Below are 72,089 nucleotides of genomic sequence, written 5' to 3'. Positions count from 1 at the left end.
ATTTGATTCAAAAAGCTTTGTTTCAATGTATTTGACATTCATTTGATTCTAAAAGCTTTGTTGAAAGTGTTTGACTTTCATTTGAATCAATTAGCTTTGTTGAATGCATTTGACTTTCATTTAATTCAAAAAGCTTTGTTCGAATGTGTTTGACTTTCATTTGACTCAGTTAGCTTTATTGAATGTGTTAGACTTCCATTTGACTCAATTAGCATTGTGGTATGCAATTGACTTTCATTTGATTCAAAAAGCTTTGTTTGAATGTATTTGACTTTCATTTGATTCTAAAAGGTTTGATGTAAGTGTTTGACTTTCATTTGACTTAATTAGCTTTGTTTGAATGTATTTGACTTTCATTTGATTCAAAAAGCTTTGTTTGAATGTATTTGACTTTCATTTGATTCTAAAAGCTTTGTTTAAAGTGTTTGACTTTCATTTGACTTAGTTATCTTTGTTGAATGCATTTGACTTTCATTTGATTCAAAAAGCTTTGTTTGAATGTGTTTGACTTACATTTGCCTCAATTAGCTTTGTTGAATGTGTTTTACTTTCATTTGACTCAATTACCATTGTGGAATGCAATTGACTTTCATTTGATTCAAAAAGCTTTGTTTGAATGTATTTGACATTCATTTGATTCTAAAAGCTTTGTTGAAAGTGTTTGACTTTCATTTGACTTAATTAGCTTTATTGAATGCATTTGACTTTCATTTGATTCAAAAAGCTTTGTTTGAATGTGATTAACTTTCATTTGACTCAATTAGCTTTGGTGAATGTGTTTGACTTTCATTTGACTCAATTAGCATTATGGAATGCAATTGACTTTCATTTGATTTAAAAGCTTTGTTTGAATGTATTTGACTTTCATTTGACTCTAAAAGCTTTGTTGAAAGTGTTTGACTTTCATTTGACTCAATTAGCTTTGTTGAATGCATTTGTCTTTCATTTGATTCAAAAAGATTTGTTTGAATGTGTTAGACTTTCATTTGACTCAATTAGCTTTGTTGAATGGGTTTGACTTTCAGTTGACTCAATTAGCATTGTGGAATGCAATTGACTTTCATTTGATTCAAAAAGCTTTGTTTGAATGAATTTGACTTTCATTTGATTCTAAAAGCTTTGTTGAAAGCGTTTGACTTTCATTTGACTCAATTAGCTTTGTTCAATGCATATGACTTTCATTTGTTTCAAAAAGCTTTGTTTAAATGTGTTCGACTTTCATTTGACTCAATTAGCTTTGGTAAATGTGTTTGACTTTCATTTGACTCAATTAGCATCGTGGAATGCAATTGACTTTCATTTGATTCAAAAAGCTTTGTTTGAATGTATTTGACTTTCTTTATTCTAAAAGCTTTGTTGAAAGTGTTTGACTTTCATTTGATTCAAAATGCTTTGTTTGAATGTGTTTGACTTTCATTTGACTCAATTAGCTTTGGTGAATGTGTTTGACTTTCATTTGACTCAATTAGCATTGTGGTATGCAATTGACGTTCATTTGATTCAAAAAGTTTTGTTTGAATGTATTTGACTTTCATTTGATTCTAAAAGCTTTGTTGAAAGTGTTTGACATTCATTTGAATCAATTAGCTTTGTTGAATGCATTTAACTTTCATTTGATTCAAAAAGCTTTGTTCGAATGTGTTTGACTTTCATTTGACTCAATTAGCTTTGGTGAATGTGTTAGACTTCCATTTGACTCAATTAGCATTGTGGAATGCAATTGACATTCATTTGATTCAAAAAGTTTTGGTTGAATGTATTTGACTTTCATTTGATTCTAAAAGCTTTGTTGAAAGTGTTTGATTTTCATTTGACTCAGTTAGCTTTGTTGAATGCATTTGACTTTCATTTGATTCAAAAAGCTTTGTTTGAATGTGTTTGACTTTCATTTGACTCAATTAGCTTTGTTGAATGTGTTTGACTTTCATTTGACTCAATTATCGTTGTGGAATGCAATTGACTTTCATTTGATTCAAAAAGCTTTGTTTGAATGTATTTGACTTTCATTTGATTCTATAAGCTTTGTTGAAAGTGTTTGACTTTCATTTGACTTAATTAGCTTTGTTGAATGCATTTGATTTTCATTTGATTCAAAAAGCTTTGTTTGAATGTGATTAACTTTCATTTGACTCAATTAGCTTTGGTGAATGTGTTTGACTTTCGGTTTACTCAATTAGCATTGTGGAATGCAATTGACTTTCATTTGATTCAAAAAGCTTTGTTTGAATGTATTTGACTTTCATTTGTTTCTAAAATCTTTGTTGAAAGTGTTTGACTTTCATTTGACTCAATTAGCTTTGTTGAATGCATATGACTTTCATTTGATTCAAAAAGCTTTGTTTGAATGTGTTAGACTTTCATTTGACTCAATTAGCTTTGTTGAATGGGTTTGACTTTCAGTTGACTCAATTAGCATTGTGGAATGCAATTGACTTTCATTTGATTCAAAAAGTTTTGTTTGAATGTATTTGACTTTCATTTGATTCTAAAAGCTTTGTTGAAAGCGTTTGACTTTCATTTGACTCAATTAGCTTTGTTGAATGCATATGACTTTCATTTGTTTCAAAAAGCTTTGTTTAAATGTGTTTGACTTTCATTTGACTCAATTAGCTTTGTTGAATGCATATGACTTTCATTTGTTTCAAAAAGCTTTGTTTAAATGTGTTTGACTTTCATTTGACTCAATTAGCTTTTGTAAATGTGTTTGACTTTCATTTGACTCAATTAGCATTGTGGAATGCAATTGACTTTCATTTGATTCAAAAAGCTTTGTTTGAATGTATTTGACTTTCTTTGATTCTAAAAGCTTTGTTGAAAGTGTTTGACATTCATTTGAATCAATGAGCTTTGTTGAATGCATTTGACTTTCATTTGATTCAAAAAGCTGTGTTTGAATGTGTTTGACTTTCATTTGACTCAATTAGCTTTGGTGAATGTGTTTGACTTTCATTTTGACTCAATTAGCATTGTGGAATGCAATTGACTTTCATTTCATTCAAAAAGCTTTGTTTGAATGTATTTGACTTTCATTTGATTCTAAAAGCTTTGTTGAAAGTGTTTGACATTCATTTGACTCAATTAGCTTTGTTGAATGCATATGACTTTCATTTGATTCAAAAAGCTTTGTTTGAATGTGTTTGACTTTCATTTGACTCAATTAGCTTTGTTGAATGTGTTTGAATTTCATTTGACTCAATTAGCATTATGGAATGCAATTGACTTTCATTTGATTCAAAAAGCTTTGTTTGAATGTATTTGACTTTCATTTGATTCTAAAAGCTTTGTTGAAAGTGTTTGACTTTCATTTGACTCAATTAGCTTTGTTGAATGTATTTGACTTTCATTTGATTCAAAAAGCTTTGTTTGAATGTGTTAGACTTTCATTTGACTCAATTAGCTTTGTTGAATGGGTTTGACTTTCAGATGACTCAATTAGCATTGTGGAATGCAATTGACTTTTATTTGATTAAAAAAGCTTTGCTTGAATGTATTTGACTTTCATTTGATTCTAAAAGCTTTGTTGAAAGTGTTTGATTTTCATTTGACTCAGTTAGCTTTGTTGAATGCATTTGACTTTCATTTAATTCAAAAAGCTTTGTTTGAAAGTGTTTGACTTTTATTTGACTCAATTAGCTTTGTTGAATGTGTTTGACTTTCATTTGACTCAATTACCATTGTGGAATGCAATTGACTTTCATTTGATTCAAAAAGCTTTGTTTGAATGTATTTGACTTTCATTTGATACTAAAAGCTTTGTTGAAAGTGTTTGACTTTCATTTGACTTAATTAGCTTTGTTGAATGCATTTGACTTTCATTGAAATCAAAAAGCTTTGTTTGAATGTGATTAACTTTCATTTGACTCAATTAGCTTTGGTGAATGTGTTTGACTTTCATTTGACTCAATTAGCATTATGGAATTCAATTGACTTTCATTTGATTCAAAAGCTTTGTTTGAATGTATTTGACTTTCATTTGATTCTAAAAGCTTTGTTGAAAGCGTTTGACTTTCATTTGACTCAATTAGCTTTGTTGAATGCATATGACTTTCATTTGTTTCAAAAAGCTTTGTTTAAATGTGTTTGACTTTCATTTGACTCAATTAGCTTTGTTGAATGCATATGACTTTCATTTGTTTCAAAAAGCTTTGTTTAAATGTGTTTGACTTTCATTTGACTCAATTAGCTTTTGTAAATGTGTTTGACTTTCATTTGACTCAATTAGCATTGTGGAATGCAATTGACTTTCATTTGATTCAAAAAGCTTTGTTTGAATGTATTTGACTTTCTTTGATTCTAAAAGCTTTGTTGAAAGTGTTTGACATTCATTTGAATCAATGAGCTTTGTTGAATGCATTTGACTTTCATTTCATTCCAAAAGCTGTGTTTGAATGTGTTTGACTTTCATTTGACTCAATTAGCTTTGGTGAATGTGTTTGACTTTCATTTTGACTCAATTAGCATTGTGGAATGCAATTGACTTTCATTTCATTCAAAAAGCTTTGTTTGAATGTATTTGACTTTCATTTGATTCTAAAAGCTTTGTTGAAAGTGTTTGACATTCATTTGACTCAATTAGCTTTGTTGAATGCATATGACTTTCATTTGATTCAAAAAGCTTTGTTTGAATGTGTTTGACTTTCATTTGACTCAATTAGCTTTGTTGAATGTGTTTGAATTTCATTTGACTCAATTAGCATTATGGAATGCAATTGACTTTCATTTGATTCAAAAAGCTTTGTTTGAATGTATTTGACTTTCATTTGATTCTAAAAGCTTTGTTGAAAGTGTTTAACTTTCATTTGACTCAATTAGCTTTGTTGAATGTATTTGACTTTCATTTGATTGAAAAAGCTTTGTTTGAATGTGTTAGACTTTCATTTGACTCAATTTGCTTTGTTGAATGGGTTTGACTTTCAGATGACTCAATTAGCATTGTGGAATGCAATTGACTTTTATTTGATTAAAAAAGCTTTGCTTGAATTTATTTGACTTTCATTTGATTCTAAAAGCTTTGTTGAAAGTGTTTGATTTTCATTTGACTCAATTAGCTTTGTTGAATGCATTTGACTTTCATTTAATTCAAAAAGCTTTGTTTGAAAGTGTTTGACTTTCATTTGACTCAATTAGCTTTGTTGAATGTGTTTGACTTTCATTTGACTCAATTACCATTGTGGAATGCAATTGACTTTCATTTGATTCAAAAAGCTTTGTTTGAATGTATTTGACTTTCATTTGATACTAAAAGCTTTGTTGAAAGTGTTTGACTTTCATTTGACTTAATTAGCTTTGTTGAATGCATTTGACTTTCATTTGATTCAAAAAGCTTTGTTTGAATGTGATTAACTTTCATTTGACTCAATTAGCTTTGGTGAATGTGTTTGACTTTCATTTGACTCAATTAGCATTATGGAATTCAATTGACTTTCATTTGATTCAAAAGCTTTGTTTGAATGTATTTGACTTTCATTTGATTCTAAAAGCTTTGTTGAAAGTGTTGACTATCATTTGACTCAATTAGCTTTGTTGAATGCATTTGACTTTCATTTGATTCAAAAAGCTTTGTTTGAATGTGTTAGACTTTCATTTGACTCAATTAGCTTTGTTGAATGGGTTTGACTTTCAGTTGACTCAATTAGCATTGTGGAATGCAATTGACTTTCATTTGATTCAAAAAGCTTTGTTTGAATGTATTTTACTTTCTTTATTCTAAAAGCATTGTTGAGAGTGTTTGACTTTCATTTGATTCAAAATGCTTTGTTTGAATGTGTTTGACTTTCATTTGACTCAATTAGCTTTGGTGAATGTGTTTGACTTTCATTTGACTCAATTAGCATTGTGGTATGCAATTGACTTTCATTTGATTCAAAAAGTTTTGTTTGAATGTATTTGACTTTCATTTGATTCTAAAAGCTTTGTTGAAAGTGTTTGACATTCATTTGAATCAATTAGCTTTGTTGAATGCATTTAACATTCATTTGATTCAAAAAGCTTTCTTCGAATGTGTTTGACTTTCATTTGACTCAATTAGCTTTGGTGAATGTGTTTGACTTTCATTTGACTCAATTAGCATTATGGAATTCAATTGACTTTCATTTGATTCAAAAGCTTTGTTTGAATGTATTTGACTTTCATTTGATTCTAAAAGCTTTGTTGAAAGCGTTGACTATCATTTGACTCAATTAGCTTTGTTGAATGCATTTGACTTTCTTTTGATTCAAAAAGCTTTGTTGAATGGGTTTGACTTTCAGTTGACTCAATTAGCATTGTGGAATGCAATTGACTTTCATTTGATTCAAAAAGCTTTGTTTGAATGTATTTTACTTTCTTTATTCTAAAAGCTTTGTTGAGAGTGTTTGACTTTCATTTGATTCAAAATGCTTTGTTTGAATGTGTTTGACTTTCATTTGACTCAATTAGCTTTGGTGAATGTGTTTGACTTTAATTTGACTCAATTAGCTTTGTTGAATGTCTTTGACTTTCATTTGACTCGATTAGCAATGTGGAATGCAATTGACTTTCATTTGATTCAAAATGCTTTGTTTGAATGTATTTGACTTTCATTTGATTCTAAAAGCTTTGTTGAAAGTGTGTGACTTTCATTTGACTCAATTAGTTTTGTTGAATGCATTTGACTTTCATTTAATTCAAAAAGCTTTGTTTGAAAGTGTTTGACTTTCATTTGACTCAATTAGCTTTGTTGAATGTGTTTGACTTTCATTTGACTCAATTACCATTGTGGAATGCAATTGACTTTCATTTGATTCAAAAAGCTTTGTTTGAATGTATTTGACTTTCATTTGATACTAAAAGCTTTGTTGAAAGTGTTTGACTTTCATTTGACTTAATTAGCTTTGTTGAATGCATTTGACTTTCATTTGATTCAAAAAGCTTTGTTTGAATGTGATTAACTTTCATTTGACTCAATTAGCTTTGGTGAATGTGTTTGACTTTCATTTGACTCAATTAGCATTATGGAATTCAATTGACTTTCATTTGATTCAAAAGCTTTGTTTGAATGTATTTGACTTTCATTTGATTCTAAAAGCTTTGTTGAAAGTGTTGACTATCATTTGACTCAATTAGCTTTGTTGAATGCATTTGACTTTCATTTGATTCAAAAAGCTTTGTTTGAATGTGTTAGACTTTCATTTGACTCAATTAGCTTTGTTGAATGGGTTTGACTTTCAGTTGACTCAATTAGCATTGTGGAATGCAATTGACTTTCATTTGATTCAAAAAGCTTTGTTTGAATGTATTTTACTTTCTTTATTTTAAAAGCTTTGTTGAGAGTGTTTGACTTTCATTTGATTCAAAATGCTTTGTTTGAATGTGTTTGACTTTCATTTGACTCAATTAGCTTTGGTGAATGTGTTTGACTTTAATTTGACTCAATTAGCTTTGTTGAATGTCTTTGACTTTCATTTGACTCGATTAGCAATGTGGAATGCAATTGACTTTCATTTGATTCAAAATGCTTTGTTTGAATGTATTTGACTTTCATTTGATTCTAAAAGCTTTGTTGAAAGTGTGTGACTTTCATTTGACTCAATTAGTTTTGTTGAATGCATTTGACTTTCATTTGATTTAAAAAGCTTAGTTTGAATGTGTTTAACTTTCATTTGACTCCATTAGCTTTGTTGAATGTGTTTGACTTTCATTTGACTAAATTAGCATTGTGGAATGCAATTGACTTTAATTTAACTCAAAAAGTTTTGTTTGAACGTATTTGACTTTCATCTAATCTTAAAAGCTTTGTTGAAAGTGTTTGACTTTCATTTGACTCAATTAGCATTGTGGAATGCAATTGACTTTTATTTGATTCAAAAAGCTTTGTTTGAATGTATTTGACTTTCATTTGATTTTAAAAGGTTTGTTTAATGTGTTTTACTTTCATTTGACTCAATTAGCTTTGTTGAATGCATTGACTTTCATTTGATTCAAAAAGCTTTGTTTTAATGTGTTTAACTTTCATTTGACTCAATTAGCTTTGTTGAATGTGTTTGAATTTTTTTTGACTCAATTAGCATTGTAGAATGCAATTGACTTTTATTTGATTCAAAAAGCTTTGTTTGAATGTATTTGACTTTCATTTGATTCTAACAGCTTTGTTGAAAGTGTTTTACTTTCATTTGACTCAATTAGCTTTGTTGAATGCATTTGACTTTCATGTGACTCAAAAAGCTTTGTATAAATGTGTTTGACTTTCAATTGAATCAATTAGCTTTGTTGAATGTCTTTGACTTTCATTTGACTCGATTAGCATTGTGGAATGCAATTGACTTTCATTTGATTCAAAATGCTTTGTTTGAATGTATTTGACTTTCATTTCAATCTAAAAGCATTGTTGAAAGTGTGTGAATTTCATTTGACTCAATTAGCTTTGTTGAATGCATTTGAATTTCATTTGATTCAAAAAGCTTTGTTTGAATGTGTTTGACTTTCATTTGACTCAATTAGCTTTGTTGAATGTGTTGGACTTTCATTTGACTCACTTAGCATTGTGGAATGCAATTGACTTTCATTTGATTCAAAAAATTTTGTTTGAATGTATTTGACTTTCATTTTATTTTAAAAGCTTTGTTGAGTGTGTTTGACATTCATTTGACTCAATTAGCTTTGTTGAATGTGTTTGACTTTCATTTGACTCAATTAGCATTGTGAAATGCAATTGACTTTCATTTGATTCAAACAGCTTTGTTTGAATGTATTTGACTTTCATTTGATTCTAAAAGCTTTGTTGAAAGTGTTTGACTTTCATTTGACTCAATTAGCTTTGTTGAATGCATTGACTTTCATTAGAATCAAAAAGTTTTGTTTGAATGTGTTTAACATTCTTTTGACTCAATTACCTTTGTTGAATGTGTTTGACTTTAATTTGACTCAATTAGAATTGTGGAATGCATTTGACTTTCATTTGATTTAAAAAGCTTTGTTTGAATGTATTTGACTTTCATTTGATTTTAAAAGCTTTGTTGAAAGTGTTTGACTTTCATTTGATTCAAAAAGCTTTGTTTGAATGTATTTGACTTTCATTTGACTCAATTAGCTTTGTTGAATGTGTTTGACTTTAATTTGACTCAATTAGCTTTGTTGAATGTCTTTGACTTTCATTTGACTCGATTAGCATTGTGGAATGCAATTGACTTTCATTTGATTCAAAATGCTTTGTTTGAATGTATTTGACTTTCATTTGATTTTATAAGGTTTGTTGAAAGTGTTTGACTTTCATTTGACTCAATTAGCTTTGTTGAATGCATTTGACTTTGATTTGATTCAATTACCTTTGTTGAATGTATTTGACTTTCATTTGACTCAATTAGCATTGTGGAATGCAATTGACTATAATTTAATTCAAAAAGCTTTGTTTGAATGTATTTGACTTTCATCTGATCTTAAAAGCTTTGTTGAAATTGTTTGACTTTCACTTGACTGAATTAGCATTGTGGAATGCAATTGACTTTTATTTGATTCAAAAACCTTTGTTTGAATGTATTTGACTTTCATTTGATTCTAAAAGCTTTGTTGAAAGTGTTTGACTTTCATTTGACTCAATTAGCTTTGTTGAATGCATTTGACTATGATTTGATTCAAAAAGCTTTGTTTGAATGTGTTTGACTTTCATTTGACTCAATTAGCATTGTGGAATGCAATTGACTTTAATTTAATTTAAAAAGCTTTGTTTGAATGTTTTTTACTTTCATCTAATCTTAAAAGCTTTGTTGAAAGTGTTTGACTTTCATTTGATACAATTAGCATTGTGACATGCAATTGACTTTTATTTGATTCAAAAAGCTTTGTTTGAATGTATCTGACTTTCATTTGATTCTAAAAGCTTTGTTGAAAGTGTTTTACTTTCATTTGACTCAATTAGCTTTGTTGAATGCATTTGACTATGATTTGATTCAAAAACCTTTGTTTGAATGTGTTTGACTTTCATTTGACTCAATTAGCTTTGTTGAATGTCTTTGACTTTCATTTGACTCGATTAGCATTGTGGAATGCAATTGACTTTCATTTGATTCAAAATGCTTTGTTTGAATGTATTTGACTTTCATTTGATTCTAAAAGCTTTGGTGAAAGTGTGTGACTTTGATTTGACTCAATTAGCTTTGTTGAATGCATTTGACTTTCATTTGATTCAAAAAGCTTTGTTTGAATGTGTTTGACTTTCATTTGACTCAATTAGCTTTGTTGAATGTGTTTGACTTTCATTTGACTCAATTAGCATTGTGAAATGCAATTGACTTTAATTTGATTCAAAAAGCTTTGTTTGAATGTATTTGACTTTTATTTGATTCTAAAAGCTTTGTTGAAAGTGTTTGACTTTCATGTGACTCAATTAGCTTTGTTGAATGCATTTGACTTTCATTTGATTCAAAAAGCTTTGTTTGAATGTGTTTGATTTTAATTTGACTCAATTAGCTTTGGTGAATTTGTTTGACTTTCGTTTGACTCAATTAGCATTATGGAATGCAATTGACTTTAATTTAACTCAAAAAGCTTTTTTTTAATGTATTTGACTTTCATCTGATCTTAAAAGCTTTGTTGAAAGTGTTTGACTTTCATTTGACTCAATTAGCATTGTGGAATGCAATTGACTTTTATTTGATTCAAAAAGCTTTGTTTGAATGTATTTGACTTTCATTTGATTCTAAAAGCTTTGTTGAAATTGTTTGACTGTCATTTTATTCAAAAAGCTTTGTTTGAATGTATTTGACTTTCATTTGACTCAATTAGCTTTGTTGAATGTGTTTGACTTTCATTTGACTCAATTAGCTTTGTTGAATGTCTTTGACTTTCATTTGACTCGATTCGCATTGTGGAATGCAATTGACTTTCATTTGATTCAAAATGCTTTGTTTGAATGTATTTGACTTTCATTTGATTCTAAAAGCTTTGTTGAAAGTGTGTGACTTTCATTTGACTCAATTAGCTTTGTTGAATGCATTTGACTTTCATTTGATTTAAAAAGCTTTGTTTGATTGTGTTTGACTTTCATTTGATTCTAAAAGGTTTGTTGAAAGTGTTTTACTTTCATTTGACTCAATTAGCTTTGTTGAATGCATTGACTTTCATTTGATTCAAAAAGCTTTGTTTGAAACTGTTTAACTTTCATTTTATTCAATTAGCTTTGTTGAATGTGTTTGACTTTCTTTTGACTCAATTAGCATTGTGGAATGCAATTGACTTTCATTTGATTCAAAAAGCTTTGTTTGAATGTAATTGGCTTTCATTTTATTCTAAATGCTTTGTTGAAAATGTTTTACTTTCATTTGACTCAATTAGCATTGTTGAATGCATTTGACTTTCGTTTGAATCAATTAGCTTTGTTGAATGTGTTTGACTTTCATTTGACTCAATTAGCTTTGTTGAATGTCTTTGACTTTCATTTGACTCAATTAGCATTGTGGAATGCAATTGACTTTCATTTGATTCAAAATGCTTTGTTTGAATGTATTTGACTTTTATTTGATTCTATAAGGTTTGTTGAAAGTGTTTTACTTTCATTTGACTCAATTAGCTTTTTTGAATGCATTTGACTTTGATTTGATTCAATTACCTTTGTTTAATGTGTTTGACTTTCATTTGACTCAATTAGCATTGTGGAATGTAATTGACTTTAATTTAATTCAAAAAGCTTTGTTTGGATGTATTTGACTTTCATCTGATCTTAAAAGCTTTGTTGAAATTGTTTGACTTTCATTTGACTGAATTAGCATTGTGGAATGCAATTGACTTTTATTTTATTCAAAAACCTTTGTTTGAATGTATTTGACTTTCATTTGATTCTAAAAGGTTTGTTGAAAGTGTTTTACTTTCATTTGACTCAATTAGCTTTGTTGAATGCATTGACTTTCATTTGATTCAAAAAGCTTTGTTTGAATGTGTTTAACTTTCATTTGACTCAATTAGCTTTGTTGAATGTGTTTGACTTTCATTTGACTCAATTAGCATTGTGGAATGCAATTGACTTGTATTTGATTTAAAAAGCTTTGTTTGAATGTATTTGACTTTCATTTTATTCTAAAAGGTTTGTTGAAAGTGTTTGACTTTCATTTGACTCAATTAGCTTTGTTGAATGCATTGACTTTCATTTGATTCAAATAGCTTTGTTTGAATATGTTTAACTTTCATTTGACTTAATTAGCTTTGTTGAATGTGTTTGACTTTCATTTGACCTAATTAGCATTGTGAAATGCAATTGACTTTTATTTGATTCAAAAAGCTTTTTTTGAATGTATTTGACTTTCATTTTATTCTAAAAGGTTTGTTGAAAGTGTTTTACTTTCATTTGACTCAATTAGCTTTGTTGAATGCATTGACTTTCATTTGATTTAGAAAGCATAGTTTGAATGTGTTTAACTTTCATTTGACTCCATTAGCTTTGTTGAATGTGTTTGACTTTCATTTGACTGAATTAGCATTGTGGAATGCAATTGACTTTAATTTAACTCAAAAAGCTTTGTTTGAATGTATTTGACTTTCATCTGATCTTAAAAGCTTTGTTGAAAGTGTTTGACTTTCATTTGACTCAATTAGCATTGTGGAATGCAATTGACTTTTATTTGATTCAAAAAGCTTTGTTTGAATGTATTTGAATTTCATTTGATTTTAAAAGGTTTGTTGAAAGTGTTTTACTTTCATTTGACTCAATTAGCTTTGTTGAATGCATTGACTTTCATTTGATTCAAAAAGCTTTGTTTGAATGTGTTTGACTTTCATTTTACTCAATTAGCTTTGTTGAATGTCTTTGACTTTCATTTGACTCGATTAGCATTGTGGAATGAAATTGACTTTCATTTGATTCAAAATGCTTTGTTTGAATGTATTTGACTTTCATTTGATTCTAAAAGCTTTGTTGAAAGTGTGTGACTTTCATTTGACTCAATTAGCTTTGTTGAATACATTTGACTTTCATTTTATTCAAAAAGCTTTGTTTGAATGTGTTTGACTTTCATTTTACTCAATTAGCTTCGGTGAATGTGTTTGACTTTTCATTTGACTCAATTAGCATTGTGGAATGCAACTGACTTTAATTTAATTCAAAAACCTTTGTTTGAATGTATTTGACTTTCATCTGATCTTAAAAGCTTTGTTGAAAGTGTTTGACTTTCATTTGACTCAATTAGCATTGTGGAATGCAATTGACTTTTATTTGATTCAAAAAGCTTTGTTTGAATGTATTTGACTTTCATTTGATTCTAAAAGGTTTGTTGAAAGTGTTTTACTTTCATTTGACTCAATTAGCTTTGTTGAATGCATTGACTTTCATTTGATTCAAAAAGCTTTGTTTGAATGTGTTTAACTTTCATTTGACTCAATTAGCTTTGTTTAATGTGTTTGACTTTCATTTGACTTAATTAGCATTGTGGAATGCAATTGACTTTCATTTGATTTAAAAAGCTTTGTTTGAATGTATTTGACTTTCATTTGATTCTAAAAGCTTTGTTGAAAGTGTTTTACTATCATTTGACTCAATTAGCTTTTTTGAATGCATTTGACTTTCATTTGATTCAAAAAGCTTTGTTTGAATGTGTTTGACTTTCATTTGACTAAATTAGCTTTGGTGAATGTGTTTGAATTTCATTTGACTCAATTAGCCTTGTGGAATGCAATTGACTTACATTTGATTCAAAAAGCTTTGTTTGAATGTATTTGACATTCATTTGATTTTAAAAGCTATGTTGAAAGTGTTTAACTTTCATTTGACTCAATTAGCTTTGTTGAATGCATTTGACTTTCTTTTGATTCAGAAAGCTTTGTTTGAATGTGTTTGACTTTCATTTGACTCATTTAGCTTTGGTGAATGTGTTTGACTTTTCATTTGACTCAATTAGAATTGTGAATGCAATTGACCTTTATTTAATTCAAAAAGCTTTGTTTGAATGTATTTGACTTTTATTTGATCTTAAAAGCTTTGTTGAAAGTGTTTGACTTTCATTTGAGTCAATTAGCTTTGTTGAATGCATTTGACTTTCATTTAATTCAATAAGCTTTATTTGAATGTGTTTGACTTTCATTTGACTCAATTAGCTTTGGTGAATGTGTTTGAATTTCATTTCACTCCATTAGCATTGTGGAATACAATTGACTTTCATTTGATTCAAAAAGCTTTGTTTGATTGTATTTGACTTTCATTAGATTCTAAAAGCTTTATTTGATTGTATTTGACTTTCATTCGATTCAAAAAGCTTTGTTTGAATGTGTTTGACTTTCATTTTACTCAATTAGCTTTGTTGAATGTGTTTGACTTTCATTTGACTCAATTAGCTTTGGTGAATGTGTTTAACTTTCATTTGACTTAATTAGCATTGTGAAATGCAATTGACTTTCATTTAACTCAAAAAGCTTTGTTTGAATGTATTTGACTTTCATTTGATCTTAAAAGCTTTGTTGAAAGTGTTTGACTTTCATTTGACTCAGTTAGCTTTGTTGAATGCATTTGACTTTCATTTAATTCAAAGAGCTTTGTTTGAATGTGTTTAACTTTCATTTGACTCAATTAGCTTTGTTGAATGTGTTTGACTTTCATTTGACTCAATTAGCATTGTGGAATGCAATTGACTTTCATTTGATTCAAAAAGCTTTGTTTGAATGTATTTGACTTTCATTTGATTCTAAAAGCTTTGTTGAAAGTGTTTGACTTTCATTTGACTCAGTTAGCTTTGATGAATGCATTTGACTTTCATTTAATTCAAAGAGCTTTGTTTGAATGTGTTTAACTTTCATTTGACTCAATTAGCTTTGTTGAATGTGTTTGACTTTCATTAGACTCAATTAGCATTGTGGAATGCAATTCACTTTTATTTGATTCAAAAAGCTTTGTTTGAATGTATTTGACTTTCAGTTGATTCTAAAAGCTTTGTTGAAAGTGTTTGACTTTCATTTGCCTCAATTAGCTTTGTTGAATGCATTTGACTTTCATTTTATTTTAAAAGCTTTGTTGAAAGTGTTTGACTTTCATTTGACTCAATTAGCTTTGTTGAATGCATTTGACTTTTATTTGATTTAAAAAGCTTTGTTTGAATGTGTTTTACTTTCATTTGACTCAATTAGCTTTGTTGAATGTGTTTGACTTTCATTTGACTCAATTAGCATTGTGGAATGCAATTGACTTTCATTTGATTCAAAAAGCTTTCTTTGATTGTATTTGACTTTCATTTGATTCTAAAAGATTTGTTGAAAGTGTGTGACTTTCATTTGACTCAATTAGCTTTGTTGAATGTGTTTGACTTTCATTTTTCACAATTAGCATTGTGGAATGCAATTGACTTTCATTTGATTCAAAAAGCTTTGTTTGAATGTGTTTGACTTTCATTTGACTCAATTAACTTTGTTGAATGTGTTTGACTTTCATTAGACTCAATTAGCATTGTGGAATGCAATTGACTTTTATTTGATTCAAAAAGCTTTGTTTGAATGTATTTGACGTTCATTTGATTCTAAAAGCTTTGTTGAAAGTGTTTGACTTTCATTTGCCTCAATTAGCTTTGTTGAATGCATTTGACTTTCATTTTATTTTAAAAGCTTTGTTGAAAGTGTTTGACTTTCATTTGACTCAATTAGCTTTGTTGAATGCATTTGACTTTTATTTGATTCAAAAAGCTTTGTTTGAATGTGTTTGACTTTCATTTGACTCAATTAGCTTTGTTGAATGTGTTTGACTTTCACTTGACTCAATTGGCATTGTGGAATGCAATTGACTTTCATTTGATTCAAAAAGCTTTGTTTGAATGTATTTGACTTTCATTTGATTCTAAAAGCTTTGTTGAAAGTGTGTGGCTTTCATTTGACTCAATTAGCTTTGTTGAATGCATTTGACTTTCATTTGATTCAAAAAGCTTTGTTTGAATGTATTTAACTTTTATTTGATTCTTAAAGCTTTGTTGAAAGAGTTTGACTTTCATTTCACTCAATTAGCTTTGTTGAATGCATTTGACTTTCATTTGATTCAAAAAGCTTTGTTTGAATGTTTTTGACTTTCATTTGACTCAATTAGCTTTAGTGAATGTGTTTGACTTCCATTTGACTCAATTAGCCTTGTGGAATGCAATTGACTTTCATTTGATGCAAAAAGCTTTGTTTGAACGTATTTGACTTTCGTTTGATTCTAAAAGCTTTGTTTAAAGTGTTTGACTTTCATTTGACTTAATTAGCTTTGTTGAATGCATTTGACTTTCATTTGATTCTAAAAGCTTTGTTGAAAGTGTTTGACTTTCATTTGACTCTATTAGCTTTGTTGAATGCATTTGACTTTTATTTGATTCAAAAAGCTTTGTTTGAATGTGTTTGACTTTCATTTGACTTAATTTGCTTTGTTGAATGTGTTTGACTTTCATTTGACTCAATTAGCATTGTGGGATGCAATAGACTTTCATTTGATTCAAAAAGCATTATTTGAATGTTGTTGACTTTCTTTTGATTCTAAAACCTTTGCTGAAAGTGTGTGACTTTCATTTGACTCAATTAGCTTTGTTGAATGCATTTGACTTTTATTTGATTCAAAAAGCTTTGTTTGAATGTGTTTGATGACTTTCATTGGACTCAATTAGCTTTGTTGAATGTGTTTGACTTTCATTTGACTCAATTAGCATTGTGGAATGCAATTGACTTTCATTTGATTCAAAATGCTTTCTTTGATTGTATTTGACTTTCATTTGATTCTAAAAGCTTTGTTGAAAGTGTGTAACTTTCATTTGACTCAATTAGCTTTGTTAAATGTGTTTGACTTTCATTAGACTCAATTAGCATTGTGGAATGCACTTGACTTTTACTTGATTTAAAAAGCATTGTTTGAATGTATTTGACGTTCATTTGATTCTAAAAGCTTTGTTGAAAGTGTTTGACTTTCATTTGCCTCAATTAGCTTTGTTGAATGCATTTGACTTTCATTTTATTTTAAAAGCTTTGTTGAAAGTGTTTGACTCTCATTTGACTCAATTAGCTTTGTTGAATGCATTTGACTTTCAATTGATTCAAAAAGCTTTGTTTGAATGTGTTTGACTTTCATTTGAGTCAATTAGCTTTGGTGAATGTGTTTGACTTTCATTTGAGTCAATTAGCTTTGGTGAATGTGTTTGACTTTCATTTGACTCAATTAGCATAGTGGAATGCAATTGACTTTCATTTGATTCAAAAAGCTTTGTTTGAAATGTATTTGACTTTCATTTGCTTCTAAAAGCTTTGTTGAAAGTGTTTGACTTTGGTTTGACTCAATTAGCTTTGTTGAATGCGTTTGACTTTCATTTGATTCAAAAAGCTTTGTTTAAATGTGTTTGACTTTCATTTGACACAATTAGCTTTGTTGAATGCATTTGACTTTTATTTTAAAAGCTTTATTTGAATGTGTTTGACTTTTATTTGACTCAATTAGCTTTGTTGAATGTGTTTCACTTTCATTTGACTCAATTAGCATTGTGGAATGCAATTGACTTTCATTTGATTTAAAAAGCTTTGTTTGAATGGATTATGACTTTCATTTGATTCAAAAAGCTTTGTTGAAAGTGTTTGACTTTCATTTGACACAATTAGCTTTGATGAATGCGTTTGACTTTCATTTGATTCAAAAAGCTTTGTTTAAATGTGTTTGACTTTCATTTGACACAATTAGCTTTGGTGAATGTGTTTGAATTAAATTTGACTCAATTAGCTTTGTTTGAATGTGTTTGACTTTCATTTGACTCAATTAGCTTTGTTGAATGTGTTTGACTTTCATGTGACCCAATTACCTTTGTTGAATGCATTTGACTTTCATTTGATTCAGAAAGCTTTGTTTGAATGTGTTTGACTTTCATTTGACTCAATTAGCTTTGGTGAATGTGTTTGAATTTCATTTGACTCAACTAGCATTGTGGAATGCAATTGACTTTCATTTGATTCAAAAATCTTTATTTGAATGTATTTGACTTTCATTTGATTCTAAAAGCTTTGTTGAAAGTGTGTGACTTTCATTTGATTCAATTAGCTTTGTTGAATGTGTTTGACTTTCATTTTTCTCAGTTAGCATTGTGGAATGAAATTGACTTTCATTTGATTCAAAAAGCTTTATTTGAATGCATTTAACTTTCATTTGATTCTAAAAGCTTTGTTGAAAGTGTGTGACTTTCATTTGACTCAATTAGCTTTGTTGAATGCATTTGACTTTCATTTGATTCAAAAAGCTTTGTTTGAATGTGTTTGACTTTCATTTAACTCAATTAGCTTTGGTGAATGTGTTTGACTTTCATTTGACTCAATTAGCCTTGTGGAATGCAATTGACTTTCATTTGATTCAAAAAGCTTTGTTTGAATGTATTTGACTTTCATTTGATTTTAAAAACTTTGTTGAAAGTGTTTGACTTTCATTCGATTCAAAAAGCTTTGTTTGAATGTGTTTGACTTTCATTTAACTCAATTAGCTTTGTTGAATGTGTTTGACTTTCATTTGACTCAATTAGCTTTGGTGAATGTGTTTGACTTTTCATTTGACTCAATTAGAATTGTGAATCCAATTGACTTTTATTTAAGTCAAAAAGCTTTGTTTGAATGTATTTGACTTTCATTTGATCTTAAAAGCTTTGTTGAAAGTGTTTGACTTTCATTTGAGTCAATTAGCTTTGTTGAATGCATTTGACTTTCATTTGATTCAAAAAGCTTTGTTTGACTTTCATTTGGCTCAATTAGCTTCGGTGAATGTTTTTGAATTTCATTTGACTCAATTAGCATTGTGGAATGCAATTGACTTTCATTTGATTCAAAAAGCTTTGTTTGAATGTATTTGACTTTCATTAGATTCTAAAAGCTTTGTTGAAAGCGTTTGACTTTCATTCGATTCAAAAAGCTTTGTTTGAATGTGTTTGACTTTCATTTGACTCAATTAGCTTTGTTGAATGTGTTTGACTTTCATTTGACTCAATTAGCTTTGGTGAATGTGTTTAACTTTCATTTGACTCAATTAGCATTGTGGAATGCAATTGACTTTTATTTTATTCAAAAAGCTTTTTTTGAATGTAATTGACTTTCATTTGATTCTAAAAGCTTTGTTGAAAGTGTTTGACTTTCATTTGACTCTATTAGCTTTGTTGAATGCATTTCACTTTCATTTGATTCAAAAAGCTTTGTTTGAATGTGTTTAACTTTCATTTGACTCAATTTGCTTTGTTGAATGTGTTTTACTGTCATTTGACTCAATTAGCATTGTGGGATGCAATTGACTTTCATTTGATTCAAAAAGCATTATTTGAATGTATTTGCCTTTGTTTTGATTCTAAAAGCTTTGTTGAAAGTGTTTGACTTTCATTTGACTCAATTAGCTTTGTTGAATGCATTTGACTTTCATTTGATTCAAAAAGCTTTATTTGAATGTGTTTGACATTCATTTGAATCAATTAGCTTTGTTGAATGTGTTTGACTTTCATTTGACTCAATTAGCTTTGTTGAATGTGTTTGACTTTCATTTGACTCAATTAGCATTGTGGAATGCAATTGACTTTCATTTGATTCAAAAAGCTTTGTTTGAATGTATTTGACTTTTATTTGATTCTTAAAGCTTTGTTGAAAGAGTTTGACTTTCATTTCACTCAATTAGCTTTGTTGAATGCATTTGACTTTCATTTGATTCAAAAAGCTTTGTTTGAATGTTTTTGACTTTCATTTGAATCAATTAGCTTAAGTGAATGTGTTTGACTTCCATTTGACTCAATTAGCCTTGTGGAATGCAATTGACTTTCATTTGATGCAAAAAGCTTTGTTTGAACGTATTTGACTTTCGTTTGATTCTAAAAGCTTTGTTTAAAGTGTTTGACTTTCATTTGACTCAATTAGCTTTGTTGAATGCATTTGACTTTCATTTGATTCTAAAAGCTTTGTTGAAAGTGTTTGACTTTCATTTGACTCTATTAGCTTTGTTGAATGCATTTGACTTTTATTTGATTCAAAAAGCTTTGTTTGAATGTGTTTGACTTTCATTTGATTTAATTTGCTTTGTTGAATGTGTTTGACTTTCATTTGACTCAATTAGCATTGTGGGATGCAATAGACTTTCATTTGATTCAAAAAGCATTATTTGAATGTTGTTGACTTTCTTTTGATTCTAAAACCTTTGTTGAAAGTGTGTGACTTTCATTTGACTCAATTAGCTTTGTTGAATGCATTTGACTTTTATTTGATTCAAAAAGCTTTGTTTGAATGTGTTTGACGACTTTCATTGGACTCAATTAGCTTTGTTGAATGTGTTTGACTTTCATTTGACTCAATTAGCATTGTGGAATGCAATTGACTTTCATTTGATTCAAAATGCTTTCTTTGATTGTATTTGACTTTCATTTGATTCTAAAAGCTTTGTTGAAAGTGTGTGACTTTCATTTGACTCAATTAGCTTTGTTGAATGTGTTTGACTTTCATTAGACTCAATTAGCATTGTGGAATGCAATTGACTTTTACTTGATTCAAAAAGCATTGTTTGAATGTATTTGACGTTCATTTGATTCTAAAAGCTTTGTTGAAAGTGTTTGACTTTCATTTGCCTCAATTAGCTTTGTTGAATGCATTTGACTTTCATTTTATTTTAAAAGCTTTGTTGAAAGTGTTTGACTTTCATTTGACTCAATTAGCTTTGTTAAATGCATTTGACTTTTATTTGATTCAAAAAGCTTTGATTGAATGCGTTTGGCTTTCATTTGACTCAATTAGCTTTGTTGATTGTGTTTGACTTTCATTTGACTCAATTAGCATTGTGGAATGCAATTGACTTTCATTTGATTCAAAAAGCTTTGTTTGAATGTATTTGACTTTCATTTGATTCTTAAAGCTTTGTAGAAAGTGTTTGACTTTCATTTGACTCAATTAGCTTTGTTGGAAGCATTTGACTTTCATTTGATTCAAAAAGCTTTGTTTGAATGTGTTTGACTTTCATTTGACTCAATTAGCTTTGGTGAGTGTGTTTAACTTTCATTTGACTCAATTAACATTGTGGAATACAATTGACTTTCATTTGATTTTAAAATCTTTGTTTGATTGTATTTGACTTTTATTTGATTCTTAAAGCTTTGTTGAACGTGTTTGACTTTCATTTGACTCAATTAGCTTTGTTGAATATCTTTGACTTTCAATTGATTCAAAAAGCTTTGTTTGAATGTGTTTGACTTTCATTTGAGTCAATTAGCTTTGGCGAATGTGTTTGACTTTCATTTGAGTCAATTAGCTTTGGTGAATGTGTTTGACTTTCATTTGACTCAATTAATATAGTGGAATGCAATTGACTTTCATTTGATTCAAAAAGCTTTGTTTGAAATATATTTGACTTTCATTTGCTTCTAAAAGCTTTGTTGAAAGTGTTTGACTTTGATTTGACTCAATTAGCTTTGTTAAATGCATTTGACTTTCGTTTTATTCAAAAAGCTTTGTTTGAATGTGTTTGACTTTCATTTGCCTTAATTAGCTTTGTTAAATGCATTTGACTTTTATTTGATTCAAAAAGCTTTGATTGAATGCGTTTGGCTTTCATTTGACTCAATTAGGTTTGTTGATTGTGTTTGACTTTCATTTGACTCAATTAGCATTGTGGAATGCAATTGACTTTCATTTGATTCAAAAAGCTTTGTTTGAATGTATTTGACTTTCATTTGATTCTTAAAGCTTTGTAGAAAGTGTTTGACTTTCATTTGACTCAATTAGCTTTGTTGGAAGCATTTGACTTTCATTTGATTCAAAAAGCTTTGTTTGAATGTGTTTGACTTTCATTTGACTCAATTAGCTTTGGTGAGTGTGTTTAACTTTCATTTGACTCAATTAACATTGTGGAATACAATTGACTTTCATTTGATTTTAAAATCTTTGTTTGATTGTATTTGACTTTTATTTGATTCTTAAAGCTTTGTTGAACGTGTTTGACTTTCATTTGACTCAATTAGCTTTGTTGAATATCTTTGACTTTCATTTGATTCAAAAAGCTTTGTTTGAATGTGTTTGACTTTCATTTCAGTCAATTAGCTTTGTGAATGTGTTTGACTTTCATTTGAGTCAATTAGCTTCGGTGAATGTGTTTGACTTTCATTTGACTCAATTAGCATATTGGAATGCAATTGCATTTCATTTAATTCAAAAAGCTTTGTTTAAAATATATTTGATTTTCATTTGCTTCTAAAAGCTTTGTTGAAAGTGTTTGACTTTTATTTGACTCAATTAGCTTTGTTGAATGCATTTGACTTTTATTTGATTGAAAAAGCTTTGTTTGAATGTGTTTGACTTTCATTTGACTCAATTAGCTTTGTTGAATGTGTTTGACTTTCATTAGACACAATTAGCATTGTGGAATGCAATTGACTTTTATTTGATTCAAAAAGCTTTGTTTGAATGTATTTGACTTTCATTTGATTCTAAAAGCTTTGATGAAAGTGTTTCACTTTCATTTGCCTTAATTAGCTTTGTTGAATGCATTTGACTTTCATTTTATTTTAAAAGCTTTGTTGAAAATGTTTGACTTTCATTTGACTCAATTAGCTTTGTTGAATGCATTCTACTTTTATTTGATTGAAAAAGCTTTGTTTGAATGTGTTTGACTTTCATTTGACTCAATTAGCTTTGTTGAATGTGTTTGACTTTCAATTGACTCAATTAGCATTGTGGAATGCAATTGACTTTCATTTGATTCAAAAAGCTTTGTTTGAATGTATTTGACTTTCATTTGATTCTAAAAGCTTTGTAGAAAGTGTTTGACTTTCATTTGACTCAATTCGCTTTGTTGAAAGCGTTTGACTTTCATTTGATTCAAAAAGCTTTGTTTGAATGTGTTTGACTTTCATTTGACTCAATTAGCTTTGGTGAGCGTGTTTAACTTTCATTTGACTCAATTAGCACTGTGGAATACAATTGACTTTCATTTGATTTTAAAAGCTTTGTTTGATTGTATTTGACTTTTATTTGATTCTTAAAGCTTTGTTGAATGTGTTTGACTTTCATTTGACTCAATTAGCTTTGTTGAATATCTTTGACTTTCATTTGATTCAAAAAGCTTTGTTTGAATGTGTTTGACTTTCATTTCAGTAAATTAGCTTTGTGAATGTGTTTGACTTTCATTTGAGTCAATTAGCTTCGGTGAATGTGTTTGACTTTCATTTGACTCAATTAGCATAGTGGAATGCAATTGACTTTCATTTTATTCAAAAAGCTTTGTTTAAAATATATTTGATTTTCATTTGCTTCTAAAAGCTTTGTTGAAAGTGTTTGACTTTTATTTGACTCAATTAGCTTTGTTGAATGCATTTGACTTTCATTTGATTTAAAAAGCTTTGTTTTAATGTGTTTGACTTTCATTTGACTCAATTAGCTTTGGTGAATGTGTTTGACTTTCATTTGACTCAATTAGCATTGTGGAATGCAATTGACTTTCATTTAATTCAAAAATATTTGTTTGAATGTATTTGACTTTCATTTGATTCTAAAAGCTTTGTTGAAAGTGTTTGACTTTCATTTGACTCAATTAGCTTTGTTGAATGCATTTGACAATCATTTCATTAAAAAAGCTTTGTTAGAATGTGTTTGACTTTCATTTGACTCAATTAGCTTTGTTGAATGTGTTTGACTTTCATTAGACACAATTAGCATTGTGGAATGCAATTGACTTTTATTTGATTCAAAAAGCTTTGTTTGAATGTATTTGACTTTCATTTGATTCTAAAAGCTTTGTTGAAAGTGTTTCACTTTCATTTGCCTCAATTAGCTTTGTTGAATGCATTTGACTTTCATTTTATTTTAAAAGCTTTGTTGAAAATGTTTGACTTTCATTTGACTCAATTAGCTTTGTTGAATGCATTTGACTTTTATTTGATTGAAAAAGCTTTGTTTGAATGTGTTTGACTTTCATTTGACTCAATTAGCTTTGTTGAATGTGTTTGACTTTCAATTGACTCAATTAGCATTGTGGAATGCAATTGACTTTCATTTGATTCAAAAAGCTTTGTTTGAATGTATTTTACTTTCATTTGATTCTAAAAGCTTTGTAGAAAGTGTTTGACTTTCATTTGACTCAATTCGCTTTGTTGAAAGCATTTGACTTTCATTTGATTCAAAAAGCTTTGTTTGAATGTGTTTGACTTTTATTTGACTCAATTAGCTTTGGTGAGCGTGTTTAACTTTCATTTGACTCAATTAGCACTGTGGAATACAATTGACTTTCATTTTATTTTAAAAGCTTTGTTTGATTGTATTTGACTTTTATTTGATTCTTAAAGCTTTGTTGAATGTGTTTGACTTTCATTTGACTCAATTAGCTTTGTTGAATATCTTTGACTTTCATTTGATTCAAAAAGCTTTGTTTGAATGTGATTGACTTTCATTTCAGTCAATTAGCTTTGTGAATGTGTTTGACTTTCATTTGAGTCAATTAGCTTCGGTGAATGTGTATGACTTTCATTTAATTCAAAAAGCTTTGTTAAAAATATATTTGATTTTCATTTGCTTCTAAAAGCTTTGTTGAAAGTGTTTGACTTTTATTTGACTCAATTAGCTTTGTTAAATGCATTTGACTTTCGTTTGATTTAAAAAGCTTTGTTTTAATGTGTTTGACTTTCAGTTGACTCAATTAGCTTTGGTGAATGTGTTTGACTTTCATTTGACTCAATTAGCATTGTGGAATGCAATTGACTTTCATTTAATTCAAAAATATTTGTTTGAATGTATTTGACTTTCATTTGATTCTAAAAGCTTTGTTGAAAGTGTTTGACTTTCATTTGACTCAATTAGCTTTGTTGAATGCATTTGACAATCATTTCATTAAAAAAGCTTTGTTAGAATGTGTTTGACTTTCATTTGACTCAATTAGCTTTGTTGAATGTGTTTGACTTTCATTAGACACAATTAGTATTGTGGAATGCAATTGACTTTTATTTGATTCAAAAAGCTTTGTTTGAATGTATTTGACTTTTATTTGATTCTAAAAGCTTTGTTGAAAGTGTTTCACTTTCATTTGCCTCAATTAGCTTTGTTGAATGCATTTGACAATCATTTCATTAAAAAAGCTTTGTTACAATGTGTTTGACTTTCATTTGACTCAATTAGCTTTGTTGAATGTGTTTGACTTTCATTAGACACAATTAGCATTGTGGAATGCAATTGACTTTTATTTGATTCAAAAAGCTTTGTTTGAATGTATTTGACTTTCATTTGATTCTAAAAGCTTTGTTGAAAGTGTTTCACTTTCATTTGCCTTAATTAGCTTTGTTGAATGCATTTGACTTTCATTTTATTTTAAAAGCTTTGTTGAAAATGTTTGACTTTCATTTGACTCAAATAGCTTTGTTGAATGCATTTGACTTTTATTTGATTGAAAAAGCTTTGTTTGAATGTGTTTGACTTTCATTTGACTCAATTAGCTTTGTTGAATGTGTTTGACTTTCAATTGACTCAATTAGCATTGTGGAATGCAATTGACTTTCATTTGATTCAAAAAGCTTTGTTTGAATTTATTTGACTTTCATTTGATTCTAAAAGCTTTGTAGAAAGTGTTTGACTTTCATTTGACTCAATTCGCTTTGTTGAAAGCATTTGACTTTCATTTGATTCAAAAAGCTTTGTTTGAATGTGTTTGACTTTCATTTGATTCAATTAGCTTTGGTGAGCGTGTTTAACTTTCATTTGACTCAATTAGAACTGTGGAATACAATTGACTTTCATTTGATTTAAAAAGCTTTGTTTGATTGTATTTGACTTTTATTTGATTCTTAAAGCTTTGTTGAATGTGTTTGACTTTCATTTGACTCAATTAGCTTTGTTGAATATCTTTGACTTTCATTTGATTCAAAAAGCTTTGTTTGAATGTGTTTGACTTTCATTTCAGTCAATTAGCTTTATGAATGTGTTTGACTTTCATTTGAGTCAATTAGCTTCGGTGAATGTGTTTGACTTTCATTTGACTCAATTAGCATAGTGGAATGCAATTGACTTTCATTTAATTCAAAAAGGTTTGTTAAAAATATATTTGATTTTCATTTGCTTCTAAAAGCTTTGTTGAAAGTGTTTGACTTTTATTTGACTCAATTAGCTTTGTTGAATGCATTTCACTTTCGTTTGATTTAAAAAGCTTTGTTTTAATGTGTTTCACTTTCATTTGACTCAATTAGCTTTGGTGAATGTGTTTGACTTTCATTTGACTCAATTAGCATTGTGGAATGCAATTGACTTTCATTTAATTCAAAAATATTTGTTTGAATGTATTTGACTTTCATTTGATTCTAAAAGCTTTGTTGAAAGTGTTTGAATTTCATTTGACTCAATTAGCTTTGTTGAATGCATTTGACAATCATTTCATTAAAAAAGCTTTGTTAGAATGTGTTTGACTTTCATTTGACTCAATTAGCTTTGTTGAATGTGTTTGACTTTCATTAGACACAATTAGCATTGTGGAATGCAATTGACTTTTATTTGATTCAAAAAGCTTTGTTTGAATGTATTTGACTTTCATTTGATTCTAAAAGCTTTGTTGAAAGTGTTTCACTTTCATTTGCCTCAATTAGCTTTGTTGAATGCATTTGACAATCATTTCATTAAAAAAGCTTTGTTAGAATGTGTTTGACTTTCATTTGACTCAATTAGCTTTGTTGAATGCATTTGACTTTTATTTGATTGAAAAAGCTTTGTTTGAATGTGTTTGACTTTCATTTGACTCAATTAGCTTTGTTGAATGTGTTTGACTTTCAATTGACTCAATTAGCATTGTGGAATGCTATTGACTTTCATTTGATTCAAAAAGCTTTGTGTGAATGTATTTGATTTTCATTTGATTCTAAAAGCTTTGTAGAAAGTGTTTGACTTTCATTTGACTCAATTAGCTTTGTTGAATGCATTTGACTTTTATTTGATTGAAAAAGCTTTGTTTGAATGTGTTTGACATTCATTTGACTCAATTAGCTTTGTTGAATGTGTTTGACTTTCAATTGACTCAATTAGCATTGTGGAATGCTATTGACTTTCATTTGATTCAAAAAGCTTTGTGTGAATGTATTTGATTTTCATTTGATTCTAAAAGCTTTGTAGAAAGTGTTTGACTTTCATTTGACTCAATTCGCTTTGTTGAAAGCATTTGACTTTCATTTGATTCAAAAAGCTTTGTTAGAATGTGTTCGACTTTCATTTGACTCAATTAGCTTTGTTGAATGCATTTGACTTTTATTTGATTGAAAAAGCTTTGTTTGAATGTGTTTGACTTTCATTTGACTCAATTAGCTTTGTTGAATGTGTTTGACTTTCAGTTGACTCAATTAGCATTGTGGAATGCTATTGACTTTCATTTGATTCAAAAAGCTTTGTGTGAATGTATTTGATTTTCATTTGATTCTAAAAGCTTTGTAGAAAGTGTTTGACTTTCATTTGACTCAATTCGCTTTGTTGAAAGCATTTGACTTTCATTTGATTCAAAAAGCTTTGTTTGAATGTGTTTGACTTTCATTTGATTCAATTAGCTTTGGTGAGCGTGTTTAACTTTCATTTGACTCAATTAGCACTATGGAATACAATTGACTTTCATTTGATTTAAAAAGCTTTGTTTGATTGTATTTGACTTTTATTTGATTCTTAAAGCTTTGTTGAATGTGTTTGACTTTCATTTGACTCAATTAACTTTGTTGAATATCTTTGACTTTCATTTGATTCAAAAAGCTTTGTTTGAATGTGTTTGACTTTCATTTCATTCAATTAGCTTTGTGAATGTGTTTGACTTTCATTTGAGTCAATTAGTTTCGGTGAATGTGTTTGACTTTCATTTGACTCAATTAGCATAGTGGAATGCAATTGACTTTCATTTAATTCAAAAAGCTTTGTTTAAAATATATTTGATTTTCATTTGCTTCTAAAAGCTTTGTTGAAAGTGTTTGACTTTTATTTGACTCAATTAGCTTTGTTGAATGCATTTGACTTTCGTTTGATTTAAAAAGCTTTGTTTTAATGTGTTTGACTTTCATTTGACTCAATTAGCTTTGGTGAATGTGTTTGACTTTCATTTGACTCAATTAGCATTGTGGAATGCAATTGACTTTCATTTAATTCAAAAATATTTGTTTGAATGTATTTGACTTTCATTTGATTCTAAAAGCTTTGTTGAAAGTGTTTGAATTTCATTTGACTCAATTAGCTTTGTTGAATGCATTTGACAATCATTTCATTAAAAAAGCTTTGTTAGAATGTGTTTGACTTTCATTTGACTCAATTAGCTTTGTTGAATGTGTTTGACTTTTATTAGACACAATTAGCATTGTGGAATGCAATTGACTTTTATTTGATTCAAAAAGCTTTGTTTGAATGTATTTGACTTTTATTTGATTCTAAAAGCTTTGTTGAAAGTGTTTCACTTTCATTTGCCTCAATTAACTTTGTTGAATGCATTTGACAATCATTTCATTAAAAAAGCTTTGTTACAATGTGTTTGACTTTCATTTGACTCAATTAGCTTTGTTGAATGTGTTTGACTTTCATTAGACACAATTAGCATTGTGGAATGCAATTGACTTTTATTTGATTCAAAAAGCTTTGTTTGAATGTATTTGACTTTCATTTGATTCTAAAAGCTTTGTTGAAAGTGTTTCACTTTCATTTGCCTTAATTAGCTTTGTTGAATGCATTTGACTTTCATTTTATTTTAAATGCTTTGTTGAAAATGTTTGACTTTCATTTGACTCAATTAGCTTTGTTGAATGCATTTGACTTTTATTTGATTGAAAAAGCTTTGTTTGAATGTGTTTGACTTTCATTTGACTCAATTAGCTTTGTTGAATATCTTTGACTTTCATTTGATTCAAAAAGCTTTGTTTGAATGTGTTTGACTTTCATTTCAGTCAATTAGCTTTATGAATGTGTTTGACTTTCATTTGAGTCAATTAGCTTCGGTGAATGTGTTTGACTTTCATTTGACTCAATTAGCATAGTGGAATGCAATTGACTTTCATTTAATTCAAAAAGCTTTGTTTAAAATATATTTGATTTTCATTTGCTTCTAAAAGCTTTGTTGAAAGTGTTTGACTTTTATTTGACTCAATTAGCTTTGTTGAATGCATTTGACTTTCGTTTGATTTAAAAAGCTTTGTTTTAATGTGTTTGACTTTCATTTGACTCAATTAGCTTTGGTGAATGTGTTTGACTTTCATTTGACTCAATTAGCATTGTGGAATGCAATTGACTTTCATTTAATTCAAAAATATTTGTTTGAATGTATTTGACTTTCATTTGATTCTAAAAGCTTTGTTGAAAGTGTTTGAATTTCATTTGACTCAATTAGCTTTGTTGAATGCATTTGACAATCATTTCATTAAAAAAGCTTTGTTAGAATGTGTTTGACTTTCATTTGACTCAATTAGCTTTGTTGAATGTGTTTGACTTTCATTAGACACAATTAGCATTGTGGAATGCAATTGACTTTTATTTGATTCAAAAAGCTTTGTTTGAATGTATTTGACTTTTATATGATTCTAAAAGCTTTGTTGAAAGTGTTTCACTTTCATTTGCCTCAATTAGCTTTGTTGAATGCATTTGACAATCATTTCATTAAAAAAGCTTTGTTACAATGTGTTTGACTTTCATTTGACTCAATTAGCTTTGTTGAATGTGTTTGACTTTCATTAGACACAATTAGCATTGTGGAATGCAATTGACTTTTATTTGATTCAAAAAGCTTTGTTTGAATGTATTTGACTTTCATTTGATTCTAAAAGCTTTGTTGAAAGTGTTTCACTTTCATTTGCCTTAATTAGCTTTGTTGAATGCATTTGACTTTCATTTTATTTTAAAAGCTTTGTTGAAAATGTTTGACTTTCATTTGACTCAATTAGCTTTGTTGAATGCATTTGACTTTTATTTGATTGAAAAAGCTTTGTTTGAATGTGTTTGACTTTCATTTGACTCAATTAGCTTTGTTGAATGTGTTTGACTTTCAATTAACTTAATTAGCATTGTGGAATGCAATTGACTTTCATTTGATTCAAAAAGCTTTGTTTGAATTTATTTGACTTTCATTTGATTCTAAAAGCTTTGTAGAAAGTGTTTGACTTTCATTTGACTCAATTCGCTTTGTTGAAAGCATTTGACTTTCATTTGATTCAAAAAGCTTTGTTTGAATGTGTTTGACTTTCATTTGACTCAATTAGCTTTGGTGAGCGTGTTTAACTTTCATTTGACTCAATTAGCACTGTGGAATACAATTGACTTTCATTTGATTTTAAAAGCTTTGTTTGATTGTATTTGACTTTTATTTGATTCTTAAAGCTTTGTTGAATGTGTTTGACTTTCATTTGACTCAATTAGCTTTGTTGAATATCTTTGACTTTCATTTGATTCAAAAAGCTTAGTTTGAATGTGTATGACTTTCATTTCATTCAATTAGCTTAGTTTGAATGTGTTTGACTTTCATTTGACTCAATTAGCTTTGTTGAATGCATTTGACTTTTATTTGATTGAAAAAGCTTTGTTTGAATGTGTTTGACTTTCATTTGACTCAATTAGCTTTGTTGAATGTGTTTCACTTTCAATTAACTCAATTAGCATTGTGGAATGCAATTGACTTTCATTTGATTCAAAAAGCTTTGTTTGAATTTATTTGACTTTCATTTGATTCTAAAAGCTTTGTAGAAAGTGTTTGACTTTCATTTGACTCAATTCGCTTTGTTGAAAGCATTTGACTTTCATTTGATTCAAAAAGCTTTGTTTGAATGTGTTTGACTTTCATTTGAGTCAATTAGCTTCGGTGAATGTGTTTGACTTTCATTTGACTCAATTAGCATAGTGGAATGCAATTGACTTTCATTTAATTCAAAAAGCTTTGTTTAAAATATATTTGATTTTCATTTGCTTCTAAAAGCTTTGTTGAAAGTGTTTGACTTTTATTTGACTCAATTAGCTTTGTTGAATGCATTTGACTTTCATTTGATTTAAAAAGCTTTGTTTTAATGTGTTTGACTTTCATTTGACTCAATTAGCTTTGGTGAATGTGTTTGACTTTCATTTGACTCAATTAGCATTGTGGAATGCAATTGACTTTCATTTAATTCAAAAATATTTGTTTGAATGTATTGAACTTTCATTTGATTCTAAAAGCTTTGTTGAAAGTGTTTGACTTTCATTTGACTCAATTAGCTTTGTTGAATGCATTTGACAATCATTTCATTAAAAAAGCTTTGTTAGATTGTGTTTGACTTTCATTTGACTCAATTAGCTTTGTTGAATGTGTTTGACTTTCATTAGACACAATTAGCATTGTGGAATGCAATTGACTTTTATTTGATTCAAAAAGCTTTGTTTGAATGTATTTGACTTTCATTTGATTCTAAAAGCTTTGTTGAAAGTGTTTCACTTTCATTTGCCTCAATTAGCTTTGTTGAATGCATTTGACTTTCATTTTATTTTAAAAGCTTTGTTGAAAATGTTTGACTTTCATTTGACTCAATTAGCTTTGTTGAATGCATTTGACTTTTATTTGATTGAAAAAGCTTTGTTTGAATGTGTTTGACTTTAATTTGACTCAATTAGCTTTGTTGAATGTGTTTGACTTTCAATTGACTCAATTAGCATTGTGGAATGCTATTGACTTTTATTTGATTCAAAAAGCTTTGTTTGAATGTATTTGATTTTCATTTGATTCTAAAAGCTTTGTAGAAAGTGTTTGACTTTCATTTGACTCAATTCGCTTTGTTGAAAGCATTTGACTTTCATTTGATTCAAAAAGCTTTGTTTGAATCTGTTTGACTTTCATTTAATTCAATTAGCTTTGGTGAGCGTGTTTAACTTTCATTTGACTCAATTAGCACTGTGGAATACAATTGACTTTCATTTGATTTAAAAAGCTTTGTTTGATTGTATTTGACTTTTATTTGATTCTTAAAGCTTTGTTGAATGTGTTTGACTTTCATTTGACTCAATTAACTTTGTTGAATATCTTTGACTTTCATTTGATTCAAAAAGCTTTGTTTGAATGTGTTTGACTTTCATTTCATTCAATTAGCTTTGTGAATGTGTTTGACTTTCATTTGAGTCAATTAGCTTCGGTGAATGTGTTTGACTTTCATTTGACTCAATTAGCATAGTGGAATGCAATTGACTTTCATTTAATTCAAAAAGCTTTGTTTAAAATATATTTGATTTTCATTTGCTTCTAAAAGCTTTGTTGAAAGTGTTTGACTTTCATTTGACTCTATTAGCTTTGTTGAATGCATTTAACTTTCATTTGATTCAAAAAGCTTTGTTTGAATGTGTTTAACTTTCATTTGACTCAATTTGCTTTGTTGAATGTGTTTGACTGTCATTTGACTCAATTAGCATTGTGGGATGCAATTGACTTTCATTTGATTCAAAAAGCATTATTTGAATGTATTTGACTTTCTTTTTGATTCTAAAAGCTTTGTTGAAAGTGTTTGACTTTCATTTGACTCAATTAGCTTTGTTGAATGCATTTGACTTTCATTTGATTTAAAAAGCTTTGTTTTAATGTGTTTGACTTTCATTTGACTCAATTAGCTTTGGTGAATGTGTCTGACTTTCATTTGACTCAATTAGCATTGTGGAATGCAATTGACTTTCATTTAATTCAAAAAAATTTGTTTGAATGTATTTGACTTTCATTTGATTCTAAAAGCTTTGTTGAAAGTGTTTGACTTTCATTTGACTCAATTAGCTTTGTTGAATGCATTTGACAATCATTTGATTAAAAAAGCTTTGTTAGAATGTGTTTGACTTTCATTTGACTCAATTAGCTTTGTTGAATGTGTTTGACTTTCATTTGACTCAATTAGCATTGTGGAATGCAATTGACTTTCATTTTATTCAAAAAGCTTTTTTTGAATGTAATTGACTTTCATTTGATTCTAAAAGCTTTGTTAAAAGTGTTTGACATTCATTTAACTCTATTAGCTTTGTTGAATGCATTTAAATTTCATTTGATTCAAAAAGCTTTGTTTGAATGTGTTTAACTTTCATTTGACTAAATTTGCTTTGTTGAATGTGTTTGACTGTCATTTGACTCAATTAGCATTGTGGGATGCAATTGACTTTCATTTGATTCAAAAAGCATTATTTGAATGTATTTGACTTTCTTTTCATTCTAAAAGCTTTGTTGAAAGTGTTTGACTTTCATTTGACTTAATTAGCTTTGTTGAATGCATTCGACTTTCATTTGATTCAAAAAGCTTTGTTTGAACGTGTTTGACATTCATTTGACTCAATTAGCTTTGTTGAATGTGTTTGACTTTCATTTGACTCAATTAGCTTTGTTGAATGTGTTTGACTTTCATTTGACTCAATTAGCATTGTGGAATGCAATTGACTTTCATTTGATTCTAAAAGCTTTTTTTGAGTGTAATTGACTTTCATTTGATTCTAAAAGCTTTGTTGAAAGTGTTTGACTTTCATTTGACTCAATTAGCTTTGTTGAATGCATTTGACTTTCATTTGATTTAAAAAGCTTTGTTTTAATGTGTTTGACTTTCATTTGACTCAATTAGCTTTGGTGAATGTGTTTGACTTTCATTTGACTCAATTAGCATTGTGGAATGCAATTGACTTTCATTTAATTCAAAAAAATTTGTTTGAATGTATTTGACTTTCATTTGATTCTAAAAGCTTTGTTGAAAGTGTTTGACTTTCATTTGACTCAATTAGCTTTGTTGAATGCATTTGACAATCATTTGATTAAAAAAGCTTTGTTAGAATGTGTTTGACTTTCATTTGACTCAATTAGCTTTGTTGAATGTGTTTGACTTTCATTTGACTCAATTAGCATTGTGGAATGCAATTGACTTTCATTTTATTCAAAAAGCTTTTTTTGAATGTAATTGACTTTCATTTGATTCTAAAAGCTTTGTTAAAAGTGTTTGACATTCATTTAACTCTATTAGCTTTGTTGAATGCATTTAAATTTCATTTGATTCAAAAAGCTTTGTTTGAATGTGTTTAACTTTCATTTGACTAAATTTGCTTTGTTGAATGTGTTTGACTGTCATTTGACTCAATTAGCATTGTGGGATGCAATTGACTTTCATTTGATTCAAAAAGCATTATTTGAATGTATTTGACTTTCTTTTCATTCTAAAAGCTTTGTTGAAAGTGTTTGACTTTCATTTGACTTAATTAGCTTTGTTGAATGCATTCGACTTTCATTTGATTCAAAAAGCTTTGTTTGAACGTGTTTGACATTCATTTGACTCAATTAGCTTTGTTGAATGTGTTTGACTTTCATTTGACTCAATTAGCTTTGTTGAATGTGTTTGACTTTCATTTGACTCAATTAGCATTGTGGAATGCAATTGACTTTCATTTGATTCAAAATGCTTTCTTTGATTGTATTTGACTTTCATTTGATTCTAAAAGCTTTGTTGAAAAAGTGTGACTTTCATTTGACTCAATTAGCTTTGTTGAATGTGTTTGACTTTCATTTTTCTCAATTAGCATTGTGGAATGCAATTGACTTTCATTTGATTCAAAAAGCTTTGTTTGAATGTATTTGACTTTCACTTGATTCTAAAAGCTTTGTTGAAAGTGTGTGACTTTCATTTGACTCAATTAGCTTTGTTTGAATGTGTTTGACTTTCAGTTGACTCAATTAGCTTTGTTGAATGTGTTTGACTTTCATTAGACTCAATTAGCATTGTGGAATGCAATTGACTTTTATTTGATTCAAAAAGCTTTGTTTGAATGTATTTGACGTTCATTTGATTCTAAAAGCTTTGTTGAAAGTGTTTGACTTTCATTTGCCTCAATTAGCTTTGTTGAATGCATTTGACTTTCATTTTATTTTAAAAGCTTTGTTGAAAGTGTTTGACTTTCATTTGACTCAATTAGCTTTGTTGAATGCATTTGACTTTTATTTGATTCAAAAAGCTTTGTTTGAATGTGTTTGACTTTCATTTGACTCAATTAGCTTTGTTGATTGTGTTTGACCTTCATTTGACTCAATTAGCTTTGTGGAATGCAATTGACTTTCATTTGAGTCAAAAAGCTTTCTTTGAATGTATTTGACTTTGATTTGATTCTTAAAGCTTTGTAGAAAGTGTTTGACTTTCATTTGACTCAATTAGCTTTGTTGAAAGCATTTGACTTTCATTTGATTCAAAAAGCTTTGTTTGAATGTGTTTGACTTTCATTTGACTCAATTAGCTTTGGTGAGTGTGTTTAACTGTCATTTGACTCAATTAACATTGTGGAATGCAATTGACTTTCATTTGATTCAAAAAGCTTTGTTTAAATGTATTTGACTTTTATTTGATTCTTAAAGCTTTGTTGAAAGAGTTTGACTTTCATTTGACTCAATTAGCTTTGTTGAATGCATTTGACTTTCATTTGATTCAAAAAGCTTTGTTTGAATGTTTTTGACTTTCATTTGACTCAATTAGCTTTAGTGAATGTGTTTGACTTCCATTTGACTCAATTAGCCTTGTGGAATGCAATTGACTTTCATTTGATGCAAAAAGCTTTGTTTGAATGTATTTGACTTTCATTTGACTCAATTAGCTTTGGTGAATGTGTTAGACTTCCATTTGACTCAATTAGCATTGTAGAGTGCAATTGACTTTCATTTGATTCAAAAAGAGTTGTTTGAATGTATTTGACTTTCATTTGCTTCTAAAAGCTTTGTTGAAAGTGTTTGACTTTCATTTGACTCAATTAGCTTTGTTAAATGCATTTGACTTTCATTTGATTCAAAAAGCTTTGTTTGAATGTGTTTGACTTTCATTTGACTCAATTAGCTTTGTTGAAAGTGTTTGACTTTCATTTCACTCAATTAGCATTGAGGAATGCAATTGACTTTCATTTGTTTCAAAAAGCTTTGTTTGAATGTATTTGACTTTTATTTGATTCTAAAAGCTTTGCTGAAAGTGTTTGACTTTCATTTGACTCAATTAGCTTTGTTGTATGCATTTGACTTTCATTTGATTCAAAAAAAATTGTTTGAATGTGTTTGACATTCATTTGACTCAATTAGCTTTGTTGAATGTGTTTGATTTTCATTTGACTCAATTAGCATTGTGGAATGCAATTGACTATCATTTGACTAATTAGCTTTGTTGAATGTGTTTTACTTTCATTTGACTCAATTAGCATTGTGGAATGCAATTGACTTTCATTTGATTCAAAAAGCTTTGTTTGAATGTATTTGACTTTCATTTGATTCTAAAAGCTTTGTTGAAAGTGTTTGACTTTCATTTGACTCAATTAGCTTTGGTGAATGTGTTAGACTTCCATTTGACTCAATTAGCATTGTGGAATGCTATTGAATTTCATATGATTCAAAAAGCTTTGTTTGAATGTATTTGACTTTCATTTGCTTCTAAAAGCTTTGTTGACAGTGTTTGACTTTCATTTGACTCAATTGGCTTTGTTGAATGCATTTGACTTTCATTTGATTTAAAAAGCTTTGTTTGAATGTGTTTGACTTTCATTTGACTCAATTAGCTTTGATGAATGTGTTTGACTATCATTTGACTCAATTAGCTTGTCGAATGCATATGACTTTCATTTGATTCAATTAGCATTGTGGAATGCAATTGACTTTCATTTGATTCAAAAAGCTTTGTTTGAATGTATTTGACACTCATTTGATTCTAAAAGCTTTGTTGAAAGTGTTTGACTTTCATTTTAATAAATTAGCTTTGTTGAATGCATTTGACTTTCATTTGATTCAAAAAGCTTTGTTCGAATGTGTTTGACTTTCATTTGACTCAATTAGCTTTGGTGAATGTGTTAGACTTCCATTTGACTCAATTAGCATTGTAGCGTGCAATTGACTTTCATTTGATTCGAAAAGAGTTGTTTGAATGTATTTGACTTTCATTTGCTTCTAAAAGCTTTGTTGAAAGTGTTTGACTTTCATTTGACTCAATTAGCTTTGTTGAATGCATTTGACTTTCATTTGATTCAAAAAGCTTTGTTTGAATGTGTTTGACTTTCATTAGACTCAATTAGCTTTGTTGAATGTGTTTGACTTTCATTTGACTCAATTAGCATTGTGGAATGCAATTGACTTTCATTTGTTTCAAAAAGCTTTGTTTGAATGTATTTGACTTTTATTTGATTCTAAAAGCTTTGCTGAAAGTGTTTGACTTTCATTTGACTCAATTAGCTTTGTTGTATGCACTTGACTTTCATTTGATTCAAAAAAAATTGTTTGAATGTGTTTGACATTCATTTGACTCAATTAGCTTTGTTGAATGTGTTTGATTTTCATTTGACTCAATTAGCATTGTGGAATGCAATTGACTATCATTTGACTAATTAGCTTTCTTGAATGTGTTTTACTTTCATTTGACTCAATTAGCATTGTGGAAAGCAATTGACTTTCATTTGATTCAAAAAGCTTTGTTTGAATGTATTTGACTTTCATTTGATTCTAAAAGCTTTGTTGAAAGTGTTTGACTTTCATTTGACTCAATTAGCTTTGGTGAATGTGTTAGACTTCCATTTGACTCAATTAGCATTGTGGAATGCCATTGAATTTCATATGATTCAAAAAGCTTTGTTTGAATGTATTTGTCTTTCATTTGCTTCTAAAAGCTTTGTTGACAGTGTTTGACTTTCATTTGACTCAATTAGGTTTGTTGAATGCATTTGACTTTCATTTAATTCAAAAAGTTTTGTTTGAATGTGTTTCACTTTCATTTGACTCTATTAGCTTTGTTGAATGTGTTTGACTTTCATTTGACTCTATTAGCTTTGTTGAATGTGTTTTTACTTTCATTTGACTCAATTAGCATTGTGGAATGCAATTGACTTTCATTTGATTCAAAAAGCTTTGTTTGATTGTATTTGACTTTCATTTGATTCAAAAAGCTTAGTAGAAAGTGTTTGGCTTTCATTTGACTCAATTAGCTTTGTTGAATGCATTTGACTTTCATTTGATTCAAAAAGCTTTGTTTGAATGTGTTTGACTTTCATTTGACTCAATTAGCTTTAGTGAATGTGTTAGACTTCTGTTTGACTCAATTAGCATTGTGGAATGCAATTGACTTTCATATGATTCAAAAAGCTTTGTTTGAATGTATTTGACTTTCATTTGCTTCTAAAAGCTTTGTTGACAGTGTTTGACTTTCATTTAACTCAATTAGCTTTGTTGAATGCATTTGACTTTCATTTGATTCAAAAAGCTTTATTTGAATGTGTTTGACTTTCATTTGACTCAATTAGCTTTGATGAATGTGTTTGACTATCATTTGACTCAATTAGCTTTGTTGAATGCATATGACTTTCATTTGATTCAATTAGCATTGTGGAATGCAATTGACTTTCATTTGATTCAAAAAGCTTTGTTTGAATGTATTTGACACTCATATGATTCTAAAAGCTTTGTTGAAAGTGTTTGACTTTCATTTGAATCAATTAGCTTTGTTGAATGCATTTGACTTTCATTTGAATTAAAAAGCTTTGTTCGAATGTGTTTGACTTTCATTTGACTCAATTAGCTTTGGTGAATGTGTTAGACTTCCATTTGACTCAATTAGCATTGTAGAGTGCAATTGACTTTCATTTGATTCAAAAAGAGTTGTTTGAATGTATTTGACTTTCATTTGCTTCTAAAAGCTTTGTTGAAAGTGTTTGACTTTCATTTGACTCAATTAGCTTTGTTGAATGCATTTGACTTTCATTTGATTCAAAAAGCTTTGTTTGAATGTGTTTGACTTTCATTTGACTCGATTAGCTTTGTTGAAAGTGTTTGACTTTCATTTCACTCAATTAGCATTGAGGAATGCAATTGACTTTCATTTGTTTCAAAAAGCTTTGTTTGAATGTATTTGACTTTTATTTGATTCTAAAAGCTTTGCTGAAAGTGTTTGACTTTCATTTGACTCAATTAGCTTTGTTGTATGCATTTGACTTTCATTTGATTCAAAAAAAATTGTTTGAATGTGTTTGACATTCATTTGACTCAATTAGCTTTGTTGAATGTGTTTGATTTTCATTTGACTCAATTAGCATTGTGGAATGCAATTGACTATCATTTGACTAATTAGCTTTGTTGAATGTGTTTTACTTTCATTTGACTCAATTAGCATTGTGGAATGGAATTGACTTTCATTTGATTCAAAAAGCTTTGTTTGAATGTATTTGACTTTCATTTGATTCTAAAAGCTTTGTTGAAAGTGTTTGACTTTCATTTGACTCAATTAGCTTTGGTGAATGTGTTAGACTTCCATTTGACTCAATTAGCATTGTGGAATGCAATTGAATTTCATATGATTCAAAAAGCTTTGTTTGAATGTATTTGACTTTCATTTGCTTCTAAAAGCTTTGTTGACAGTGTTTGACTTTCATTTGACTCAATTGGCTTTGTTGAATGCATTTGACTTTCATTTGATTCAAAAAGCTTTGTTTGAATGTGTTTGACTTTCATTTGACTCAATTAGCTTTGATGAATGTGTTTGACTATCATTTGACTCAATTAGCTTGTCGAATGCATATGACTTTCATTTGATTCAATTAGCATTGTGGAATGCAATTGACTTTCATTTGATTCAAAAAGCTTTGTTTGAATGTATTTGACACTCATTTGATTCTAAAAGCTTTGTTGAAAGTGTTTGACTTTCATTTTAATCAATTAGCTTTGTTGAATGCATTTGACTTTCATTTGATTCAAAAAGCTTTGTTCGAATGTGTTTGACTTTCATTTGACTCAATTAGCTTTGGTGAATGTGTTAGACTTCCATTTGACTCAATTAGCATTGTAGCGTGCAATTGACTTTCATTTAATTCAAAAAGAGTTGTTTCAATGTATTTGACTTTCATTTGCTTCTAAAAGCTGTGTTGAAAGTGTTTGACTTTCATTTGACTCAATTAGCTTTGTTGAATGCATTTGACTTTCATTTGATTCAAAAAGCTTTGTTTGAATGTGTTTGACTTTCATTAGACTCAATTAGCTTTGTTGAATGTGTTTGACTTTCATTTGACTCAATTAGCATTGTGGAATGCAATTGACTTTCATTTGTTTCAAAAAGCTTTGTTTGAATGTATTTGACTTTTATTTGATTCTAAAAGCTTTGCTGAAAGTGTTTGACTTTCATTTGACTCAATTAGCTTTGTTGTATGCATTTGACTTTCATTTGATTCAAAAAAAATTGTTTGAATGTGTTTGACATTCATTTGACTCAAAAAGAGTTGTTTAATGTGTTTGATTTTCATTTGACTCAATTAGCATTGTGGAATGCAATTGACTATCATTTGACTAATTAGCTTTGTTGAATGTGTTTTACTTTCATTTGACTCAATTAGCATTGTGGAATGCAATTGACTTTCGTTTGATTCAAAAAGCTTTGTTTGAATGAATTTGACTTTCATTTGATTCTAAAAGCTTTGTTGAAAGTGTTTGACTTTCATTTGACTCAATTAGCTTTGGTGAATGCGTTTGACTTTCATTTGACTCAATTAGCTTTGTTGAATGTGTTTGTCTTTCATGTGACTCAATTAGCATTGTGGAATGCAATTGACTTTGATTTGATTCTAAAAGCTTTGTTTGAATGTATTTGACTTACATTTGATTCTAAAAGCTTTGTTGAAAGTGTTTGACTTTCATTTGACTCAATTAGCTTTGTTGAATGCATTTGACTTTCATTTGATTTAAAAAGCTTTGTTTGAATGTGTTTGACATTCATTTGACTCAATTAGCTTTGTTGAATGTGTTAGATTTTCATTTGACTCAATTAGCATTGTGGAATGCAATTGACTATCATTTGACTAATTAACTTTGTTGAATGTGTTTTACTTTCATTTGACTCAATTGGCTTTGTTGAATGTGTTAGACTTTCATTTGACTCAATTAGCATTGTGGAATGCAGTTAACTTTCATTTGATTCAAAAAGCTTTGTTTGAAGGTATTTGACTTTCATTTTATTCTAAAAGCTTTGTTGAAAGTGTTTGACTTTCATTTGACTCAATTAGCTTTATTGAATACATTTAACTTTCATTTGATTCAAAAAGCTGTGTTTGAATGTGTTTGACTTTCATTTGACTCAATTTGCTTTGTTGAATTTGTTTGTCTTTCATTTGACTCAATTAGCATTGTGGAATGCAATTGACTTTCATTTGATTCAAAAAGCTTTGTTTGAATGTATTTGACTTTCATTTGATTCTAAAAGCTTTGTTTGAATGTGTTTGACTTTCATTTCACTCAATTAGCATTGAGGAATCCAATTGACTTTCATTTGTTTCAAAAAGCTTTGTTTGAATGAATTTGACTTTCATTTGATTCTAAAAGCTTTTTTGAAAGTGTTTGACTTTTATTTTATTCAAAAAGCTTTGTTTGAATGTATTTGACTTTCATTTGATTCTAAAAGCTTTATTGAAAGTGTTTGACTTTCATTTGACTCAATTAGCTTTGTTGTATGCATTTGACTTTCATTTGATTCAAAAAAAATTGTTTGAATGTGTTTGACATTCATTTGACTCAATTAGCTTTGTTGAATGTGTTTGATTTTCATTTGACTCAATTAGCATTGTGGAATGCAATTGACTATCATTTGACTAATTAGCTTTGTTGAATGTGTTTTACTTTCATTTGACTCAATGAGCTTTGTTGAATGTGTTAGACTTTCATTTGACTCAATTAGCATTGTGGAATGCAATTGACTTTGATTTGATTCTAAAAGCTTTGTTTGAATGTATTTGACTTACATTTGATTCTAAAAGCTTTGTTGAAAGTGTTTGACTTTCATTAGACTCAATTAGATTTGTTGAATGCATTTAACTTTCATTTAATTCAAAAAGTTGTGTTTGAATGTGTTTGACTTTCATTTGACTCAATTAGCTTTGTTGAATGTGTTAGACTTTCATTTGACTCAATTAGCATTGTGGAATGCAGTTAACTTTCATTTGATTCAAAAAGCTTTGTTTGAAGGTATTTGACTTTCATTTTATTCTAAAAGCTTTGTTGAAAGTGTTTGACTTTCATTTGACTCAATTAGCTTTGTTGAATGTATTTAACTTTCATTTGATTCAAAAAGCTGTGTTTGAATGTGTTTGACTTTCATTTGACTCAATTTGCATTGTTGAATTTGTTTGTCTTTCATTTGACTCAATTAGCATTGTGGAATGCAATTTACTTTCATTTGATTCAGAAAGCTTTGTTTGAATGTATTTGACTTTCATCTGATTCTAAAAGCTTTGTTGAAAGTGTTTGACTTTCATTTGACTCAATTAGCTTTGGTGAATGCGTTTGACTTTCATTTGACTCAATTAGCTTTGTTGAATGTGTTTGACTTTCATGTGACTCAATTAGCATTGTGGAATGCAATTGACTTTGATTTGATTCTAAAAGCTTTGTTTGAATTTATTTGACTTACATTTGATTCTAAAAGCTTTGTTGAAAGTGTTTGACTTTCATTTGACTCAATTAGCTTTGTTGAATGCATTTGACTTTCATTTGATTTAAAAAGCTTTATTTGAATGTGATTGACTTTCATTTGACTCAATTATCTTTGGTGAATGTGTTTGACTTTCATGTGACTCAATTAGCATTGTGGAATGCAATTGACTTTGATTTGATTCTAAAAGCTTTGTTTGAATGTATTTGACTTACATTTGATTCTAAAAGCTTTGTTGAAAAAGTTTGACTTTCATTAGACTCAATTAGCTTTGTTGAATGCATTTAACTTTCATTTGATTCAAAAAGTTGTGTATGAATGTGTTTGACTTTCATTTGACTCAATTAGCTTTGTTGAATGTGTTAGACTTTCATTTGACTCAATTAGCATTGTGGAATGCAGTTAACTTTCATTTGATTCAAAAAGCTTTGTTTGAAGGTATTTGACTTTCATTTTATTCTAAAAGCTTTGTTGAAAGTGTTTGACTTTCATTTGACTCAATTAGCTTTGTTGAATGCATTTAACTTTCATTTGATTCAAAAAGCTGTGTTTGAATGTGTTTGACTTTCATTTGACTCAATTTGCTTTGTTGAATTTGTTTGTCTTTCATTTGACTCAATTAGCATTGTGGAATGCAATTGACTTTCATTTGATTCAAAAAGCTTTGTTTGAATGTATTTGACTTTCATTTGATTCTAAAAGCTTTGTTTGAATGTGTTTGACTTTCATTTCACTCAATTAGCATTGAGGAATCCAATTGACTTTCATTTGTTTCAAAAAGCTTTGTTTGAATGAATTTGACTTTCATTTGATTCTAAAAGCTTTTTTGAAAGTGTTTGACTTTTATTTTATTCAAAAAGCTTTGTTTGAATGTATTTGACTTTCATTTGATTCTAAAAGCTTTGTTGAAAGTGTTTGACTTTCATTTGACTCAATTAGCTTTGTTGTATGCATTTGACTTTCATTTGATTCAAAAAAAATTGTTTGAATGTGTTTGACATTCATTTGACTCAATTAGCTTTGTTGAATGTGTTTGATTTTCATTTGACTCAATTAGCATTGTGGAATGCAATTGACTATCATTTGACTAATTAGCTTTGTTGAATGTGTTTTACTTTCATTTGACTCAATGAGCTTTGTTGAATGTGTTAGACTTTCATTTGACTCAATTAGCATTGTGGAATGCAGTTAACTTTCATTTGATTCAAAAAGCTTTGTTTGAAGGTATTTGACTTTCATTTTATTCTAAAAGCTTTGTTGAAAGTGTTTGACTTTCATTTGACTCAATTAGCTTTGTTGAATGCATTTAACTTTCATTTGATTCAAAAAGCTGTGTTTGAATGTGTTTGACTTTCATTTGACTCAATTTGCATTGTTGAATTTGTTTGTCTTTCATTTGACTCAATTAGCATTGTGGAATGCAATTGACTTTCATTTGATTCAAAAAGCTTTGTTTGAATGTATTTGACTTTCATCTGATTCTAAAAGCTATGTTGAAAGTGTTTGACTTTCATTTGACTCAATTAGCTTTGGTGAATGCGTTTGACTTTCATTTGACTCAATTAGCTTTGTTGAATGTGTTTGACTTTCATGTGACTCAATTAGCATTGTGGAATGCAATTGACTTTGATTTGATTCTAAAAGCTTTGTTTGAATGTATTTGACTTACATTTGATTCTAAAAGCTTTGTTGAAAGTGTTTGACTTTCATTTGACTCAATTAGCTTTGTTGAATGCATTTGACTTTCATTTGATTTAAAAAGCTTTATTTGAATGTGTTTGACTTTCATTTGACTCAATTATCTTTGGTGAATGTGTTTGACTTTCATGTGACTCAATTAGCATTGTGGAATGCAATTGACTTTGATTTGATTCTAAAAGCTTTGTTTGAATGTATTTGACTTACATTTGATTCTAAAAGCTTTGTTGAAAGTGTTTGACTTTCATTAGACTCAATTAGATTTGTTGAATGCATTTAACTTTCATTTAATTCAAAAAGTTGTGTTTGAATGTGTTTGACTTTCATTTGACTCAATTAGCTTTGTTGAATGTGTTAGACTTTCATTTGACTCAATTAGCATTGTGGAATGCAGTTAACTTTCATTTGATTCAAAAAGCTTTGTTTGAAGGTATTTGACTTTCATTTTATTCTAAAAGCTTTGTTGAAAGTGTTTGACTTTCATTTGACTCAATTAGCTTTGTTGAATGCATTTAACTTTCATTTGATTCAAAAAGCTGTGTTTGAATGTGTTTGACTTTCATTTGACTCAATTTGCTTTGTTGAATTTGTTTGTCTTTCATTTGACTCAATTAGCATTGTGGAATGCAATTGACTTTCATTTGATTCAAAAAGCTTTGTTTGAATGTATTTGACTTTCATTTGATTCTAAAAGCTTTGTTTGAATGTGTTTGACTTTCATTTCACTCAATTAGCATTGAGGAATCCAATTGACTTTCATTTGTTTCAAAAAGCTTTGTTTGAATGAATTTGACTTTCATTTGATTCTAAAAGCTTTGTTGAAAGTGTTTGACTTTCATTTGATTCAAAAAGCTTTGTTTGAATGTATTTGACTTTCATTTGATTCTAAAAGCTTTGTTGAAAGTGTTTGACTTTCATTTGACTCAATTAGCTTTGGTGAATGTGTTAGACTTCCATTTGACTCAATTAGCATTGTGGAATGCAATTGACTTTCATATGATTCAAAAAGCTTTGTTTGAATGTATTTGACTTTCATTTGCTTCTAAAAACTTTGTTGACAGCGTTTGACTTTCATTTGACTCAATTAGCTTTGTTGAATGCATTTGACTTTCATTTGATTCAAAAAGCTTTGTTTGAATGTGTTTGACTTTCATTTGACTCAATTAGCTTTGTTGAATGTGTTTGACTTTCATTTGACTCAATTAGCATTGTGGAATGCAATTGACTTTGATTTTATTTAAAATGCTTTGTTTGAATGTATTTGACTTTCATTTTATTCTAAAAGGTTTGTTGAAATTGTTTGACTTTCATTTGACTCAATTAGCTTTGTTGAATGCATTTGACTTTCATTTGATTCAAAAAGCTTTATTTGAATGTGTTTGACTTTCATTTGACTCAATTAGCTTTGGTGAATGTGTTAGACTTCCATTTGACTCAATTAGCATTGTGGAATGCAGTTAACTTTCATTTGATTCAAAAAGCTTTGTTTGAAGGTATTTGACTTTCATTTTAATCTAAAAGCTTTGTTGAAAGTGTTTGACTTTCATTTGACTCAATTAGCGTTGTTGAATGCATTTGACTTTCATTTGATTCAAAAAGCTTTATTTGAATGTGTTTGACTTTCATTTGACTCAATTAGCTTTGGTGAATGTGTTAGACTTCCATTTGACTCAATTAGCATTGTGGAATGCAATTGACTTTCATATGATTCAAAAAGCTTTGTTTGAATGTATTTGACTTTCATTTGCTTCTAAAAACTTTGTTGACAGCGTTTGACTTTCATTTGACTCAATTAGCTTTGTTGAATGCATTTGACTTTCATTTGATTCAAAAAGCTTTGTTTGAATGTGTTTGACTTTCATTTGACTCAATTAGCTTTGTTGAATGTGTTTGACTTTCATTTGACTCAATTAGCATTGTGGAATGCAATTGACTTTGATTTTATTTAAAATGCTTTGTTTGAATGTATTTGACTTTCATTTTATTCTAAAAGGTTTGTTGAAATTGTTTGACTTTCATTTGACTCAATTAGCTTTGTTGAATGCATTTGACTTTCATTTGATTCAAAAAGCTTTATTTGAATGTGTTTGACTTTCATTTGACTCAATTAGCTTTGGTGAATGTGTTAGACTTCCATTTGACTCAATTAGCATTGTGGAATGCAATTGACTTTCATATGATTCAAAAAGCTTTGTTTGAATGTATTTGACTTTCATTTGCTTCTAAAAACTTTGTTGACAGTGTTTGACTTTCATTTGACTCAATTAGCTTTGGTGAATGCGTTTGACTTTCATTTGACTCAATTAGCTTTGTTGAATGTGTTTGACTTTCATGTGACTCAATTAGCATTGTGGAATGCAATTGACTTTGATTTGATTCTAAAAGCTTTGTTTGAATGTATTTGACTTACATTTGATTCTAAAAGCTTTGTTGAAAGTGTTTGACTTTCATTTGACTCAATTAGCTTTGTTGAATGCATTTGACTTTCATTTGATTTAAAAAGCTTTATTTGAATGTGTTTGACTTTCATTTGACTCAATTATCTTTGGTGAATGTGTTTGACTTTCATGTGACTCAATTAGCATTGTGGAATGCAATTGACTTTGATTTGATTCTAAAAGCTTTGTTTGAATGTATTTGACTTACATTTGATTCTAAAAGCTTTGTTGAAAGTGTTTGACTTTCATTAGACTCAATTAGATTTGTTGAATGCATTTAACTTTCATTTAATTCAAAAAGTTGTGTTTGAATGTGTTTGACTTTCATTTGACTCAATTAGCTTTGTTGAATGTGTTAGACTTTCATTTGACTCAATTAGCATTGTGGAATGCAGTTAACTTTCATTTGATTCAAAAAGCTTTGTTTGAAGGTATTTGACTTTCATTTTATTCTAAAAGCTTTGTTGAAAGTGTTTGACTTTCATTTGACTCAATTAGCTTTGTTGAATGCATTTAACTTTCATTTGATTCAAAAAGCTGTGTTTGAATGTGTTTGACTTTCATTTGACTCAATTTGCTTTGTTGAATTTGTTTGTCTTTCATTTGACTCAATTAGCATTGTGGAATGCAATTGACTTTCATTTGATTCAAAAAGCTTTGTTTGAATGTATTTGACTTTCATTTGATTCTAAAAGCTTTGTTTGAATGTGTTTGACTTTCATTTCACTCAATTAGCATTGAGGAATCCAATTGACTTTCATTTGTTTCAAAAAGCTTTGTTTGAATGAATTTGACTTTCATTTGATTCTAAAAGCTTTGTTGAAAGTGTTTGACTTTCATTTGATTCAAAAAGCTTTGTTTGAATGTATTTGACTTTCATTTGATTCTAAAAGCTTTGTTGAAAGTGTTTGACTTTCATTTGACTCAATTAGCTTTGGTGAATGTGTTAGACTTCCATTTGACTCAATTAGCATTGTGGAATGCAATTGACTTTCATATGATTCAAAAAGCTTTGTTTGAATGTATTTGACTTTCATTTGCTTCTAAAAACTTTGTTGACAGCGTTTGACTTTCATTTGACTCAATTAGCTTTGTTGAATGCATTTGACTTTCATTTGATTCAAAAAGCTTTGTTTGAATGTGTTTGACTTTCATTTGACTCAATTAGCTTTGTTGAATGTGTTTGACTTTCATTTGACTCAATTAGCATTGTGGAATGCAATTGACTTTGATTTTATTTAAAATGCTTTGTTTGAATGTATTTGACTTTCATTTTATTCTAAAAGGTTTGTTGAAATTGTTTGACTTTCATTTGACTCAATTAGCTTTGTTGAATGCATTTGACTTTCATTTGATTCAAAAAGCTTTATTTGAATGTGTTTGACTTTCATTTGACTCAATTAGCTTTGGTGAATGTGTTAGACTTCCATTTGACTCAATTAGCATTGTGGAATGCAGTTAACTTTCATTTGATTCAAAAAGCTTTGTTTGAAGGTATTTGACTTTCATTTTAATCTAAAAGCTTTGTTGAAAGTGTTTGACTTTCATTTGACTCAATTAGCGTTGTTGAATGCATTTGACTTTCATTTGATTCAAAAAGCTTTATTTGAATGTGTTTGACTTTCATTTGACTCAATTAGCTTTGGTGAATGTGTTAGACTTCCATTTGACTCAATTAGCATTGTGGAATGCAATTGACTTTCATATGATTCAAAAAGCTTTGTTTGAATGTATTTGACTTTCATTTGCTTCTAAAAACTTTGTTGACAGCGTTTGACTTTCATTTGACTCAATTAGCTTTGTTGAATGCATTTGACTTTCATTTGATTCAAAAAGCTTTGTTTGAATGTGTTTGACTTTCATTTGACTCAATTAGCTTTGTTGAATGTGTTTGACTTTCATTTGACTCAATTAGCATTGTGGAATGCAATTGACTTTGATTTTATTTAAAATGCTTTGTTTGAATGTATTTGACTTTCATTTTATTCTAAAAGGTTTGTTGAAATTGTTTGACTTTCATTTGACTCAATTAGCTTTGTTGAATGCATTTGACTTTCATTTGATTCAAAAAGCTTTATTTGAATGTGTTTGACTTTCATTTGACTCAATTAGCTTTGGTGAATGTGTTAGACTTCCATTTGACTCAATTAGCATTGTGGAATGCAATTGACTTTCATATGATTCAAAAAGCTTTGTTTGAATGTATTTGACTTTCATTTGCTTCTAAAAACTTTGTTGACAGTGTTTGACTTTCATTTGACTCAATTAGCTTTGTTGAATGCATTTGACTTTCATTTGATTCAAAAAGCTCTGTTTGAATGTGTTTGACTTTCATTTGACTCAATTAGCTTTGTTGAATGTGTTTGACTTTCATTTGACTCAATTAGCATTGTGGAATGCAATTGTCTTTGATTTTATTTAAAATGCTTTGTTTGAATGTATTTGACTTTCATTTTATTCTAAAAGGTTTGTTGAAATTGTTTGACTTTCATTTGACTCAATTAGCATTGTGGAATGCAATTGACTTTCATATGATTCAAAAAGCTTTGTTTGAATGTATTTGACTTTCATTTGCTTCTAAAAACTTTGTTGACAGTGTTTCACTTTCATTTGACTCAATTAGCTTTGTTGAATGCATTTGACTTTCATTTGATTCAAAAAGCTTTGTTTGAATGTGTTTGACTTTCATTTGACTCAATTAGCTTTGTTGAATGTGTTTGACTTTCATTTGACTCAATTAGCTTTGTTGAATGTGTTTGACTTTCATTTGACTCAATTAGCATTGTGGAATGCAATTGACTTTCATTTGATTCAAAAAGCTTTGTTTGAATGTATTTGACTTTTATTTGATTCTTAAAGCTTTGTTGAAAGAGTTTGACTTTCATTTGACTCAATTAGCTTTGTTGAATGCATTTGACTTTCATTTGATTCAAAAAGCTTTGTTTGAATGTTTTGACTTTCATTTGACTCAATTTGCATTGTGGAATGCAGTTAACTTTTAGTTGATTCAAAAAGCTTTGTTTGAAGGTATTTGACTTTCATTTTATTCTAAAAGCTTTGTTGAAAGTGTTTGACTTTCATTTGACTCAATTAGCTTTGTTGAATGCATTTAACTTTCATTTGATTTAAAAAGCTGTGTTTGAATGTGTTTGACTTTTATTTGACTCAATTTGCTTTGTTAAATTTGTTTGTCTTTCATTTGACTCAATTAGCATTGTGGAATGCAATTGACTTTCATTTGATTCAAAAAGCTTTGTTTGAATGAATTTGACTTTCATTTGATTCTAAAAGCTTTGTTGAAAGTGTTTGACTTTCATTTGAATCAATTTGCGTTGTTGAATGCATTTGACTTTCATTTGATTCAAAAAGCTTTATTTGAATGTGTTTGACTTTCATTTGATTCAATTGGCTTTGGTGAATGTGTTAGACTTCCATTTGACTCAATTAGCATTGTGGAATGCAATTGACTTTCAAATGATTCAAAAAGCTTTGTTTGAATGTATTTGACTTTCATTTGCTTCTAAAAACTTTGTTGACAGTGTTTGACTTTCATTTGACTCAATTAGCTTTGTTGAATGAATTTGACTTTCATTTGATTCAAGAAGCTTTGTTGAATGTGTTTGACTTTCATTTGACTCAATTAGCATTGTGGAATGCAATTGACTTTGATTTTATTCAAAATGCTTTGTTTGAATGTATTTGACTTTCATTTGATTCTAAAAGGTTTGTTGAAAGTGTTTGACTTTCATTTGACTCAATTAGCTTTGTTGAATGCATTTGACTTTCATTTGATTCAAAAAGCTTTATTTGAATGTGTTTGACATTCAATTGAATCAATTAGCTTTGTTGAATGTGTTTGACTTTCATTTGACTCAATTAGCTTTGTTGAATGTGTTTGACTTTCATTTGACTCAATTAGCATTGTGGAATGCAATTGACTTTCATTTGATTCAAAAAGCTTTGTTTGAATGTATTTGACTTTTATTTGATTCTTAAAGCTTTGTTGAAAGAGTTTGACTTTCATTTGACTCAATTAGCTTTGTTGAATGCATTTGACTTTCATTTGATTCAAAAAGCTTTGTTTGAATGTTTTTTACTTTCATTTGACTCAATTAGCTTTAGTGAATGTGTTTGACTTCCATTTGACTCAATTAGCCTTGTGGAATGCAATTGACTTTCATTTGATGCAAAAAGCTTTCTTTGAATGTATTTGACTTTCGTTTGATTCTAAAAGCTTTGTTGAAAGTGTTTGACTTTCATTTGACTCAATTAGCTTTGTTGAATGCATTTGACTTTCATTTGATTCTAAAAGCTTTGTTGAAAGTGTTTGACTTTCATTTGACTCTATTAGGTTTGTTGAATGCATTTGACTTTTATTTGATTCAAAAAGCTTTGTTTAAATGTGTTTTACTTTCATTTGACTCAATTTGCTTTGTTGAATGTGTTTGACTTTCATTTGACTCAATTAGCATTGTGGGATGCAATAGACTTTCATTTGATTCAAAAAGCATTATTTGAATGTATTTGACTTTCTTTTGATTCTAAAAGCTTTGTTGAAAGTGTTTGACTTTCATTTGACTCAATTAGCTTTTTTGAATGCATTTGACTTTCATTTGATTCAAAAAGCTTTATTTGAATGTGTTTGACATTCATTTGAATCAATTAGCTTTGTTGAATGGGTTTGACTTTCATTTGACTCAATTAGCTTTGTTGAATGTGTTTGACTTTCATTTGACTCAATTAGCATTGTTGAATGCAATTGACTTTCATTTGATTCAAAAAGCTTTGTTTATATGTATTTGACTTTTATTTGATTCATAAAGCTTTGTTGAAAGAGTTTGACTTTCATTTGACTCAATTAGCTTTGTTGAATGCATATGACTTTCATTTGATTCAAAAAGCTTTGTTTAAATGTGTTTTACTTTCATTTGACTCAATTAGCTTTAGTGAATGTGTTTGACTTCCATTTGACTCAATTAGCCTTATGGAATGCAATTGACTTTCATTTGATGCAAAAAGCTTTGTTTGAATGTATTTGACTTTCATTTGATTCTAAAAGCTTTGTTGAAAGTGTTTGACTTTCATTTGACTCAATTAGCTTTGTTGAATGCATTTGACTTTTATTTGATTCAAAAAGCTTTATTTGAATGTGTTTGACATTCATTTGACTTAATTAGCTTTGGTGAATGTGTTTGACTTTCATTTGACTCAATTAGCATTGTGGAATGCAATTGACTTTCATTTGATTCAAAAAGCTTTATTTGAATGTATTTGACTTTCATTTGATTCTAAAAGCTTAGTTTAAAGTGTTTGACTTTCATTTAACTCAATTAGCTTTGTTGAATGCATTTGTCTTTCATTTGATAAAAAAAGCTTTGTTTAAATGTTTTTGACTTTCAATTGACTCAATTAGTTTTGTTTAATGTGTTTTATTTTCATTTGACTCGATTAGCATTATGGAATGCAATTGACTTTCATTTTATTCAAAAAGCTTTGTTTGAATGTATTTGACTTTTATTTGATTCTTAAAGCTTTGCTGAAAGTGTTTAACTTTCATTTGACTCAATTAGCTTTGTTTAATGCATTGGACTTTCATTTGATTCAAAAATCATAGTTTGAATGTGTTTGACTCTTATTTGACTCAATTAGCTTTGTTGAATGTGTTTGACATTCATTTGACTCAATTAGCATTGTGGAATGCAATTGACTTTCATTTGATTCAAAAACCTTTGTTTGAATGTATTTTACTTTCATTTGATTCTAAAAGCTTTGTTGAAAGTGTTTGACTTTCATTTGACTTTATTATCTTTGTTGAATGCATTTGACTTTCATTTGATTCAAAAAGCTTTGTTTGAATGTGATTGACTTTTATTTGACTCAATTAGCTTTGGTGAATGTGTTTGACTTTCATTTGACTCAATTAGCATTGTGGAATGCAATTGACTTTCATTTGATTCAAAAAGCTTTGTTTGAATGTATTTGACTTTCATTTGATTCTAAAAGCTTTGTTGAAAGTGTTTTACTTTCATTTGACTCAATTAGCTTTGTTGAATGCATATGACTTTCATTTGATTCAAAAAGCTTTGTTTAAATGTGTTTTACTTTCATTTGACTCAATTAGCTTTTGTAAATGTGTTTGACTTTCATTTGACTCAATTAGCATTGTGGAATGCAATTGACTTTCTTTGATTCAAAAAGCTTTGTTTGAATGTAATTGACTTTATTTAATTCTAAAAGCTTTGTTAAAAGTGTTTGACTTTCATTTGAATCAATTAGCTTTGTTGAATGCATTTGACTTTCATTTGATTCAAAAAGCTTTGTTTAAATGTTTTTGACTTTCATTTGACTCAATTAGCTTTGTTGAATGTGTTTGACTTTCATTTGACTCAATTAGCATTGTGGAATGCAATTGACTTTCATTTGATTCAAAAATATTTGTTAGAATGTATTTGACTTTCATTTAATTCTAAAAGCTTTTTTTAAAGTGTTTGACTTTCATTTGACTTAATTAGCTTTGTTGAATGCATTTGACTTTCATTTGATTCAAAAAGCTTTGTTTGAATGTGGTTGACTTTCATTTGACTCAATTAGCTTTGGTGAATGTGTTTGCCTTTCATTTGACTCAATTAGCATTGTGGAACGCAATTGACTTTCATTTGATTTAAAAAGCTTTGTTTGAATGTATTTGACTTTCATTTGATTCGAAAAGCTTTGTTGAAAGTGTTTGACATTCATTTGACTCAATTAGCTTTGTTGAATGCATATGACTTTCATTTGATTCAAAAAGCTTTGTTTAAATGTGTTTTACTTTCATTTGACTCAATTAGCTTTGGTAAATGTGTTTGACTTTCATTTGAATCAATTAGCATTGTGGTATGCAATTGACTTTCATTTGATTCAAAAAGCTTCGTTTGAATGTATTTGACTTTCATTTGATTCTAAAAGCTTTGTTGAAAGTGTTTGACTTTTATTTGACTCAGTTAGCTTTGTTGAATGCATTTGACTTTCATTTGATTAAAAAAGCTTTGTTTGAATGTGTTTGACTTTCATTTGACTCAATTAGCTTTGTTGAATGTGTTAGACTTTCATTTGACTCAATTATCATTGTGGAATGCAATTGACTTTCATTTGATTCAAAAACCTTTGTTTGAATGTATTTGACTTTCATTTGATTCTAAAAGCTTTATTGAAAGTGTTTGACTTTCATTTGACTTTATTAGCTTTGTTGAATGCATTTGACTTTCATTTGATTCAAAAAGCTTTGTTTGAATGTGATTGACTTTTATTTGACTCAATTAGCTTTGGTGAATGTGTTTGACTTTCATTTGACTCAATTAGCATTGTGGAATGCAATTGACTTTCATTTGATTCAAAAGCTTTGTTTGAATGTATTTGACTTTCATTTGATTCTAAAAGCTTTGTGGAAAGTGTTTGACTTTCATTTGACTCAATTAGCTTTGTTGAATGCATTTGAATTTCATTTGATTCAAAAAGCTTTGTTTGAATGTGTTAGACTTTCATTTGACTCAATTAGCTTTGTTGAATGGGTTTGACTTTCAGTTGACTCAATTAGAATTGTGGAATGCAATTGACTTTCATTTGATTCAAAAAGCTTTGTTTCAATGTATTTGACTTTCATTTGATTCTAAAAGCTTTGTTGAAAGTGTTTGACTTTCATTTGACTCAATTAGCTTTGTTGAATGCATATGACTTTCATTTGATTCAAAAAGCTTTGTTTAAATGTGTTTTACTTTCATTTGACTCAATTAGCTTTGGTAAATGTTTTTGACTTTCATTTGACTCAATTAGCATTGTGGTATGCAATTGACTTTCATTTGATTCAAAAAGCTTCGTTTGAATGTATTTGACTTTCATTTGATTCTAAAAGGTTTGTTGAAAGTGTTTGACTTATATTTGCCTCAGTTAGCTTTGTTGAATGCATTTGACTTTCATTTGATTCAAAAAGCTTTGTTTGAATGTGTTTGACTTTCATTTGACTCAATTAGCTTTGTTGAATGTGTTAGACTTTCATTTGACTCAATTATCATTGTGGAATGCAATTGACTTTCATTTGATTCAAAAACCTTTGTTTGAATGTATTTGACTTTCATTTGATTCTAAAAGCTTTGTTGAAAGTGTTTGACTTTCATTTGACTTTATTAGCTTTGTTGAATGCATTTGACTTTCATTTGATTCAAAAAGCTTTGTTTGAATGTGATTGACTTGTATTTGACTCAATTAGCTTTGGTGAATGTGTTTGACTTTCATTTAACTCAATTAGCATTGTGGAATGCAATTGACTTTCATTTGATTCAAAAAGCTTTGTTTGAATGTATTTGACTTTCATTTGATTCTAAAAGCTTTGTTGAAAGTGTTTTACTTTCATTTGACTCAATTAGCTTTGTTGAATGCATATGACTTTCATTTGATTCAAAAAGCTTTGTTTAAATGTGTTTTACTTTCATTTGATTCAATTAGCTTTGGTAAATGTGTTTGACTTTCATTTGACTCAATTAGCATTGTGGAATGCAATTGACTTTCATTTGATTCAAAAAGCTTTGTTTGAATGTAATTGACTTTCTTTGATTCTAAAAGCTTTGTTGAAAGTGTTTGACTTTCATTTGAATCAATTAGCTTTGTTGAATGCATTTGACTTTCATTTGATTCAAAAAGCTTTGTTTAAATGTTTTTGACTTTCATTTGACTCAATTAGCTTTGGTGAATGTGTTTGCCTTTCATTTGACTCAATTAGCGTTGTGGAATGCAAATGACTTTCATTTGATTTAAAAAGCTTTGTTTGAATGTATTTGACTTTCATTTGATTCAAAAAGCTTTGTTGAAAGTGTTTGACATTCATTTGACTCTATTAGCTTTGTTGAATGCATATGACTTTCATTTGATTCAAAAAGCTTTGTTTAAATGTGTTTTACTTTCATTTGACTCAATTAGCTTTGGTAAATGTGTTTGACTTTCATTTGAATCAATTAGCATTGTGGTATGCAATTGACTTTCATTTGATTCAAAAAGCTTCGTTTGAATGTATTTGACTTTCATTTGATTCTAAAGGCTTTGTTGAAAGTGTTTGACTTTTATTTGACTCAATTAGCTTTGTTGAATGCATTTGACTTTCATTTGATTCAAAAAGCTTTGTTTGAATGTGTTTGACTTTCATTTGACTCAATTAGCTTTGTTGAATGTGTTAGACTTTCATTTGACTCAATTATCATTGTGGAATGCAATTGACTTTCATTTGATTCAAAAACCTTTGTTTGAATGTAATTGACTTTCATTTGATTCTAAAAGCTTTATTGAAAGTGTTTGACTTTCATTTGACTTTATTAGCTTTGTTGAATGCATTTGACTTTCATTTGATTCAAAAAGCTTTGTTTGAATGTGATTGACTTTTATTTGACTCAATTAGCTTTGGTGAATGTGTTTGACTTTCATTTGACTCAATTAGCATTGTGGAATGCAATTGACTTTCATTTGATTCAAAAGCTTTGTTTGAATGTATTTGACTTTCATTTGATTCTAAAAGCTTTGTGGAAAGTGTTTGACTTTCATTTGACTCAATTAGCTTTGTTGAATGCATTTGAATTTCATTTGATTCAAAAAGCTTTGTTTGAATGTGTTAGACTTTCATTTGACTCAATTAGCTTTGTTGAATGGGTTTGACTTTCAGTTGACTCAATTAGAATTGTGGAATGCAATTGACTTTCATTTGATTCAAAAAGCTTTGTTTGAATGTATTTGACTTTCATTTGATTCTAAAAGCTTTGTTGAAAGTGTTTGACTTTCATTTGACTCAGTTAGCTTTGTTGAATGCATTTGACTTTCATTTGATTCAAAAAGCTTTGTTTAAATGTTTTTGACTTTCATTTGACTCAATTAGCTTTGTTGAATGTGTTTGACTTTCATTGGACTCAACTAGCATTGTGGAATGTAATTGACTTTCATTTGATTCAAAAACTTCGTTAGAATGTATTTGACTTTCATTTAATTCTAAAAGCTTTTTTTAAAGTGTTTGACTTTCATTTGACTTAATTAGCTTTGTTGAATGCATTTGACTTTCATTTGATTCAAAAAGCTTTGTTTGAATGTGATTGACTTTCATTTGACTCAATTAGCTTTGGTGAATATGTTTGCCTTTTATTTGACTCAATTAGCATTGTGGAATGCAATTGACTTTCATTTGATTTAAAAAGCTTTGTTTGAATGTATTTGACTTTCATTTGATTCGAAAAGCTTTGTTGAAAGTGTTTGACTTTCATTTGACTCAATTAGCTTTGTTGAATGCATATGACTTTCATTTGATTCAAAAAGCTTTGTTTAAATGTGTTTTACTTTCATTTGACTCAATCAGCTTTGGTAAATGTGTTTGACTTTCATTTGACTCAATTAGCATTTTGGAATACAATTGACTTTCATTTGATTCAAAAAGCTTTGTTTGAATGTATTTGACTTTCATTTGATTCTAAAAGCTTTGTTGAAAGTGTTTGACTTTCATTTGACTCAGTTAGCTTTGTTGAATGCATTTGACTTTCATTTGATTCAAAAAGCTTTGTTTGAATGTGTTTGACTTTCATTTGACTCAATTAGCTATGTTGAATGTGTTTGACTTTCATTTGAATCAATTAGCTTTGTTGAATGTGTTAGACTTTCATTTGACTCAATTATCATTGTGGAATGCAATTGACTTTCATTTGATTCAAAAACCTTTGTTTGAATGTATTTGACTTTCATTTGATTCTAAAAGCTTTGTTGAAAGTGTTTGACTTTCATTTGACTTTATGAGCTTTGTTGAATGCATTTGACTTTCATTTGATTCAAAAAGCTTTGTTTGAATGTGATTGACTTTTATTTGACTCAATTAGCTTTGGTGAATGTGTTTGACTTTCATTTGACTCAATTAGCATTGTGGAATGCAATTGACTTTCATTTGATTCAAAAAGCTTTGTTTGAATGTATTTGACTTTCATTTGATTCTAAAAGCTTAGTTGAAAGTGTTTTACTTTCATTTGACTCAATTAGCTTTGTTGAATGCATATGACTATCATTTGATTCAAAAAGCTTTGTTTAAATGTGTTTTACTTTCATTTGACTCAATTAGCTTTTGTAAATGTGTTTGACTTTCATTTGACTCAATTAGCATTGTGAAATGCAATTGACTTTCATTTGATTCAAAAAGCTTTGTTTGAATGTAATTGACTTTCTTTGATTCTAAAAGCTTTGTTAAAAGTGTTTGACTTTCATTTGAATCAATTAGCTTTGTTGAATGCATTTGACTTTCATTTGATTCAAAAAGCTTTGTTTAAATGTTTTTGACTTTCATTTGACTCAATTAGCTTTGTTGAATGTGTTTGACTTTCATTTGACACAATTAGCATTGTGGAATGCAATTGACTTTCATTTGATTCAAAAACTTTGTTAGAATGTATTTGACTTTCATTTAATTCTAAAAGCTTTTTTTAAAGTGTTTGACTTTCATTTGACTTAATTAGCTTTGTTGAATGCATTTGACTTTCATTTGATTCAAAAAGCTTTGTTTGAATGTGGTTGACTTTCATTTGACTCAATTAGCTTTGGTGAATGTGTTTGCCTTTCATTTGACTCAATTAGCATTGTGGAACGCAATTGACTTTCATTTGATTTAAAAAGCTTTGTTTGAATGTATTTGACTTTCATTTGATTCGAAAAGCTTTGTTGAAAGTGTTTGACATTCATTTGACTCAATTAGCTTTGTTGAATGCATATGACTTTCATTTGATTCAAAAAGCTTTGTTTAAATGTGTTTTACTTTCATTTGACTCAATTAGCTTTGGTAAATGTGTTTGACTTTCATTTGAATCAATTAGCATTGTGGTATGCAATTGACTTTCATTTGATTCAAAAAGCTTCGTTTGAATGTATTTGACTTTCATTTGATTCTAAAAGCTTTGTTGAAAGTGTTTGACTTTTATTTGACTCAGTTAGCTTTGTTGAATGCATTTGACTTTCATTTGATTAAAAAAGCTTTGTTTGAATGTGTTTGACTTTCATTTGACTCAATTAGCTTTGTTGAATGTGTTAGACTTTCATTTGACTCAATTATCATTGTGGAATGCAATTGACTTTCATTTGATTCAAAAACCTTTGTTTGAATGTATTTGACTTTCATTTGATTCTAAAAGCTTTATTGAAAGTGTTTGACTTTCATTTGACTTTATTAGCTTTGTTGAATGCATTTGACTTTCATTTGATTCAAAAAGCTTTGTTTGAATGTGATTGACTTTTATTTGACTCAATTAGCTTTGGTGAATGTGTTTGACTTTCATTTGACTCAATTAGCATTGTGGAATGCAATTGACTTTCATTTGATTCAAAAGCTATGTTTGAATGTATTTGACTTTCATTTGATTCTAAAAGCTTTGTGGAAAGTGTTTGACTTTCATTTGACTCAATTAGCTTTGTTGAATGCATTTGAATTTCATTTGATTCAAAAAGCTTTGTTTGAATGTGTTAGACTTTCATTTGACTCAATTAGCTTTGTTGAATGGGTTTGACTTTCAGTTGACTCAATTAGAATTGTGGAATGCAATTGACTTTCATTTGATTCAAAAAGCTTTGTTTGAATGTATTTGACTTTCATTTGATTCTAAAAGCTTTGTTGAAAGTGTTTGACTTTCATTTGACTCAATTAGCTTTGTTGAATGCATATGACTTTCATTTGATTCAAAAAGCTTTGTTTAAATGTGTTTTACTTTCATTTGACTCAATTAGCTTTGGTAAATGTTTTTGACTTTCATTTGACTCAATTAGCATTGTGGTATGCAATTGACTTTCATTTGATTCAAAAAGCTTCGTTTGAATGTATTTGACTTTCATTTGATTCTAAAAGGTTTGTTGAAAGTGTTTGACTTATATTTGCCTCAGTTAGCTTTGTTGAATGCATTTGACTTTCATTTGATTCAAAAAGCTTTGTTTGAATGTGTTTGACTTTCATTTGACTCAATTAGCTTTGTTGAATGTGTTAGACTTTCATTTGACTCAATTATCATTGTGGAATGCAATTGACTTTCATTTGATTCAAAAACCTTTGTTTGAATGTATTTGACTTTCATTTGATTCTAAATGCTTTGTTGAAATTGTTTGACTTTCATTTGACTTTATTAGCTTTGTTGAATGCATTTGACTTTCATTTGATTCAAAAAGCTTTGTTTGAATGTGATTGACTTGTATTTGACTCAATTAGCTTTGGTGAATGTGTTTGACTTTCATTTAACTCAATTAGCATTGTGGAATGCAATTGACTTTCATTTGATTCAAAAAGCTTTGTTTGAATGTATTTGACTTTCATTTGATTCTAAAAGCTTTGTTGAAAGTGTTTTACTTTCATTTGACTCAATTAGCTTTGTTGAATGCATATGACTTTCATTTGATTCAAAAAGCTTTGTTTAAATGTGTTTTACTTTCATTTGACTCAATTAGCTTTGGTAAATGTGTTTGACTTTCATTTGACTCAATTAGCATTGTGGAATGCAATTGACTTTCATTTGATTCAAAAAGCTTTGTTTGAATGTAATTGACTTTCTTTGATTCTAAAAGCTTTGTTGAAAGTGTTTGACTTTCATTTGAATCAATTAGCTGTGTTGAATGCATTTGACTTTCATTTGATTCAAAAAGCTTTGTTTAAATGTTTTTGACTTTCATTTGACTCAATTAGCTTTGTTGAATGTGTTTGACTTTCATTTGACTCAATTAGCATTGTGGAATGCAATTGACTTTCATTTGATTCAAAAAGCTTTGTTTGAATGTATTTGACTTTCATTTGATTCTAAAAGCTTTGTTGAAAGTGTTTGACTTTCATTTGACTTTATTAGCTTTGTTGAATGCATATGACTTTCATTTGATTCAAAAAGCTTTGTTTAAATGTGTTTTACTTTCATTTGACACAATTTGCTTTGGTAAATGTGTTTGACTTTCATTTGAATCAATTAGCATTGTGGTATGCAATTGACTTTCATTTGATTCAAAAAGCTTCGTTTGAATGTATTTGACTTTCATTTGATTCTAAAGGCTTTGTTGAAAGTGTTTGACTTTTATTTGACTCAGTTAGCTTTGTTGAATGCATTTGACTTTCATTTGATTCAAAAAGCTTTGTTTGAATGTGTTTGACTTTCATTTGACTCAATTAGCTTTGTTGAATGTGTTAGACTTTCATTTGACTCAATTATCATTGTGGAATGCAATTGACTTTCATTTGATTTAAAAACCTTTGTTTGAATGTATTTGACTTTCATTTGATTCTAAAAGCTTTGTTGAAAGTGTTTGACTTTCATTTGACTTTATTAGCTTTGTTGAATGCATTTAACTTTCATTTGATTCAAAAAGCTTTGTTTGAATGTGATTGACTTTTATTTGACTCAATTAGCTTTGGTGAATGTGTTTGACTTTCATTTGACTCAATTAGCATTGTGGAATGCAATTGACTTTCATTTGATTCAAAAAGCTTTGTTTGAATGTATTTGACTTTCATTTGATTCTAAAAGCTTTGTTGAAAGTGTTTTACTTTCATTTGACTCAATTAGCTTTGTTGAATGCATATGACTTTCATTTGATTCAAAAAGCGTTGTTTAAATGTGTTTTACTTTCATTTGACTCAATTAGCTTTGGTAAATGTGTTTGACTTTCATTTGACTCAATTAGCATTGTGGAATACAATTGACTTTCATTTGATTCAAAAAGCTTTGTTTGAATGTATTTGACTTTCATTTGATTCTAAAAGCTTTGTTGAAAGTGTTTGACTTTCATTTGACTCAGTTAGCTTTGTTGAATGCATTTGACTTTCATTTGATTCAAAAAGCTTTGTTTGAATGTGTTTGACTTTCATTTGACTCAATTAGCTTTGGTGAATGTGTTTGCCTTTCATTTGACTCAATTAGCATTGTGGAATGCAATTGACTTTCATTTGATTCAAAAACTTTGTTAGAATGTATTTGACTTTCATTTAATTCTAAAAGCTTTTTTTAAAGTGTTTGACTTTCATTTGACTTAATTAGCTTTGTTGAATGCATTTGACTTTCATTTGATTCAAAAAGCTTTGTTTGAATGTGGTTGACTTTCATTTGACTCAATTAGCTTTGGTGAATGTGTTTGCCTTTCATTTGACTCAATTAGCATTGTGGAATGCAATTGACTTTCATTTGATTTAAAAAGCTTTGTTTGAATGTATTTGACTTTCATTTGATTCGAAAAGCTTTGTTGAAAGTGTTTGACTTTCATTTGACTCAATTAGCTTTGTTGAATGCATATGACTTTCATTTGATTCAAAAAGCTTTGTTTAAATGTGTTTTACTTTCATTTGACTCAATTAGCTTTGGTAAATGTGTTTGACTTTCATTTGACTCAATTAGCATTGTGGAATACAATTGACTTTCATTTGATTCAAAAAGCTTTGTTTGAATGTATTTGACTTTCATTTGATTCTAAAAGCTTTGTTGAAAGTGTTTGACTTTCATTTGACTTTATTAGCTTTGTTGAATGCATTTGACTTTCATTTGATTCAAAAAGCTTTTTTTGAATGTGATTGACTTTTATTTGACTCAATTAGCTTTGGTGAATGTGTTTGACTTTCATTTGACTCAATTAGCATTGTGGAATGCAATTGACTTTCATTTGATTCAAAAAGCTTTGTTTGAATGTATTTGACTTTCATTTGATTCTAAAAGCTTTGTTGAAAGTGTTTTACTTTCATTTGACTCAATTAGCTTTGTTGAATGCATATGACTTTCATTTGATTCAAAAAGCTTTGTTTAAATGTGTTTTACTTTCATTTGACTCAATTAGCTTTTGTAAATGTGTTTGACTTTCATTTGACTCAATTAGCATTGTGGAATGCAATTGACTTTCATTTGATTCAAAAAGCTTTGTTTGAATGTAATTGACTTTCTTTGATTCTAAAAGCTTTGTTGAAAGTGTTTGACTTTCATTTGAATCAATTAGCTTTGTTGAATGCATTTGACTTTCATTTGATTCAAAAAGCTTTGTTTAAATGTTTTTGACTTTCACTTGACTCAATTAGCTTTGTTGAATGTGTTTGACTTTCATTTGACTCAATTAGCATTGTGGAATGCAATTGACTTTCATTTGATTCAAAATCTTTGTTAGAATGTATTTGACTTTCATTTAATTCTAAAAGCTTTTTTTAAAGTGTTTGACTTTCATTTGACTTAATTAGCTTTGTTGAATGCATTTGACTTTCATTTGATTCAAAAAGCTTTGTTTGAATGTGGTTGACTTTCATTTGACTCAATTAGCTTTGGTGAATGTGTTTGCCTTTCATTTGACTCAATTAGCATTGTGGAATGCAATTGACTTTCATTTGATTTAAAAAGCTTTGTTTGAATGTATTTGACTTTCATTTGATTCGAAAAGCTTTGTTGAAAGTGTTTGACATTCATTTGACTCAATTAGCTTTGTTGAATGCATATGACTTTCATTTGATTCAAAAAGCTTTGTTTAAATGTGTTTTACTTTCATTTGACTCAATTAGCTTTGGTAAATGTGTTTGACTTTCATTTGAATCAATTAGCATTGTGGTATGCAATTGACTTTCATTTGATTCAAAAAGCTTCGTTTGAATGTATTTGACTTTCATTTGATTCTAAAAGCTTTGTTGAAAGTGTTTGACTTTTATTTGACTCAGTTAGCTTTGTTGAATGCATTTGACTTTCATTTGATTCAAAAAGCTTTGTTTGAATGTGTTTGACTTTCATTTGACTCAATTAGCTTTGTTGAATGTGTTAGACTTTCATTTGACTCAATTATCATTGTGGAATGCAATTGACTTTCATTTGATTCAAAAACCTTTGTTTGAATGTATTTGACTTTCATTTGATTCTAAAAGCTTTATTGAAAGTGTTTGACTTTCATTTGACTTTATTAGCTTTATTGAATGCATTTGACTTTCATTTGATTCAAAAAGCTTTGTTTGAATGTGATTGACTTTTATTTGACTCAATTAGCTTTGGTGAATGTGTTTGACTTTCATTTGACTCAATTAGCATTGTGGAATGCATTTGACTTTCATTTGATTCAAAAGCTTTGTTTGAATGTATTTGACTTTCATTTGATTCTAAAAGCTTTGTGGAAAGTGTTTGACTTTCATTTGACTCAATTAGCTTTGTTGAATGCATTTGAATTTCATTTGATTCAAAAAGTTTTGTTTGAATGTGTTAGACTTTCATTTGACTCAATTAGCTTTGTTGAATGGGTTTGACTTTCAGTTGACTCAATTAGAATTGTGGAATGCAATTGACTTTCATTTGATTCAAAAAGCTTTGTTTGAATGTATTTGACTTTCATTTGATTCTAAAAGATTTGTTGAAAGTGTTTGACTTTCATTTGACTCAGTTAGCTTTGTTGAATGCATTTGACTTTCATTTGATTCAAAAAGCTTTGTTTAAATGTTTTTGACTTTCATTTGACTCAATTAGCTTTGTTGAATGTGTTTGACTTTCATTTGACTCAACTAGCATTGTGGAATGTAATTGACTTTCATTTGATTCAAAAACTTTGTTAGAATGTATGTGACTTTCATTTAATTCTAAAAGCTTTTTTTAAAGTGTTTGACTTTCATTTGACTTAATTAGCTTTGTTGAATGCATTTGACTTTCATTTGATTCAAAAAGCTTTGTTTGAATGTGATTGACTTTCATTTGACTCAATTAGCTTTGGTGAATGTGTTTGCCTTTCATTTGACTCAATTAGGATTGTGGAATGCAATTGACTTTCATTTGATTTAAAAAGCTTTGTTTGAATGTATTTGACTTTCATTTGATTCGAAAAGCTTTGTTGAAAGTGTTTGACTTTCATTTGACTCAATTAGCTTTGTTGAATGCATATGACTTTCATTTGATTCAAAAAGCTTTGTTTAAATGTGTTTTACTTTCATTTGACTCAATTAGCTTTGGTAAATGTGTTTGACTTTCATTTGACTCAATTAGCATTGTGGAATACAATTGACTTTCATTTGATTCAAAAAGCTTTGTTTGAATGTATTTGACTTTCATTTGATTCTAAAAGCTTTGTTGAAAGTGTTTGACTTTCATTTGACTTAGTTAGCTTTGTTGAATGCATTTGACTTTCATTTGATTCAAAAAGCTTTGTTTGAATGTGTTTGACTTTCATTTGACTCAATTAGCTTTGTTGAATGTGTTTGACATTCATTTGAATCAATTAGCTTTGTTGAATGCATTTGACTTTCATTTGATTCAAAAAGCTTTGTTTAAATGTTTTTGACTTTCATTTGACTCAATTAGCTTTGTTGAATGTGTTTGACTTTCATTTGACTCAATTAGCATTGTGGAATGTAATTGACTTTCATTTGATTCAAAAACTTTGTTAGAATGTATTTGACTTTCATTTAATTCTAAAAGCTTTTTTTAATGTGTTTGACTTTGATTTGACTTAATTAGCTTTGTTGAATGCATTTGACTTTCATTTGATTCAAAAAGCTTTGTTTGAATGGGATTGACTTTCATTTGACTCAATTAGCTTAGGTGAATGTGTTTGCCTTTCATTTGACTCAATTAGCATTGTGGAATGCAATTGACTTTCATTTGATTCAAAAACTTTGTTAGAATGTATTTGACTTTCATTTAATTCTAAAAGCTTTTTTTAAAGTGTTTGACTTTCATTTGACTTAATTAGCTTTGTTGAATGCATTTGACTTTCATTTGATTCAAAAAGCTTTGTTTGAATGTGGTTGACTTTCATTTGACTCAATTAGCTTTGGTGAATGTGTTTGCCTTTCATTTGACTCAATTAGCATTGTGGAATGCAATTGACTTTCATTTGATTTAAAAAGCTTTGTTTGAATGTATTTGACTTTCATTTGATTCGAAAAGCTTTGTTGAAAGTGTTTGACTTTCATTTGACTCAATTAGCTTTGTTGAATGCATATGACTTTCATTTGATTCAAAAAGCTTTGTTTAAATGTGTTTTACTTTCATTTGACTCAATTAGCTTTGGTAAATGTGTTTGACTTTCATTTGACTCAATTAGCATTGTGGAATACAATTGACTTTCATTTGATTCAAAAAGCTTTGTTTGAATGTATTTGACTTTCATTTGATTCTAAAAGCTTTGTTGAAAGTGTTTGACTTTCATTTGACTTAGTTAGCTTTGTTGAATGCATTTGACTTTCATTTGATTCAAAAAGCTTTGTTTGAATGTGTTTGACTTTCATTTGACTCAATTAGCTTTGTTGAATGTGTTTGACATTCATTTGAATCAATTAGCTTTGTTGAATGCATTTGACTTTCATTTGATTCAAAAAGCTTTGTTTAAATGTTTTTGACTTTCATTTGACTCAATTAGCTTTGTTGAATGTGTTTGACTTTCATTTGACTCAATTAGCATTGTGGAATGTAATTGACTTTCATTTGATTCAAAAACTTTGTTAGAATGTATTTGACTTTCATTTAATTCTAAAAGCTTTTTTTAATGTGTTTGACTTTGATTTGACTTAATTAGCTTTGTTGAATGCATTTGACTTTCATTTGATTCAAAAAGCTTTGTTTGAATGGGATTGACTTTCATTTGACTCAATTAGCTTTGGTGAATGTGTTTGCCTTTCATTTGACTCAATTAGCATTGTGGAATGCAATTGACTTTCATTTGATTCAAAAACTTTGTTAGAATGTATTTGACTTTCATTTAATTCTAAAAGCTTTTTTTAAAGTGTTTGACTTTCATTTGACTTAATTAGCTTTGTTGAATGCATTTGACTTTCATTTGATTCAAAAAGCTTTGTTTGAATGTGGTTGACTTTCATTTGACTCAATTAGCTTTGGTGAATGTGTTTGCCTTTCATTTGACTCAATTAGCATTGTGGAATGCAATTGACTTTCATTTGATTTAAAAAGCTTTGTTTGAATGTATTTGACTTTCATTTGATTCGAAAAGCTTTGTTGAAAGTGTTTGACTTTCATTTGACTCAATTAGCTTTGTTGAATGCATATGACTTTCATTTGATTCAAAAAGCTTTGTTTAAATGTGTTTTACTTTCATTTGACTCAATTAGCTTTGGTAAATGTGTTTGACTTTCATTTGACTCAATTAGCATTGTGGAATACAATTGACTTTCATTTGATTCAAAAAGCTTTGTTTGAATGTATTTGACTTTCATTTGATTCTAAAAGCTTTGTTGAAAGTGTTTGACTTTCATTTGACTCAATTAGCTTTGTTGAATGCATTTGACTTTCATTTGATTCAAAAAGCTTTGTTTGAATGTGTTTGACTTTCATTTGACTCAATTAGCTTTGTTGAATGTGTTTGACTTTCATTTGAATCAATTAGCTTTGTTGAATGCATTTGACTTTCATTTGATTCAAAAAGCTTTGTTTAAATGTTTTTGACTTTCATTTTACTCAATTAGCTTTGTTGAATGTGTTTGACTTTCATTTGACTCAATTAGCATTGTGGAATGCAATTGACTTTCATTTGATTCAAAAAGCTTTGTTTGAATGTTTTTGACTTTCATTTAATTCTAAAAGCTTTTTTTAAAGTGTTTGACTTTGATTTGACTTAATTAGCTTTGTTGAATGCATTTGACTTTCATTTGATTCAAAAAGCTTTGTTTGAATGGGATTGACTTTCATTTGACTCAATTAGCTTTGGTGAATGTGTTTGCCTTTCATTTGACTCAATTAGCATTGTGGAATGCAATTGACTTTCATTTGATTTAAAAAGCTTTGTTTGAATGTATTTGACTTTCATTTGATTCGAAAAGCTTTGTTGAAAGTGTTTGACTTTCATTTGACTCAATTAGCTTTGTTGAATGCATATGACTTTCATTTGATTCAAAAAGCTTTGTTTAAATGTGTTTTACTTTCATTTGACTCAATTAGCTTTGGTAAATGTGTTTGACTTTCATTTAAATCAATTAGCATTGTGGTATGCAATTGACTTTCATTTGATTCAAAAAGCTTCGTTTGAATGTATTTGACTTTCATTTGATTCTAAAAGCTTTGTTGAATGTGTTTGACTTTCATTTGACTCATTTAGCTTTGTTGAATGCATTTGACTTTCATTTGATTCAAAAAGCTTTGTTTGAATGTGTTTGACTTTCATTTGACTCAATTAGCTTTGTTGAATGTGTTTGACTTTCATTTGAATCAATTAGCTTTGTTGAATGCATTTGACTTTCATTTGATTCAAAAAGCTTTGTTTAAATGTTTTTGACTTTCATTTGACTCAATTAGCTTTGTTGAATGTGTTTGACTTTCATTTGACTCAATTAGCATTGTGGAATGTAACTGACTTTCATTTGATTCAAAAACTTTGTTAGAATGTATTTGACTTTCATTTAATTCTAAAAGCTTTTTTTAAAGTGTTTGACTTTGATTTGACTTAATTAGCTTTGTTGAATGCATTTGACTTTCATTTGATTCAAAAAGCTTTGTTTGAATGGGATTGACTTTCATTTGACTCAATTAGCTTTGGTGAATGTGTTTGCCTTTCATTTGACTCAATTAGCATTGTGGAATGCAATTGACTTTCATTTGATTTAAAAAGCTTTGTTTGAATGTATTTGACTTTCATTTTATTCGAAAAGCTTTGTTGAAAGTGTTTGACTTTCATTTGACTCAATTAGCTTTGTTGAATGCATATGACTTTCATTTGATTCAAAAAGCTTTGTTTAAATGTGTTTTACTTTCATTTGACTCAATTAGCTTTGGTAAATGTGTTTGACTTTCATTTGACTCAATTAGCATTGTAAAATGCAATTGACTTTCATTTGATTCAAAAAGCTTTGTTTGAATGTATTTGACTTTCATTTGATTCTAAAAGCTTTGTTGAAAGTGTTTGACTTTCATTTGACTCAGTTAGCTTTGTTGAATGCATTTGACTTTCATTTGATTCAAAAAGCTTTGTTTGAATGTGTTTGACTTTCATTTGACTCAATTAGCTTTGTTGAATGTGTTTGACTTTCATTTGAATCAATTAGCTTTGTTGAATGCATTTGACTTTCATTTGATTCAAAAAGCTTTGTTTAAATGTTTTTGACTTTCATTTGACTCAATTAGCTTTGTTGAATGTGTTTGACTTTCATTTGACTCAATTAGCATTGTGGAATGTAATTGACTTTCATTTGATTCAAAAACTTTGTTAGAATGTATTTGACTTTCATTTAATTCTAAAAGCTTTTTTTAAAGTGTTTGACTTTGATTTGACTTAATTAGCTTTGTTGAATGCATTTGACTTTCATTTGATTCAAAAAGCTTTGTTTGAATGGGATTGACTTTCATTTGACTCAATTAGCTTTGGTGAATGTGTTTGCCTTTCATTTGACTCAATTAGCATTGTGGAATGCAATTGACTTTCATTTGATTTAAAAAGCTTTGTTTGAATGTATTTGACTTTCATTTGATTCGAAAAGCTTTGTTGAAAGTGTTTGACTTTCATTTGACTCAATTAGCTTTGTTGAATGCATATGACTTTCATTTGTTTTAAAAAGCTTTGTTTAAATGTGTTTTACTTTCATTTGACTCAATTAGCTTTGGTAAATGTGTTTGACTTTCATTTGACTCAATTAGCATTGTGGAATGCAATTGACTTTCATTTGATTCAAAAAGCTTAGTTTGAATGTATTTGACTTTCATTTTATTCTAAAAGCTTTGTTGAAAGTGTTTGACTTTCATTTGACTCAGTTAGCTTTGTTGAATGCATTTGACTTTCATTTGATTCAAAAAGCTTTGTTTGAATGTGTTTGACTTTCATTTGACTCAATTAGCTTTGTTGAATGTGTTTGACTTTCATTTGAATCAATTAGCTTTGTTGAATGCATTTGACTTTCATTTGATTCAAAAAGCTTTGTTTAAATGTTTTTGACTTTCATTTGACTCAATTAGCTTTGTTGAATGTGTTTGACTTTCATTTGACTCAATTAGCATTGTGGAATGCAATTGACTTTCATTTGATTCAAAAAGCTTTGTTTGAATGTATTTGACTTTCATTTGATTCTAAAAGCTTTGTTGAAAGTGTTTGACTTTCATTTGACTCAAATAGCTTTGTTGAATGCATATGACTTTCATTTGATTCAAAAAGCTTTGTTTAAATGTGTTTGACTTTCATTTGACTCAATAATCTTTGTTTAATGTGTTTGACTTTCATTAGACTCAACTAGCATTGTGGAATGTAATTGACTTTCATTTGATTCAAAAAGCTTTGTTTGAATGTATTTGACTTTCATTTGATTCTAAAAGCTTTGTTGAAAGTGTTTGACTTTCATTTGACTCAGTTAGCTTTGTTGAATGCATTTGACTTTCATTTGATTCAAAAAGCTTTGTTTAAATGTTTTTGACTTTCATTTGACTCAATTAGCTTTGTTGAATGTGTTTGACTTTCATTAGACTCAACTAGCATTGTGGAATGTAATTGACTTTCATTTGATTCAAAAACTTTGTTAGAATGTATTTGACTTTCATTTAATTCTAAAAGCTTTTTTTAAAGTGTTTGACTTTCATTTGACTTAATTAGCTTTGTTGAATGCATTTGACTTTCATTTGATTCAAAAAGCTTTGTTTGAATGTGATTGACTTTCATTTGACTCAATTAGCTTTGGGGAATGTGTTTGCCTTTCATTTGACTCAATTAGCATTGTGGAATGCAATTGACTTTCATTTGATTTAAAAAGCTTTGTTTGAATGTATTTGACTTTCATTTTATTCGAAAAGCTTTGTTGAAAGTGTTTGACTTTCATTTGACTCAATTAGCTTTGTTGAATGCATATGACTTTCATTTGATTCAAAAAGCTTTGTTTAAATGTGTTTTACTTTCATTTGACTCAATTAGCTTTGGTAAATGTGTTTGACTTTCATTTGACTCAATTAGCATTGTGGAATGCAATTGACTTTCATTTGATTCAAAAAGCTTTGTTTGAATGTATTTGACTTTCATTTGATTCTAAAAGCTTTGTTGAAAGTGTTTGACTTTCATTTGACTCAGTTAGCTTTGTTGAATGCATTTGACTTTCATTTGATTCAAAAAGCTTTGTTTGAATGTGTTTGACTTTCATTTGACTCAATTAGCTTTGTTGAATGTGTTTGACTTTCATTTGAATCAATTAGCTTTGTTGAATGCATTTGACTTTCATTTGATTCAAAAAGCTTTGTTTAAATGTTTTTGACTTTCATTTGACTCAATTAGCTTTGTTGAATGTGTTTGACTTTCATTTGACTCAATTAGCATTGTGGAATGTAATTAACTTTCATTTGATTCAAAAACTTTGTTAGAATGTATTTGACTTTCATTTAATTCTAAAAGCTTTTTTTAAAGTGTTTGACTTTGATTTGACTTAATTAGCTTTGTTGAATGCATTTGACTTTCATTTGATTCAAAAAGCTTTGTTTGAATGGGATTGACTTTCATTTGACTCAATTAGCTTTGGTGAATGTGTTTGCCTTTCATTTGACTCAATAAGCATTGTGGAATGCAATTGACTTTCATTTGATTTAAAAAGCTTTGTTTGAATGTATTTGACTTTCATTTGATTCGAAAAGCTTTGTTGAAAGTGTTTGACTTTCATTTGACTCAATTAGCTTTGTTGAATGCATATGACTTTCATTTGATTCAAAAAGCTTTGTTTAAATGTGTTTTACTTTCATTTGACTCAATTAGCTTTGGTAAATGTGTTTGACTTTCATTTGACTCAATTAGCATTGTGGAATGCAATTGACTTTCATTTGATTCAAAAAGCTTTGTTTGAATGTATTTGACTTTCATTTGATTCTAAAAGCTTTGTTGAAAGTGTTTGACTTTCATTTGACTCAGTTAGCTTTGTTGAATGCATTTGACTTTCATTTGATTCAAAAAGCTTTGTTTGTATGTGTTTGACTTTCATTTGACTCAATTAGCTTTGTTGAATGTGTTTGACTTTCATTTGAATCAATTAGCTTTGTTGAATGCATTTGACTTTCATTTGATTCAAAAAGCTTTGTTTAAATGTTTTTGACTTTCATTTGACTCAATTAGCTTTGTTGAATGTGTTTGACTTTCATTTGACTCAATTAGCATTGTGGAATGCAATTGACTTTCATTTGATTCAAAAAGCTTTTTTTGAATGTATTTGACTTTCATTTGATTTTAAAAGCTTTGTTGAAAGTGTTTGACTTTCATTTGACTCAATTAGCTTTGTTGAATGCATATGACTTTCATTTGATTCAAAAAGCTTTGTTTAAATGTGTTTGACTTTCATTTGACTCAATTAGCATTGTGGAATGCAATTGACTGTCATTTGATTTAAAAAGCTTTGTTTGAATGTATTTGACTTTCATTTGATTCGAAAAGCTTTGTTGAAAGTGTTTGACTTTCATTTGACTCAATTAGCTTTGTTGAATGCATATGACTTTCATTTGATTCAAAAAGCTTTGTTTAAATGTGTTTTACTTTCATTTGACTCAATTAGCTTTGGTAAATGTGTTTGACTTTCATTTAAATCAATTAGCATTGTGGTATGCAATTGACTTTCATTTGATTCAAAAAGCTTCGTTTGAATGTATTTGACTTTCATTTGATTCTAAAAGCTTTGTTGAATGTGTTTGACTTTCATTTGACTCATTTAGCTTTGTTGAATGCATTTGACTTTCATTTGATTCAAAAAGCTTTGTTTGAATGT

The sequence above is a fragment of the Chenopodium album genome, chromosome 20, assembly GCF_948465745.1.
Source record: "Chenopodium album chromosome 20, dcCheAlbu1.1, whole genome shotgun sequence".
NCBI lineage: Eukaryota > Viridiplantae > Streptophyta > Magnoliopsida > Caryophyllales > Amaranthaceae > Chenopodium > Chenopodium album.
Note: the sequence above shows the minus strand (reverse complement) of the source record.